General features: G+C 33.2%; 4 protein-coding genes across 9 annotated transcripts; all 4 read left to right on the forward strand.

Annotated features, from left to right (window-relative positions):
• Window positions 1–2,772: 2,772 nt before the first annotated feature.
• LOC102625644 (uncharacterized) lies at window positions 2,773–4,078 on the forward strand. 2 transcript variants are annotated; one of them, XM_015532364.3, is made up of 2 exons: window positions 2,773–3,060; window positions 3,164–4,078. In XM_015532364.3, the coding sequence occupies exons 1-2, from the start codon at window positions 2,998–3,000 to the stop codon at window positions 3,875–3,877; spliced, it is 777 nt and encodes a 258-aa protein (XP_015387850.1). In that variant the 5' UTR covers window positions 2,773–2,997; the 3' UTR covers window positions 3,878–4,078. The 2 variants fall into 2 exon arrangements, with proteins under 2 accessions (XP_015387850.1, XP_006485315.1); XM_006485252.4 differs by having other exon boundaries at window positions 2,821–3,048.
• Window positions 4,079–15,106: 11,028 nt separating this feature from the next.
• On the forward strand, window positions 15,107–28,050 carry LOC102625188 (pullulanase 1, chloroplastic). 5 transcript variants are annotated; one of them, XM_006485250.4, is made up of 28 exons: window positions 15,114–15,469; window positions 15,608–15,758; window positions 15,863–15,915; window positions 16,050–16,158; window positions 16,691–16,827; window positions 16,936–17,135; window positions 17,307–17,456; window positions 17,870–17,930; window positions 18,633–18,753; window positions 19,789–19,879; window positions 19,970–20,063; window positions 20,151–20,246; window positions 20,347–20,487; window positions 20,734–20,784; window positions 21,497–21,567; window positions 21,756–21,848; window positions 22,539–22,629; window positions 23,476–23,547; window positions 24,528–24,584; window positions 24,940–25,008; window positions 25,999–26,055; window positions 26,128–26,202; window positions 26,306–26,394; window positions 26,632–26,709; window positions 26,849–26,987; window positions 27,138–27,247; window positions 27,332–27,431; window positions 27,671–28,050. In XM_006485250.4, the coding sequence occupies exons 1-28, from the start codon at window positions 15,227–15,229 to the stop codon at window positions 27,779–27,781; spliced, it is 2,910 nt and encodes a 969-aa protein (XP_006485313.1). In that variant the 5' UTR covers window positions 15,114–15,226; the 3' UTR covers window positions 27,782–28,050. The 5 variants fall into 5 exon arrangements, with proteins under 5 accessions (XP_024957064.1, XP_015387859.1, XP_006485313.1 ...); XM_006485251.4 differs by having other exon boundaries at window positions 16,050–16,146; XM_025101295.2 differs by lacking the exon at window positions 20,734–20,784.
• Window positions 28,051–34,871: 6,821 nt separating this feature from the next.
• LOC102611905 (zinc finger protein ZAT5) lies at window positions 34,872–36,843 on the forward strand. The gene has a single exon (XM_006485284.3). It carries the CDS (start codon window positions 35,260–35,262, stop codon window positions 36,409–36,411), a length of 1,152 nt encoding a protein of 383 aa, XP_006485347.1. The 5' UTR covers window positions 34,872–35,259; the 3' UTR covers window positions 36,412–36,843.
• A 5,171-nt stretch (window positions 36,844–42,014) lies between these two features.
• LOC127898686 (protein FAR1-RELATED SEQUENCE 5-like) lies at window positions 42,015–44,018 on the forward strand. Its single transcript, XM_052439821.1, has 2 exons — window positions 42,015–42,644; window positions 43,206–44,018. Exons 1-2 carry the CDS (start codon window positions 42,015–42,017, stop codon window positions 44,016–44,018), a joined length of 1,443 nt encoding a protein of 480 aa, XP_052295781.1.
• Window positions 44,019–52,529: the final 8,511 nt, after the last annotated feature.

The raw sequence follows: 52,529 nt of genomic DNA on the forward strand, positions 1-52,529 counted from the left end.
GGGAAAAATAAAAAAATAAAAAAATAAAAACTTAAATTTGGGTATTTGAAAATGGGGGAACCTTAGGTGCAACTGTGGCACCGTGCCACAGTTACATCTAACCGTTGGATGTCAGTGGATCCCATCAATTCAACTGCATCCAACGGTTAGATGCAACTGTGGCACGATGCTACAGTTGCACCGTAGCCTAATCCTTGAAAATGGTTGCCAATCAGACTTTTGAAAAGAATTTATGAATGCTGTTGATATTATAATTGTGAATACGATATTTTTTGGGATATCATATCTTATCGTTTAGTAAGGATTGTGAAGGTAGGGATTCGAGTTCTCATAAATTCAAAACTTTCTCAATTAAAAATTATGTATGATTGTATGGAATTTATTTATAAGTTTTTCTTTCTTGTGAAATATGAGTGGACTAAAAACATTTCTCGTCTGTGAAAGTTATTTGTTTAGACATGTACTTCACAGATTTAATATAACAATATAAGTTTCATCACATATTTAATGTAATAATATAAGTTTCAGTTAAATAAATCTGATTGAATATTTGTATAATATAGTAATATGATGTGCAATTAATATTAAAAAAATCATTAAACTATCATATTTTATTAAATTTTTATTGATTTTTAACCATGCGAGAACGTCTAAGTTGTAAGGTTCGAATACGTTAAATAAGTATATATTAATTGGACTTTGGTATGACTGTGACGTATAATGTCATAGAAGATGGAATTTTTTTTGTTTTTTTTTCCCCTAACATTCAATTTTGTAAGATACTAATCGTATGCACAATGTGTCACAATGTGATTGCACCACTCAAAAGAGAACCCCACAAACACAAAATAAAAAAAAATAAAAAATAAAAAAACTCTGTAGAAGTGAAGTGAAAAGCGAACGTGAGAGCGTGGGCCGTGGGGTGCAGTGCACGATAATTTTGATCGAGTGTGGACCCCACACGCAAATGCATGGATGTGCAAAATCTTCTAATTTGTTTTTGTTTTTTTTTTTCAAAGTTTTTTTTTTTTTTTTTTTTTGGTCAAGTGGAAAGCAAATCAAAGCAGGCCGTTAAACTTGTTTTTCGGTTTGGAATCAATGTGGTTAGAAAATCAATTAGAAAATGGTTTTTAAAGAATTAATTTGGTGTGTGTTTTTGTCCCAAAATATGGGTCCATTTAGACCCCACCACATATCTACTTTGCCCACCATTTTTGGTGGGAAAATGTTTTCTCCCGCGCGCGTTTCTCTGACTGCTTCGAAGAAAACGACTGCTTCTAAGTTTTTTATTTTGAAATCGATTCTGCTCCAACTTGTTTAACAATTCAACATATATATATAGTAATTTTCTACTCTAGAATTTTAAAGTACTGAAAAGTTCAAAAAAAATTTAAAATTATATGGTTTTAAAATATTTATAAATTAACACTTTAAAATTATATGGTTTTAAAATTTTTCCGCACTTTAAAATTTTAGATTGAAAAATTTCTCTCTTTATATATATATATATATATAAATTATGTAATACTGTTTTATTCTCTTAAAAACCTTCCTCGTCTAATCGACCTTTATTTTTTATTATTATTCAAACTTTAATGACTATTGACACAAAATATATTTACGTTACGATCATTTAAACCACATTTCAAGGACAAATATTTTTACCTGTATCATCAACACGCTGAATGCGACATAATCATTTTTGAAGATACCTAAATGATATAATGTGCATGTAATAATATAAAAGGATTCTTGGCCTTTTTGCAAATCTTACATGTCAAAAGAAAATTTCAGTAGATACTACTGAATAATTCTGTTCAATCAAAGACAATTTCCTCTTTAGTAGTCAAAAAGGAAACCTAAGCTTGTTCTCTCAACGGCACAAAAAAAGTATTATAGATAAGATAGCCATCATCATTCTTCTACCGCTACTTTTTTCTTCTTTTTTTCTTTTGAAGGTAAAAAAATAAAAAATAAAAAAGTATAGTCTAATGAAAAATTAACATTATAATATGGTGTCAATCATTTTAATTGTTAACGGCATTTCTCGGGGTCTAAATTGAGACCGTGACGAGAGATTGAAATCACAAACTCTTTTTACATTATCTTCACTAATTTTATAAGTTGAAAAGAACTAAGACTAACAAATGATTGTTAAGCTTATGATTTAGTTTATACGCATGGGGAATAAGAAAAATATTTGGAAGTGATTTTATAAATCTATGTTTAAAGGTGGGTTTCTTGTAAATCGTTAACAGTAAATTATGCAGATAAGATTGTTATGTTAATATAAGTAATACACTCGGGAACCACCCATTAATTGGGTGGTAATCAACTTTCTTTCTTTTTTTATTTGAATTAAGAAATAACATTCGGTCAACTCTAGACTCAAACATATAAGGTGGTGCTGTTTAATAAAGAGAAAAAATTTATAATTTAATATTAGAAAAAAAGTAAATTCAAGACAAGTAATGATATGTGTAAACTACAAGAATGGGATAAATGTGGATATTATCATTTCCTTACTTTTGATCTCCTTAATAAGACAGACAACAATGTCCTCAATTCAGTAACATTCTATAAAAATTTTACCTTTTACGCTCCGCACGTGCATGACACACGTGCGACATGCGGCCAGTATGTGGCAGAAAGTTTCATACTTGGGCTTCCACTTTAGCTGCTTATTTCACATTCCTAGCAGTCCTCACCACGACACACTCGTTTGTCTACATGGAAAATCTAGTAGTTTAATTTTGTGAAGCCAAAAAAGCACTTAGAATTTTTGGCTTCTACTGCTTTTGGCCTTATGTGTGTTTTGGTCCAACTTCATGTCCCATGAATGGGAAAAAAATTAAAAATAAGGGCAAAAAAGAATGACTGAAAGGAAAGTAAACAGAAAAAAAAAAAAGTGCTTCAATTTTCGCTTATAAGAAGTAGAATGATCCTCCCATAAACATCCCCACTTTCTGCTTTACTTCTCTTTGTGCTAAAAGGAAAATGGAGGAACAATGCAGCCCTCTTAGCTGGGGATACTGCTACCAAGATGAGGTATGTATGCATGTACGTATGGGGTATGGCAGAAGCAGCTTTTTTTTTTCAAGAGTGCTTTTTCTGTTTCTTCTTGTAGACGCTAATATTGTTGGCTTTTTAAATTTTATCACAGGGAAGTGAAGAGTTGAAGTATTCTTTCTTGTACACTTTGGAGCTAGAGAGTACAATTGTATCTGCAAAAGAGGAAATTGCAAAAAGAGAAGTTGAGGTGATTTGTTTGAAAGATGCGCTGAATAGGACTTTCAAAGAAAGAGACGAAGCTCAAGCAAAATGCCAAAAGTTAATGCTGGAGAATCTCTTGCTCCAACAGCAGCTTCAAAAGCAGCAGCAGCAGCCGCAAGAAGCTGCTGCCAGTACCGAAGATGAATCAAAACCGGCTGCTGACCCCAAGAAGAACTTTTCAGTCTCAATCTCCTCCTCGGCTGATTGTAATAACAAAGACATTAATGTTGCGACTTCACTCACAAGTCCAAAACCCCAACCACCACTATTACTTCAACCACAAGCAGCATTGAGTTCAGCAGCTGAGAAGCCACTGCCGGAGAAAGGCAGGCTCTTGAAAGCAGTAATGGAAGCCGGCCCGCTGCTGCAGACCCTTCTGCTGGCTGGACCTTTGCCTCAATGGCAGCACCCTCCTCCCAAGCTCGACTCCATTGAGATACCACCGGTTTCCATTTCTTCCTCGTCGCCGCGCCTCTCAAATCAGGCCTCATTCAACAGCATCAACAGTTGTTTCAGCAACAAAAGGGGCTTTGATCAGCTCAACGAGGACTCTGACCATTCTTCACCCATTTCCAAGTACCAGAAGCTTGTAGCCCTCCATTAATTAACCTAAACTTAATTAATTAGTACTCAATTAGTCCATCCTCTTCATACTGTATTAGAAATTAAATTAAGTGCTTACTACTAATCAGAATGAATTGGATGGCTTCTTATTTAGGATTAATTGAAGCTCTAGACCTAATTAACAACGTATTATGTACTACATTTTGAATCAAATGTGAAATGGGGTTGAAAATTTCTACAATGTCGTTAAATATTTCTCATTTTCAATAGTATAATTTTTTTCATACGGTCATAGTTTTGCTTTTTCTGCTTTTTCTGCTTTTGCCTTTTTCTTGTTTTTCTTTTTTTTTTTCGGTTGCATGAAAGTAGATTAATGATAAGCATATATGACCAAGATCACAAATATCTTTTTTGCTTTCCTTGGAGAGGGTTACCTACCACTCATGTTCATGTCTGCCATTGAAATCCAAGAGCTTTGATTAGATTGGATTTCACAATCATGGCTAATAATTCATTGGAGCTACCATAAAATGTTCATCATCGTAATTGGAGTTCAATTTTGGTCTTGAAATTTACTCAGAACATTTTTCAGGTTTTAATTCTTCACAGCAAGTCATTTTCAACGGTTTTGCTTTACACCACTAATGAAACAAGTCAATAGAAATTGAAAACTTTTTTTTCACAAGTGCTTTTTTGGGTAGCCAATTTCATGGCTTGCACATGCCGGTGAGCTCAAGATTCACCCATTATGGTCCCACGCGGCAAAAACCCTTTTAGGGCGACCAATTGATTCGTATAAATCACTTTGATAGGTGATCTAAATTAGACCTTAAGTTTGCAAGATCTCTTAATGGGGATTGGCTACAATTTTAGTCCCATACATATGATATTTGAAACGTGATATGTCACATTTCTTATATTTAATTAAACACATATGCAGACTCATGATTTTAAAATTATAAGCTCTTTTTGATATCAATTGTTTTTTTTTTTTATTAACGAAAGGTGAAAATGATAGGAACATGTTTGGTAAGATATTTTGTCAAGGTGACTCGTTTTAAAAATTGAATTATGACATTTCCTTTGTCAGTGATTTGTACTGTCATATTCATGTAAATTTTCATAATTTAGTAAATTATTTTGTTACATCATCCAACCGTCCAATAAGGGGTGATAATTTGACTTTGGCATATTATGTTCATGTCTTGACTCATTCATGTTGTGTCAAATTCAGACTACGTGGGTAATGATCAGTTTAATAATTACGGCATGAGTTAGCATAACAGGAATAACTGAAAAAATAACTTTGTCTATCATAAAATTGTCGAATGTGTAAAATTTTTTAACTCAAATTGGTTGTGTCATCTTAGGTCAACTCAATGAACTTATAAATTTCGTGTCGGTTTCATAGATCGCGTCACAAATGAAATTTTTTTTGTAGCATTATGAAATAAATTTCTTAATTCTCAAAATTATTACAATTACTACTACATACAAAAAAAAAATAATAAATCAGAAATTTGGATTATAATTTATAAACAGGATCAGCTACCAACCGGGGCTTACTCAGTCAAGCACGCTTGAAATTTAGATAAAATTTTATCTTTTAGCGCGAAACATGCTCTCCGTATTCTTGCATTAGCTGTTCAAGGGACTTGATTGATTGGCATAATACAAAAACACAAAACTTAATCAGTTTTTTTGGCTGACTATTAAAAAAAATAAAAATAAAATAAAAATCAAATGAATATTTTAATCATTTATTTCACACCTGTTATGCCAATGCCCAATGGGTCGTATTATGATTCCCCTTGAAACACGTAATTTCTCTTAGTTTGAGATTAATGGGTTGGGCTAGTTCATTTGTGGATAAGGTGCCCTTTCTTTGTTTTTCAAAAGATTGGGCCCAACATGGGCCGAATGACTCACGATAAGAAAACGAAAATCTTTTAGAATGGCCCTGCTGACACCATTTTTACGTTTTTTATTTTCTCCCTCAAGACTCTCACTCACAGAACCCCTTTTTATCTATTCTTATATTTTCACTCTTAGTTAGCAAGGCACAGTCTCTCTCCAATTTTACTCGACTTACTCAATTTACTTGACTATTTCACCTTGCTCGATTTCCCAACTCAACTCGCCTTTCTCAACCTTATTCAGACTGTGTTTTTCTTATTTGTCTGGAGAAAAAAAAAAACATAAAAAAGAATAGATAAGTGCATGCAAAAATGTTTTTATTATGATAAGAAATATTAGAAAACTAGAAATACCCTTTAAAAGAGATATTGGTAAGTTGTTTTTTTTAATCTTTTCCCCTGTCTATAGGGCATTTTTCTCTTTTCACATCTCACAGGGACATGCATATATATATATATATATATATCTATATGTTACATGGTAAGATATTTTAGTGGAGTGTATGTTTAGTCTTTTTCAAAAGAAGTTTCTTAGGCATATTCCAATAATAATGATAAGAAATCACTTGGAAATAACAAGAAATATGAACGAATACAAATGTTTTAAGTAGGACAGACGTATCAAGTTATTTATACACTCATTTAATAAAATTCTACTAAACGTTGCATCACTTTGAAGTTCGTCAATTATATATGATAATAACAACAATAGTGAGAGAAAAAAAGTTTGAATGACCGCCAACTTCATGTAAATCAGCTGTAGCTGTTGCTTGCTTTCACACTTTGAAGTTTCAGCCTCCATGGATATATTTGCTTGGTCGTTGGAGGAATTGGTTACGACGTTTAACTCCTGCTTTAAAATGTACTCGTATGTTTAGACAAGGGAATTCTGTTGCAAATGCTTTGGCGAATATTAATTGGATTATCATGTGATCATTACACTTGATTTTGTTGGGATAGCTCGCCTTGTAGTAATTTTTTAGCGTTCGCATGAAGGCTCTTGGGACTTGTCAAAATACTGAATTTCTTAATCGATTTGACAGCCTTTAACTTGTGTTAATTTTTTTTTTAAATAAAATTTGTCCATATATATACACATTAAAAAAAGAAGAAGAAGTACATGGTTTATAGTTATTGGATTAAAAATGTTACAACTTTGTTACATTTTTTTTTAAAATTATACTTGCACACATTATGAAAGATTTTTTAAAATTCAATCCACAAATGAACTTTTTTTCCTTTTGTATAGAAGATTAATTGATCATCCAAATATCCTAATGGTAAACATTTATATATATAGGAACAGACTTTCTGAACCTTATAGCTCCCTTCACTTTCCATTCCGAAGGATTTGGCTATTTTATTATTTCCTTAGTGATAAAGTTGTAATGATGTCTTCTGTAAAAGAGATTCTTTTAGTGCCTATAAAGTGGGAACTTGGGTTCCAACATCTCTGCTATAGGACCATGCTAAGGTTCAAAAAATCTATTCCTAATAACGGGTCTTCTCCTTTGGTTATAAGCAAAGAAACTATGTCATTTACCAAACGGTAAAACTTCAATTGATTTAGTGTACCTATGACTATAGAATTGATCACCACTTGCTGCTGTGAAAAAGACTTGTATGGAAACATGGTAATGTCGTGGGAGACACCTTCCATGGATAATTGAAGAAACTGCTTTAGTGTCAATGAGTGCAGTAAGAGCAATCTATTTGTTATCTGTAATTTGGAGGATTACTTTCACATATGGTCTAAATGCTAGTCTAGACTAAATAATAAGATTAACAAGTTGGTTTTGTGTGAGCATAAATACTGGGTCATCTACAGAGGAGTCGTTTGACATTGTAAATGGATCACATTGTGATTGTTGCCAATTAATTGTCAATAATGAGTTTTCCTATTTGTCAAACCATGTTAAATAGTCATCATAAAATGCTGGATCTTCAATCATTTGCAAGAGTTTGGCAGGAGTTTTCTTTTTTTGACTTGCATTGTTTTGCAAAGTGTCCCTTTTTGCCACAAATGAAGCATTATCCTGACTTCTTTGAAAATTTTCGCCTTTTGACAAATCTATGCTTGGAGCCTTTGTACGACCATCACCTTTTATCCTTTTTATGAGAATTTCTTTGGCAAGAACATAATGTACCTGAGTCATGGCATTCAAATTTCTGAGGTTTTTCATTACAGTGTTTGGATAGAGACATTTTTTCTATTTGTTTCATATGTTTTTTTAGTTCTTGGTTTCTGCAGTGGTTTGAAATAATTCTCTGGTCATTTAGTACAATTGTGCTAAGCTGATGTTGAACAATTATGTAATTCCTTCAATTTTGAACTTGGCTTCTAGTATATCTACTACAGGACCAGGCATGTTGAAAATGAATGTTCTCTTGATGGTGTCTGTTTGCTTGTTGAATATATTATAGAGTCATTATTTATATGTCATAGTATGGTGAAATGCCAAGGCTAATTCATCTGATTGCATGGTTAATCCATTTAACTAGATTAAGACTTTGATGGTTTCTTGGGAGTGTGGGTTTATGAAGGTCTAAAGTAAAATTTAGTTTTACCTGGATGATCACATGTCCCTGATTAAGACCTACTTCCACTGTTGAAAGTAAGGCTTTTCCAGAGAGTTGCCACCTTGTGTCAAAAATTACTGTGAAGCATGTGGCATTTTTCCCACCAAGAAACAAATGTTGAAGCTCAATTCTAATAGCACCAAGATGTAGTCTTTTATAACCTTCATTCCTGTATTTCTTGATATCTTATGGAGAGAGGATAGGAAGATAGATTTTTTTAGAATCGGAGGAGATAGATTATACAAGAACTTCAAAGGATTTGTATACAAATTTAAATTTAGACCGTCTGAATGGGACAATAGATTTAATGGAGGAGATGAGTGTATTTACATAATAGAATTTGTAGGGATTTAATATGAAAGTTTGGATGGCTTTTTGGTTGTTTTCATCTTGAGTTTCAAAGTGGAAGTTTATTATAGAGGAGTGAGTATTTAAAGAAGAAGAGGGAACTTCCATGGTAGAAATATGCATCTCAGACTGAGTTATATAAACCGTCCTAATTTCGAGTCTTAATATCCAGGATGATCCATAATAGAATTTTAATTTTACTGACAATAAGCCCTCAACACACAACCTTCCTAGGCTCAACAACTGAGCGCCATACCAACTCAAGAAGAATTCTTGCTTGTGTTTCTCTTGACCAAATAACCCGTTTTGAGAACACATTTAGTTTTCTATAATGTTTCTGATGTGGCAAATCTGATATAACGACAACCAGGGGCGGACCCAGGACTTTAAAGTATCCTGGGTTAAATTTAATAAAAAATTATATTGTAAACTGAACGTAAAATTTCATAAGTAAAAAAATAAAATACATCTAATAAGTTGAAAATAAAAATTTAATTCAAAAAAATACCACTAAAGTTGTACTTTTCGTGGCTTTAAACAATGGAATTCATCAATTACAGAATCTAAATCAATAGTATCTACAATTTCTCTTTCAGTATAGACAACCATACAATATGAAAGAAACTCATTTTCTATCTTACTGTGAAGTGATGTCTTGATAAAGCTCATGGCTGAAAATGCACGCTCCGTTGTGGCTGTAAAAACTGGAAGAGTCAATACTAGACGAATTAGTCTATCAATCAAGAAATAGTATTGCGACTTCTTTATTTCAATTAATCGTCGATATAACTTAGAAAATAAAGTAACTTTTTGAAAAAGTGGATGGGAAAGCACATCAAACTTATAATGCTCCAACTCTCGTCTTAAAGTAAGAATTTCATTTACAGTAAAATCATAAGGATAAAATTTCTCAGCAAAACAACAAATATGATCAGTATCAAATAATTTAAACCCATCGATTGGATTTAAAGTTGAGCTTAGAGTAAGAAGTTCCATAGTTTGCTTTGGAACCTGCTATTTATCTCTGTCAATTGAAAATCTATTACAGCATTAAATATATCGAAGTGATATTGATGCTCAACTGTAACGTATTATTTTTATTAACAAGAACGTCCTGTACCTTCCATATAATAAACACTCATATCAAGCAGAGTAATGTCATGCTTTCTACAAAATGATGCCACACTTCTAATAAAATCATCCCAACCATTATCTCAAAATTCTTGCAAAAGCCTTTTAGTACTTGTGACATAATTCAAAGTATTCAAAATGTCTAAAGATTTTGTCTGTAGTGCTCGGCAAATAATATTAGAGATTTCAATAACTTTATCCAACAAATGCAAAATAAAAACAAACTCGAAGGATGTCATCTCTTTATATGCACCTTTAGCTTCTCCACGCATATCTCGAGTAGGATCATCATTAATCATCTTTCTTAGAACTTCAAGAGTTGCACTAAACATCTCAATAAGCTTACTAACTGAAGTAAAATGTGAGTTCCAACAAGTATCTCCAGCCCTTTGTAAAGTCCAGACTTGATTAGCACATGTACCAGTCTCAAGCTCTTCTGAAGTTATCAATTCTATAATTTCTTTCTCTTTAGCAGCTTTTAACTCAGCATAGCGTTTGAAAGAAGCATTAACAAAGTTGACAATAGAGCTCAACTTGGAAAAAAATAACCATACCTCATGCACTTCTCTAGATACTGCAACTAATACAAGTTGTAGGTATTAGTTGTAGTCGGTGAGCAAAGCAATGTACATAATAGGCATATAGACAATCATTAAGAAATAATGATTGTAATCCATTCCACTATCCCGTTATATTACTAGTACCATTATACTCTTGACCTCTTAAATTTTCAATTAAAAGATTGTATCGAGCAAGAACATTATCTTATTTTTTAGAGTTGAGGTCATTGTGTCATCAATGTTCACAACTTCAAAGAAACACTCTTTAATAAACCTATCACAATCAACATATCTCAAAATAATAGACATTTGCTCTTTGTGAGATTCATCAAGTGCTTCATCAACAAGAATACAAAATTTAGCATCCCCAATTTCCTCCCGAATTTTGTGTTGCACTTTATTAGCAAGAATATTCAATAACTCCTTTTGAATTTTAAGTGCTATGTATTAGGCAGTTTTAAGAGCATTTTCTAACACAACTTTATTAATCTCCTCATTCATTGTTATTAGCAACTTGATTAATTTAATAAAATTTCTACGATTGAGAGAATTAACTGACTCATCATGACCTCAAAAAGCACAAGCTTGTTTTGCTAACCACTTGGTAGCTACTATTGAGGTTTTTAGCCGCAATCTATTCTCTAAAACTTACTGTGACGATTGTGAATTCATTGTTTTTTATCAATATGTCTAGACGGATCCTTTAAATTGCTCCACTTAATCATAGCCGCATTGTGAAAAGAATTATGACTCCTTTCATGTAGTGCAAAAGGACATTTTTTGTCACAAGAAACATACTTCCAATTTTGACAACTATCAACAATAAATGCATCATACTTAGTTGATGTATCATAAAAAAAAACATGGAAAACAAAATGCTTTGTCTTTTAATATGAAATACTCAAGCCAAGAAAATTTTGAGAACCAAGAAAATTGAAGTTGTCGATTTTGCTTACCATGTTTAGTCAATGGGTACTTTTGTAGATCGGGTTGAAATGATATCATATTTATGTATGCCATCTGCACATCTTCCCATTTGTCAATGGGATAAGTATTGATTGAAATGTGCAATCCGGGATCACGTTTTAAATTTATCGACTTTATCAAATTTAACCCTTTGAGACGTAGGAGAATTTGAGGCATCAATATTGCATAAAGAGCTTGCCTCATTTGATGATTGACCACCATCTACTTTAACAAAGAATAAAAGGAGAATTTTCCTTGATTTGGATTTGTGGAACATTATAACCTATAATAATATGAAATTATATAAGAATTGATAAATTAATTAATAATTACAATCCTAATTAGCATACTTAAATAAAATAAGCAATTAAAACTTGTTCATTTTTTCAATTTAAATATATATATATATATATATATATATATATATATATATATAACTCCAATTTTTGACCAACACATTGTACTATTATATAGTTATTGAATCCAATTTGCTTGAGTTTTACGAACTAACTTTCAAGACACAACAATGATTTAGAATATATGGACAGAAGTCAAAATTGATACTTTACAAAATAATGAATCAAAACAAATTATAGAGCAAATAAGTAAAACCAATCACAAAAGATAAATAGCCGATAAAAAATTCAAAATAATGAGTCGGAATAAAGAGTCACCAATACAAAAAACCATAAAGCCAATAAGAAATTTATAAGTTTTGGAAGCAATTTATAAAGGTCCTGAAAGCATACCAGTACAAAAAAGAATAAGCCAACCAAATTGAAAGATCTTGAAAATGATGAATTGTGAAGGGGACCACATATTTTTTTGATTTATTGGCTTTAGTGTTGTTGTCAGTGAAAAGGAAAGAAAACTAGGTAAAGTGTTTTTACTTTTGATGGCACTTTTGTAATTAATTGTGGTGGCATACTTGTAAATTAACCAACATATTTTTTTTTTCTTTTCTATACCGGGCTGCAGCCCGGGGTAGTCCACTAATGGATCTGCCACTGACAACCATAGAGCATACTTTATTATTAAAGACTTATGAAAGATTTTTTTTAGGAGTAATGACTCTAATACTAAAATATGAAATAATTGGAATGAGACGAGTAGATTTATTACAAAGAGAGAATATAAGAGTGGATTATTGGGATTGATGATCCATGCATTATTAGGGAGTCCCTTTTTATAACTATTAAGGGAATCTCCTTTTACAGCACACATTATTACAACTTTATTAATAAAGAATATTACTTTACAACTCACTAATACTTTATATTACATCATCTTTATTCTTAAAGAATCTTATTTTATAACTCACTAGACAATACATATGACTTCACGCACCTATCACTTATTTATTAGGTAAAAGAAACATGATGTGTCCAAGTCATAGCATCTAAACTTTTGAGATTTTTCTTCTTGAGTTAGTGTAGCGCTCAGTTATTGAGCTAAGGAAGGCCGTGTGCCGAGGGCAGCAACAACAAAAAGGAATATGCTGAACATAAAATTCTTGCCAAACTCTTGCAGATGATTGAAGATCCAGAAATCATAATGAATATTACACATGAGCTTGTGATCCTTGTGGTGCCTCAATTAAAAAAAATCTATTTCATTCAACGTTTGATTCAAAGATCTGTGCTTAGCCCCCTCGCTCGTGAATAAGGATGGCAAAATCTGGGTCCGGGTTTAACGTTTCTGGTTTTGGACCCGGATGACAATTTACGTTTTCGGATCCGGATATAAACCCAGATTATTTCACTCCGGGTCTGGCCCGGGTTCAACCTGGAAAAATTCGGGTTTCCGGATTGCGTGTTTCAAACCCGATATTGGATGAAGATAGATTTAATACTTGCCACTTTTTGGTTCTTTGGAATTACATAAGCAAAAAACAATAGGACGAATTCATGGGATCACAACCAAATTTGCTTACTTCAATAATAAAATTTACAATTATATGGATATTATGTGCTAAGATGCTACGTTTGGCTATTAACAACAAGAAAAAAATTAATAATTACCGAAATTAAGCAAAAGCAAAAAATTAAAAGAGAAATACAGAGAAACAAAAGAAAATTCCAAGTCGCAGCTAAGGCGGTGATGAGCCAGTGAAAAATATGATTACCGGTGAGAAGGGGTTAGCAACTAGCAGCAAAGCTTGCTCTTTGGAGGGAGATGAGACCGAATTTGACGATGGTGGAGCTAGGTATTTGTTCATTGTTCTTGATAATAATGGATGATGAATTGAGATGATTTAATTGATGATGTATTGATGAACTTGGCCGTTGGGGATGAAGAAGACAAAGGTTGAGGTGGCAGTCGCTAGGGATGAGGGAGATGAGGATTGAGGTGGCCGCTGAGGATGAGTGAGATGAAGATTGAGATGAAGATGGAGATGAAGATTGAGAGATGAATTGATGAAGATTGAGGGATTGTTTTGTTTTGCTTATGTTCCCCCCTCCCCTCAACAAGGTGGCGGCTGGTGCAATTGTTTTGTTTTGCTTTAGGGTTTTGCGGGTTTGTCTTGTTTGCTTTTAATTTTTTTTTCCCGCCCAACTTATTGTTTAATGCTTATATATTTTTAGTTTGCAATAAAAATTAATAAATAAATAAATAGTAGTTCGGGTCCGCATTCTGGAGATTCGGGTTCACCTAAACCCGGACCTGACTCGGATATATTCCGGGTTTGAAAAATTACAACCCGAATCCGCATTATTAATGCATCCGGTGCGGGTTGAACCCGTACCAGATGATCCGAGTTTGTCCAGATCCGGGCCGGGTCCGGAAAAATTTGCCATCCCTACTCATGAAACGACTCTGTTGCAATGGATGGCTTGAAAATGGTCTCCTTCATCATGTATAGTTTGTTTGAATCTTCTTGAGGTATCTCTATATTATGGTGTTGCTATCCAACCTTTCAGATTAGACCATTAAATCTCTATAAATTCTATGATGTAAATATACTCATCTCCTCCATCTATATATACATATATACATATATATATATATATATATGGGTAGGTTCAAGAAATATAAATATAAACACAACTTTTTACAATAATTTTGATTCATTAGATTTAACAAAAATGGATGGTGAAGATCAGATGACATGACTTTATTAATTTCATTAATATTTTGTTCTCTCTTTCCTCATTAATGCTCTATTCTCTCTCCTCCATCCATGGAATTTCTCCTCTCTCTATTCTCCGTATTATTAAATCAAAATCTACTCACACTTTTTCTGTATAACAATATAGATGATATCATCATTTAAAATAATTAAAGATTTTAATTCAAAATCTTAAAATCATACTGAGTTCGTCAGTTTTGCCTACTTAGAAAGCCATTACTTATTTTCTGAGGTCATGAAAATTGAAAATTATAAAAACTTTTTAGTAAGGGATTCTCGCCCTTTATTTAATTATAAGAAAATTATTATGCTTATAGGATGTGATCGTAATAGCATTTTGGTACCACATATCATTAAACTTAATGTTGTGTGAAACCAACTTAATTTTTGACATAAAATTTGAGCTATTAATCTCGTTTAGTTCAATAGTAGATGAATTGATATCATTAAAAACTTCTTTAATTTTCAGTAACTATCATTAAATTGTATAATATCAATTGGTAAAAATTTAAATTGAAATACCACTTCTCGTGTGTGTATGTATGTATATACACACACAAATACATATGCGTATGTATGTATTTTCTGAATATGAACATTGATATTTTTAATTTAATGTGAAGTTTTTATATTTTTAAAATGCAAATATGTTATTCTGTTGATGATCTACATAGGATCACGGGAAAACGAAAAAAACAGGGAAAAAAAAATGATCTGCAAAGTGCAAACACAGTGATTCTCAGTAACTGTTAGCAAAAATGTCATCGCCACTTTTTCTTTCTTCTGCATTTTCAACGGCCAACGGTCACCTCCCCCTACTTTCCCCTCGTCCTGCCACGTGTCCTTCTCCTGGTTTCGCCTCTAAACCAACACTTGCTCCTACTGCGACCTTCTTCTACAGAGAAAGTGTCCACCCTCGCTTTCGCTGCTGCTGCTGCTGCTCCTCCTCCTCATCTTCCTCCTCTATGCCTCTTGAACTATCCACGTCAGCTTCTGATCAGGTCTCCGTCTTCACTTTCTATTTTTTTAAATTTTATTTATGAATTGTGGATTTTTTTTTTTTGTAATACTTGTTTTACTTTTTAATTCTGTTAAAAAAGGAGTAATATTTGTTTTACATTTTAATTCTGTTAAAAAAGGATGATGATTTGGGGGATAGCTTGTTATACTCGAGGGCGTACTGGGTTAGTGAATCCATAATCGCCTGGAATGTTGATGTCCCGGATGGCTCCTGCTACTTGTATGCTAGTAGAACTGCTGCCTTATCGATTTCGTATGGTGGGATTCAAGGTTTTTACTCTATTGACTATAACTGCCGCGTTGGAGTAAAAAAATTCTGTTTAATCAAATTGAATGAATGTAACTAAATGTTGGCGTTATTTACATTTATACAGGTGCGGACGTTGAGATTGAGCTTCAAGAAGACAAAGGCGGCCTTCCAGCAAATGTAATGTGTATCAAAATTATTAGACTTTTGGGTTCACTATGATTTGACTATATAAACTCTCTAATTTCGGGTTTCTATGCATTTTGAATGGCTACTGATGTTGGGAAATTTTCTCAAACTTAATTATGTTCTAGGTGATTGAAAAGTTTCCCCATATTCGAGATTACAAAGCTTTTAAGGTGCCTGCTGGTTCAGACGCCAAATTGCTCCTCAAATGCCAATTAGCAGTTGGTACTTACAATTGTACGCATTTTGCTGTGTTTGTCTCTTTTTATGATACTCATGATTGGTGCACTATTTAATTGAAGGAAAAGAGGGCATCATTGGTGTATTATAAGCATAACTGATTGACAAATCACTGTATATGTTGGCATGACCGAATATTTATTTTCTTTGGGAACTTGTTAATGAGAATGGGACAAGTTTTAATTGTATCAGTTAATCTTTTACTGCATAGACCTAGGATGGCGTTTCACTGCAGAAGGCAGAAACCATAGAAATACTTTTCTTCCCTGGCCTGTTTCGGTTTGTTGAGACTTAATGTTATCAACATTCATTTTCCAGCTTACATGTTGACAACATTGTCTTCATCGTGTAATATTGTTTATTTTACCATCTGTTCACTGTTTATATGTAATTACATGAGCGTTGAAGTTCCCTATCTCTGATGTTATGATCATTTTTATACTTCTGCAATCTTAAATACAGTCTCCTGTTGATATTTTTGCAGCCCACTCTCTCTTATTTATTTATGTATTTAATTTTTTGGTTGCAGCTGATAGGAAATGTAGCGATGCTACTGGGTTACAGTTACCTGGTATCCTGGATGAATTATTCTCATATGATGGTCCTCTTGGGGCACTTTATGCAGAAGAAACTGTGTCACTTTACCTTTGGGCTCCAACTGCTCAAGTAAATTATATTTCAGAACTAATGTTTACTATATAGTTTGTGGATGCTGAAGACATTTTCATTTCCACACGTGAATTTTTTAATTTTCTTATTTGTCCATTAAAATAGTCAGTATCTGCTTGCATCTATCGAGATCCATTAGGTGGAAATCCTCTAGAAGTTGTTCAGCTCAAGGAGAATGATGGTGTTTGGAGTATTAAAGGCCCAAAAAGCTGGGAAGGTTGTTACTATGTGTATGAAGTATCTGTCTACCATCCAAGTGCATTGCAAATTGAGAAATGCTATGCAAATGATCCATATGCTAGAGGGTATGCTAGCTGTCTCAGTTAGCAAACAATTCTCTGAAACTAGCTAAGGTTTTTTATATTCTAAAGTTAAAAATCTTGTATCTTTCACTATCTAATTTCATTGTATTTGATGGCTATGCATCATGCATGTGCATTTCCCATGACGTTCACACTGTTTCCTTGCTGGAGCAGGCTTTCATCAGATGGTCGGCGAACACTGTTGGTCAATCTTGATTCTGATACTTTAAAACCAGAAGGATGGGATAAATTGGTGTATGAGAAACCTGATATACTTTCTTTCTCAGACATAAGTATTTATGAGTTGCATGTAAGGGACTTCAGGTAAAAATAGAATCCTTCCCTAAGGTTGTTATCTAACGTTTCTTTGATTTATTTCTCCAAAGCATGTGATAAATTTTTTAGGCAAGATATTTTATTAAATGTTTGCTAGAAAATTTTGAAATAGTTTTGCAGTTCATGAGTTAAGGAAAGTCCTTGTTTCCAAGTTTTAAAATTATAGAGTTGCAAAAGTCACAACTGTTGGGTTGCCTTGCTCTACTTTTTATTTTTTTTAACACAATGAAAAATCTGCGGAGGGAGGGGGTCTTGCTTTTGGCATGTTTAGTCTACTAAATGTCAGAAAGATCAAATTATATGGTTATGTTTTACAAACTGGGTTTCTTGAATTTATTATTATTTTTCTCATGCTGCAGAGTTCTATTGGTCCGTTTTCATTATAATACTCTGTTTTGCAGTGTCAGCGACCACACTGTACATCCTGATTTCCGAGGCGGTTATCTGGCTTTCACTTTGCAGGTATTTCTGTTTTTATGATCCTTGTTGCTAGAATTGTTTATGGAGATTTATTATTTGCCTATACTGCAAATCACTGAAGAAATATACCTTACCATGCTCTAACGTAGATCCTAAGAACAGAGATTAAATGTTTGGCAATGGCGTTTTTCTAATCAGAACAGAAGATATATATTTGATTAGATTTTATTTATTTATTTTGGGTAATAGCATTATTTAAACTTTTATGAATTTATGATTGGTCTTCATTTTTGACGTAACAAGGATCAAAGATAAGAATTTTGGTTTAAAATGTTTTATCTTAATTGGGGACATTATTTAATGAGGATGCATAAATACTGTGTAATAAGCTCTCTTCCATTGTTTATACAATGGGCATTTGTTGTTTTGTTATAAAAGGCATCTGCAGGTATAATTTATTATTTATTTTTCATATCTGATGACTGGCTTTGTTAAAAGGTAGCTTTAGAATTTCACAGCACTGAAAAATACGCTGTTGTCCTAAATTCAATGTCTGACCTATAATCTACTTGTCTTTAGTTGGACCATACATAATAAAAGTAACTAGAAAATTTAGATAGAATAATTGTGTTCATTTTTTTAAATAGAGTATTCATGTTCATTATAAATAATTATTTTCATGCAAAGAAGAAAAAATTGCATCAGTCTGATATGACTTAACAGTGAATCATTTCCTACTTGAAGAACTCAGCAGGTGTAAGTCATCTAAAGAAATTATCCAATGCTGGTCTGACTCACGTCCATTTGCTTCCAACCTTCCAATTCGCCGGTGTTGATGACCGGAAGGAGAACTGGAAGAGTGTGGGTAAGTTTGTTGCTTATTCCAACCTTGTTTAAGTTAGCCTCTGATAATCCATTAAATTTCCTCCCATCAACCCTCAGAAAAACATAACATGTTTTATGGTGATGTAGGATCCTTACCTGGATTGGTAATTTATTATACCTGTTGGGTGGTTACTAGCCGAACTTATAGGAGAGGGTTATGTTTTCCATGCTGCTTCTTTGGGCAGCATAAAAGATAAATTTTGTGCATTCTAATTCTGATATGTTGACTATTTTACATATTGAAATGAGGCCTAGTATGAATAATGAGCTTACAAATTCGGAAACAGTACATGTGAAATCCAGATGCAGAAAAATGAATCTTTGTGGAGTAGAAATCTAAGAATTTTGCAACAAGCTTTCTGAAGATGAATATGACTTTTTGACATGTCTCATGCGTGCAATGTAATATGCATTTAAAAGTTGTCAAATATCCTGAATATGAATTAAAGGGGACAGTCTTTACTAAACTTTAGTTGAAAGGAATCTGAATACTTACCCCCCAGTTATTTTGAAAGAGATGCCTTAATGTATCTTGATGTTGAAGCTGCATGTTTCATGAATAATTTCAGTATAGATGACTTGAGGTTTCTTCAACTATTCTGGATTTGTGTACTACAATGTATTTATTTTAAGATTATCACATTATCACCTAGATCATATTTATTGGTTCTCTCATGTCTTATGTTGCTAAAATGTGTCCTATGTTGGTTCTCTCATATTTATGGATTTGTAAGATCTCTATATGTCCCTTTCTTGCTTTCTATAATTAGTCGTGATAGCATTTTATCCTTTTTTATGGTAAATGAGATAATTCATCAGATGTAATCATGTAAATTTACAATTTTCAACTTCTTTCTTTGAAACTATAGCACTCCAATTTATTTTGTGAAAGGTCAGTATCTGATCTCTTTTCTGGTAGCTCAGCTTTTATGTTTTTGGGGTTAGGTTTTCTTTGGTCAGAATACCTTCTCATCCTGGTGGATTGTTTGTGCATGTGGCATCAAATCTTTTGCAGATGCCGAGGTGCTGGAAAAATTACCACCTGATTCAACTGAGCAACAAGCTCAGATTACGGCTATTCAAAACGATGATGGGTATAACTGGGGGTGAGCTCATGAATGCTGGTTTGGTGAATAATTGCAATTTATTTTCTTCTGTAAACTTATAAAGCTTTCTTTATCTGTTGTCTTATACAGGTACAATCCTGTTCTTTGGGGAGTTCCGAAAGGAAGCTATGCGAGTAACCCAAATGGTTCTTGCCGAACAATTGAGTTCAGAAGAATGGTTCAGGTTAAATGGCCAATAATTTCATGGAGATTTTAGGTCTTTGTTGTATATACAGTCAACAGAATCCTTTATCTTTTTGGTTTCCTGCAGGCTCTTAATCATATTGGCCTTCATGTTGTGTTGGATGTTGTCTACAATCATCTGCAAGGAAGTGGGCCTTTCGATGATAATTCTGTTCTCGATAAGGTCATCATTTATTACTGAAAATCATAATAACACTGCTCACAAGCATTTTGACCGGTAGAATGACATACTACAAATAAGGTGACACAAAATTTTTCCATAGGTTGTTCCAGGTTATTATCTGAGGAGGAACAGTGATGGCTTTATTGAGCACAGTACATGCATGAATAACACTGCTAGCGAGCATTATATGGTTGAACGTTTGATTATTGATGATCTTTTATGCTGGGCGGTCAATTATAAGGTAATCATTGCAACATGCTGTGTTTCTTTGTCCCATGATGCAACTGCCTGTTGTACATGGTTGTTGGTTTACAAGGGTTGCTTCCCTTTTTTCTTTATAATTAACTGTAGTGTTCTTTTATTTAGTAAATAAAGTTTTAGCTTAATATAGTTTATGTTATTTATGCTTTTTTGCAGATATTGTTCTAATAATTTAACCGGTGGCTTCATGAATTATTGATATTTTATGTTATTATGGTTTTGTCAGGTTGATGGGTTTCGATTTGACCTTATGGGCCATATAATGAAAAGTACAATGGTATATGATATTCTTTTGACTGTGTTCTTTCAGACTTTTCTTATCAAATTTTTACAGAGAAGTTCATCATGTTCTGTATTCAGAATTGAACTGAAATTCGTGGGCTGCAGTTCTATTGTCTCCTATTTATGTCTGCTTGCTTTATTCCGTCCTTTAATTTCTTATTATCTACATTATTTGCTTAATTATTTGGTTACTTACTCTAACCAAACGTCTAGGCAATTCTAGGAATTTAGCAAATCTGCATCTGATGCAAAAATTGCATCAGATGCACGACAGCCCAATTATCGTTTGGCATCATAGCATTGCACTTGGAGAAAGAATTAGTATGAAACACTCGTTAATGGACTTTGGCATTAAATAAGAATTAGTATGAAACACTCATTAGTGGACCTTTGCGTTAAATACTTCCTTTTTAATTATTTGCTTCGATATTTGGTTATTTAGAGAGAAGTTCACTTCTGTTTTTGAGAACCTATTTAAAAGCTTCTTTTTAAATGCTATTTTTAAATCCTACTTGCATGTATTTTGGCTATTTTCCCAGTTTTCCTAGGTTACTTATTTACTGCTAGTGATGCCGTCTCTGTGAATGATTGATGTTAAATTCTGACATGGCAATATGGGATGAAAGTTTATATGATTTGACTTGTTTGTCCTGACTCTTTTATCATAACCATGCATCTAATAGATAACTTACTTGATATGTACTTAGATGAAAGCAAAACATGCACTTCATAGCCTAACGAAGGAAATACATGGAGTTGATGGCTCAAGTATCTATATGTAAGTACAAACTACAAAGTTTTGGTTTTCCTATTTTGCCAGTTGTAAATTCCTAGTTGTATTCATCGTGGATTGACAATAAGCATTGCACTAGTTTTTCTTTTTTCTTTTTCCACATACAAATATCCTATTTTTCAGTTTAATATAGCAGTTGCATAATTTCATCCGGACACGGTTCCTCTTTCTAGATATGGTGAAGGATGGGACTTTGGTGAAGTTGCTAAAAATGGACGCGGAGTAAATGCTTCACAGTTCAATCTTTCTGGGACTGGAATTGGAAGGTACTCTTTCTTCATCTGAACCATTTGTTCTCTAACCCCGCTTTGGTTTCAACCAAAATAGTAGGGGTTCAAATCCTTGGAACAATCTACTTAGGATGTTATATCCCCCAAGAATTACCAAGGTTGTAGGATCCAACAATGGTCCCAAATGTGAAAATCTATGAACTCGTAATAAAGGTCGGTAAAAATAAATTAAAAAAAAAGAAGGAAAAGGGAAAAAAAGAAACTAAAACATATTATTGCTTTATGTGATAAGCAGAAAGTATGAAGATGTCTTCCCTTGAACATTTCATGGTTAGCTTGTTGACAAATTATAGGATTGTACAGCATCTATTGCCGCTTGTATCTGGCATGCATTGACAGTAACATCTTCAGGAAAAACCAGAAAGAATGAAGATGTATTTTGCATTACATTTGGAAGCCTTGACTGGTAAGCACTGTCTAGTTTTATAAAACTAAATGGGAACCGTATATTTGAGGTGGCTTTTTTGGCCATTTCATTGCTGATGCTTTTTGTTAGAGCTAAACACTATTGTTTGAGCCCTTAATCCCCAGCTTAAGATTTTAGGTCAAGCAGTAACTTAACACTTTCATCTAGTAAGAGTACCATGTTGTCACTTTTGTTGTTTATTCTTTGTTAATCTTTGAGAAGCATTTTTCTTTTGAAAATGATTTTAAGATTTGCTCCAGTTTTAATGATCGAATTCGAGATGCAATGCTTGGCGGATCTCCATTTGGCCCTCCTCTTCAGCAGGGGTTTGTTACAGGCTTATTGCTACAGGTATTCAAATATTTTTCCTTTTTCCTTTTCAATTGTTTGTTGGGGTTGTGTTTGGTAGCTAGTTCAGTCGATAAAACATTTTGGGGTGGTATAATAGGTTTGGGGTGAAGAAGGGATTTAATTGTTTTCGGGGTGAGGAAGCATTGATGCATATACTGTGTTGTCATGTGATGCACCTTTCAAGCGGCAACTTTCCAAGACCAAAAAATTTTTGGTAGCCGCTCAAACTAACATTTTGACATGATCTTTTTGTTTCAACACCTGACGGACAATAACCTTTTCAACTAAATCAAAATATGAGAAAGTAACTAACCATCAGTTCTTATGTGCTAAAGAAATCATGTTTATTTCTGAAGTCATCTGAGAACTGATTCGCTGGTAAATTTACAATATTAAATTTTGGCAGATGTCATTAGTTCTAGTCACCAATTTGTCCATCTCTCAAGGTTTTTGTTTTTGTGTCTCTTTAGATTTTTGTTGCTGTAGGGTCTTCAGCTGCAATTTGCAGGTCAATAACTGGAAATCTTGTTTCCTAAGTATCTGGTTGGCCAAACTGTATTGTTTGACATTGGAGTTTGACCATTTTATTAAATTTTGTTAAAACCTTTCTTTAGAATACATGGTGGCGAGCTTTAGAAAATATATGAAATGATCTTGGAGAAATAATATTTGATTTTTGGTTGATTCTTAATTTGAATTTTCCTAAAATTTAGTCAAAAATCAATGTATCTTGCCTTCTTCATGGAGAAGTTTCTTTCCACAATGCATGTTTTCTGTCATTCCTCAGTAAAGAAAGTCTTTATATAATACTTCTGGTGACAGTGCTTGTTCATTGCCTATCTGCAGCCTAATGGTCATGACCATGGTACGAAAGCTGTTGAAGAACAAATGCTAGCTGCAGCAAAAGACCACATCCAGGTAGATTTGTGTGATGCATTTGCATATTTGATAATGTCAAATAAATAGTTTCCAAAGTTAGATACTAGTATGGTGATATGACCTCAGTTTGTTATGATGTAAATTCAAATGCTTTGCCTATGGATGGGGAATGGAAAGAAGGGAAAACCCCAAAAAGTCAAATATACTTGCAATGAAAAAATTGATCCAATTTTTTTTGTGCTCACCCTGTCGGAAATGGATTTGGTTCAGTAGCATCAAACCCAAGAGATTTGAAGAATGACTGACTGGAATAAAAAAAGAAATGAAATACTGGTTCTGCATTTTAGGCATCTGAGCCAACCTGTTTAATTATGAGTCACTTTTGATGCCTTGCTATTGAGTTTGTCTCCTAAGGTTTGGAGCTAATTACAGAATATCAAAGCTTGAGTGGTATTAGCTACTTAATTTCTGTTTGGTAGTTTAAGATTAGGTAGCATGCAAACTGAGCTCCTAGAAATTTTTTGTTTTTGAATCGTTTGGATTCCAGAATATTCTAATCGATATATAAGTTTGTTTCAGAAGCCTACATTTTTGGTTTAGTTTCAAAGCTGCCAGCATACCTTTTTCTTCTAGATTTCAATTTCATCTGCGTTTCCTAAGGAACTGAGAATGTATAACTTCGCACATTCATGTAAGAAAACGTGATCTGCTTTAGCATGCATAAATCCATTGTCATCTAATAAGCATGCATCTATTGTGCTCATAATAATGTTTATCCGTTGCCTTGTTTCTCTTAGAAAAATTAAGGATTTAGGTTGAATTTGATATTGACAACCATGATCACAAAACCATCATGATTATTTCTCATCTGTACAAAACTGTGCTTGCCACCCTTGATAATAAATTGTTACAAATTTTTAGGCCCTTCCTATAATCTTTCCCTCATCTTTCAAATGATCCTAAGGTATTTCATTTTTCTTAGATATACTGGAAAAATGAAGTAATTTCATGTGTTGCAGGTTGGTTTGGCTGCAAACTTGAGGGATTTTCAGCTAACCAACAGTGAGGGAAACAAGGTATGTGATTGAAAAAGCAGTTTGTCCGTGTCTAAAATTATAGTTATATGTCTAGAAGTTAATGATGGAGCAATAATATGGTCACTTCCACCTATAAAGTTTTCTACTCATGTTGCTTTGACAGTTTTTGAAATAGATATTTCTTTACTCTTATACATCTGTATTGAATAATTCTTCTACGGTATGCTTATGCTTCTGGTTTATGCATGTTTTCTTTTATTAAAAAAGTAACTCATGCAAAGTATGTCGTTTCTATAATGTTAATTTGCAGTGATTCTTTTTCCCTTTCCCGGAATATTATGACCAAAATATGGTCTTTGTTCAACTTAACATTTATTTATGATGCTTTTATTAGGTTAAGGGATCAGAAGTTAAAACTTACGATGGGACACCTGTTGCTTATGCATTATGCCCTACTGAAACAGTAAGATCTCTGTATATACAATCTTTCTCATGATTTTACATGCCTGCTTTCCAGTTTCGTGTGCTTCTTGTCATCTTTAACTAAGATGCATGATGAAATATTCTCCTGGGACACATGTCCAACAGCATTCTTGCTGAAAATTTCCTGTGTTATATTGGAAATATGTAATAAATGCTGCAACATAGCACATTAAAGAGCCATTAATAATACTTTAGTCACAATATGCGGTGAAACAGACTTTCTTAGCCTCTGCCAAGTTCTTAGCTGAGCCGGCATAAGTATTGATGCAACTGATTATGCCCCAAGTCACAGCATAACCCCCTGTATCTTGTCTAGGGTTCAAAGACGTCAATTTATATCTTTTTGGATTCTTTGTTCTTATTCTACTGATAAGAAGTTATTTATTGAATATGGGATGGTTAGAGATTCAGTGATATTTCATGTTGGGAAACAATATGTTATCCCAACTATCTAGCTTGTACAGAGATTTTCAGACTTCAGATTTGATTTCTATTTGGGGAAAAAAGGGGGAAATGTAACTTTGACCCCAGTTGTTTGACATGGTATGAAATTTCATAGATGCTGTTAATATGCGTTCCTGTTTTATTTTTGTTACTAAGAATTTCATGTTATATGGAGGTTGTGTATTATATGACCTGTATCTGGGTGTTATTGTTCAATATACATAAGCTTAAATTGTTGCAATGATGTTCAATGTAAAAAGATTATCATTTTATGATCACTGCTGTGGCATTTCCATCCTGTTAGCCATGGACTGTCATGTTAAATTTTGTGAAAATATTTCTCAAAATATCTATTAATGTTTCTGTTCACAAATCCCAAATTTTCGTACAAATTTCCTGTTATTTTTACCACTATTCTTGGTGTTTTCAATGTGATAACAGCATGACTTTAGGTTTTTGGAAATGAGACTACGTTATGATATGATTTCTTATAACTTTGTGATTGACATCTTTGATTGCTTTTCAGATTAGTTATGTTTCTGCTCATGACAATGAAACCCTGTTTGACGTTGTGAGTTTGAAGGTATGATCAACAGACCCTTGCACCTTCTTGTGCACCTTTAACTTCAGTCTAATTAAGCTGATTTACTTGCAGACCCCGATGGGAATTTCAGTAGATGAAAGATGTAGGATAAATCATTTGGCAACAAGTATAATTGCACTTGGACAGGTTTTGTATACTTATAAAAGCAAACATTCATCAGAATTTGACACATTGCATATTTCATTTTCTAGCTTTTACATGTTGTCAGTGATGATTTTTTCTCTGTTAGGGAATACCATTTTTCCACTGTGGTGATGAGATCCTGCGCTCAAAGTCACTTGATCGTGATTCGTACAACTCTGGTGATTGGCTCAACAGGTCCACTGCTATTATCGTTTGAAAAATAATGTTGTATTTACTGAAATGGATTTGATGTTTTCTTGTTCAATCTTTTTTTATTTGCTAAATTATTATTCCTTTCCTGATAATTATACTATGACAGAGTTATTACTTGGACTTGTCATTGATCATAGACATTTGAAATCCTATTACTTGAACATGAATAGGATTCAATGACGTTATCTCAGATTCGAGTTTGCTTGTCAACATTTGCAGGATAGACTTCAGTTACAATTCTAATAATTGGGGTGTTGGCCTCCCTCCAAAAGAGAAAAATGAGAAGAACTGGCCACTGTAAGGACTCACTTTCCAATTATCATCAGTTGGTCTTCTTTTGCATTTCTTAGGTGACAACATTAGTTCTTCAGCTTTCTGTCAAGAGCATATGGTGTAATAACTTTTTTCTGATAATCTGTGTTGGTTCTTTTTCTAGAATAAGACCAAGATTGGCAGATCCATCCTTCAAGCCTCAAAAGAGTCACATCCTTGCTGCATTGGAGAACTTTTCAGATGTTTTACGTATTCAGTACTCTTCACCACTTTTTCGTTTGAGGACAGCAAATGCTATCCAGGTGAGGAGAAGACACATGTCATGCCTGGATTGCTTCCCAAATTGTGAATGATAGCTTTACATAACAATTATTTGCTCTTAAATTTTTTTCTACAGTAGTATGCACGCTTAATGATATGGTTTCTCTCCATCTCTTGCTCTCTCTTTTAAGGAACGAATATGTTTTCATAATACTGGTCCCTCAGCCGTTCCTGGTGTTATTGTGATGAGCATTGAAGATGGCCATGAAGGTGTACCAGGGTTGTCCCAACTGGATTCTAAGTGAGTAGAAAAATTTCGATGTTTGTTTGTTTTTCTCTTGATGGTGATATGAATAATAGAGTTGCTACCCTTAATTCTTCTCAGCTACTCTTACATTGTGGTGATCTTCAATTCAAGTCCAACTGAGGTCTCATTTGTCAGCCCTGCACTACAAGGAAAAAATCTTCAATTGCATCCTATACAGGTAGCCTACATCTTACCAAATGAAAATTTAAGGATAGGCTTAGAAATTGTTTTGGGACAGAATAACATCTGATTAAATGATTCAAATTTCTACAAAGTTCGTGATTTAAATTAATGAACCCACCTTTTGGAATGAAAATCCATAATGCATGCAGGTGAAGACAAATGATACTGTTCTCTGACGTTATGGTTGTGTATTTACCAATATTGATGGTTTTACTATTCTCATTTTCGCTACAGGTGAAATCAGTTGATGAAATAGTCAAGAACTCATCATATGAAGCAAACTCAGGATGCTTTGTGATACCCCCAAGGACAACATCTGTCTTTGTTGAGCCTCGGGCTACTTGAGCTGCTTCTTTTGTTCGGCTCCAACTATCTGGTAAATCTTTAAGATACAAATACCGGATTATTGTACTTGTGTTCTAATCATCGGTAAACACTTTGGACCAGAAATGCAGTCTCCTTCAAGGCTGTTTCTGGTGAGTGAATAAAAACAACACGGCAAGTTCTCTTGCAACATCGGATAAATCTTCGCTCCGGTGACTTGCTATCTGTCTTTAAACCGTTGATCACCCAGATATTAATGATTGTTAAAGAACACGTATTCAATCTCCAAATTGTCTCTAAATCCAGATATCTGTACGTTGATTAACAGGAAATTATTTCGAAATTGGATGCAGAATAAAAAAAAAAATTCCAAAGAAATGCATAAATTATATAATGTACAAGGTGTGGTTTCCGTCTCTTAACTAGAAATTGTGCGGAAACAAAATGGACTGGATGTATGCTGAACTGTAAATGGGCCAGAGTTGCAGAATCGGCTACTTGGATAGGCCTATAGGTGGCCCAATCGAAGGGATTGTCAATAGCCGCTTGAAGTAACCCAAAAAATAAAAATTAATTAATTAAATTAAATAAAGAATAAGAATATGAAAAGTTGTTTTGAGGATTCGACGTCATTGGCCTTTTGACCTGGATGTTGCTCTACATCGGTGTTTCATGTTATTAATTTTTTTATTTAATTTACATAATTTGAATGTTGTATTTTTTAATTCTAATTTGAATTCCGTGTTGATATGTAGTGTCGTGATTTCTTAAATATCTTATGCTATATGTAACATTATTTATAACAATACATATATATTCTTATATAATAAACTATAATCACAATCTTGTAAAAGATTTACACAAGGCTCAGATCAACCATGAATGTGCAGCTGCTTGATTACTAAATATTTATTGATTGCAATTGAAAATTTATTTATTCACACGAATATGAATATTAGAAAACAAAACTTTAAGTTGTTCCTGGTTAATTATATTATTGTTTGATGAATGACGAGAGTAAAACAGTTAATTGATTAGCTCGAGTGTAAGAGAATATAGATAAAATGACAAGAGAAAGTAGAACAAATAAAGCAGCGGACTAAACCAAACCCAAGTGGAGACTGGAGTAGGAATAAAATCATTGTCCCTTAAATTAAAAATAAGGAAAAAAAAACTTTCAATTTCATGCAACAAAGACGTATTGCCACTAGCACCAACGCCAATCCCTAGTAGTTACCATAATTATATAACTAAAAGATTTCATATTCAAAATTAAATTAATTCCATATTTAAACAATGGTTAATTTTCCACATAAATAATGATTGCTGCCAGTGTTGTAGATGTTGTCATTTCCTTCCTTCACTAGCTAAATTCGCATATTGAACAGTAAATTCCCTTCATAGAAACAATAAATAAATATCTTATCTTCAAATTGTGTATATCACTTAATTGTAAGGCTTTGATCTTTTTGTTAACATGGTTTAATTTCTTCAGTCATAATCACTGAACAATAAATACTGGTGCCATGATTATTGAAAATAACTCTGAGAAATGTCTTCTTTGAAGGGTTAACAGGTTATATGATATGAGGTGAGATACGCAACATAACCAGTAGCTATTATGAATATGTGGGTATGTATCAGCGCATGGGAAGTTTACTCTAAACCTCAATGTGATTGTAAGTGACTCTGGTTTCTGCTTTTAAAAGATATTATGCCCACGTATGCATTACACTCTTAGTAGATATGAGAGCATCGAAAATGAACAGATTCTACCCACTGCAAATTGCAGCTAAATTACTCACATTCAATGCAGTTATAACCGTGCATTAATGAGATTTGAAACATTTAGATATGAGATACCTTACCCACTAAATACCAATTCTTTTCCCCTATTATTACTCAAACTTAGGTGACCAACCGAGTTATACGCCCAGGAGGCTGTGTGTTTACTACTACTTTCTTTTAACTCTCCATTAACTTATTTTCACAAATTGTGTAAAGATAGATTTTTATAATTTTGAGATGAAAAAGTCTATAATACTCACACTGCATACACTTTTTTTCTTGTTGAATTCTTGTTATTATAATATTTACTCTTTCATGATTAATTAATTGAGAGGTACATATGATAAAAATCCAAAAAAAGGAGATGTATTTTCGAAAATATTGTAATTTTCGAGTTTCTACTTATATTCTAGTTAACGCAACAACTCAATGGCATAAGGCTTGAATAAACATCATCGCAGAAAAAAGTTAAGGTGAGAAATCTTGTTGATTTAAAAGTTTACTTAAACAATAGAATGACTTTTTCTATTTATAATAAACTAAACTCACTTTAGAAGTTAATTAACTCATGCAAGAAAAGTAAGTCATAACTAAACAAGAAATCAAAGTCTTCATAAACAAACAGTAGAAAAAGCTTTCTAAAATAATCGAAACATATTCTGTTCTATGTCATCAGATTAATTAGTTTATAGTGTAAAAATACTGTACAGTACTGTAATGCGAGCAAGCCCGCTTACCAATTCATCAACACTGGTTCAAACGCTAACCTGGTATGTATATCAGTTGACTAAGTACTAATTAAAAAGAATAATGGATTGAGATTTCATTTCAATTTCAAAATCCAAAATTTAACTAGAATAAAAAAGTGTATAGATTTGTACGTATACTTCTTTTTCAATTTTGTACGACTCTAATTCTAATTCAAATAAGATCTTGAATTTATTAAAATCTGAAAAGGATATTAAGTTATATGATTTAATAGTATAAATACATTATACTATTAAATCATATGGTTTGATAACTTTTTCAAACTTTACCAAAGTTGATACTATAAATGTATAAATACACACACTAGGACATCGTCAAGGCGATCCAAAATTTTGGTCGTACGCTTGCCGTTTCAGCATTTCATTTTCTTGAAGTCAGCTTCTCCATATTGGTGTGGCCATAGCCAATTAGCAGCCATAAGGTTATATTAAAAATTTTACAGCCAATTTCGGTGCAATATATATACTTATTTGCCAAAACAAACCCAAGTCTCACAGCATATGTCATAGCCTCAGTTGACTTGCAAAAGTGGAGCGAATAATTCGATGGGCATGAGTACTGGCTTTCCTCACATAATAATATTCTATTTTTCAGATTATAATTAATTTATTGGAGATGGGCTTTGGGTGGTTGCTTAGTTGCACAAACATGTTACATATATTGAGTGGCTGTGAAGCTACTAAATCTCTTGATGTCCTCTCACTGTTTGGTGACTTGTGAAGTAGAAAATGGCATAATAAGTTTTCAAACAAAATATAAAATATTTGAAGGTCGGTTCTCCACACAGTGGCAGCTAAGCATATACTTGCTCTCTACTTGCTTAAGCTATGGCTCTTTTGATTCTCAAGATTTCTATAAAACAAGCATTATAATATTGAATGCATCTTTGGCCAAGGAGATAGAGTGAGGGAATTGTCTACCTGCTTGCCTACTAGAAGGGTAAAGTCTTAGGGCTAGCACCGTCTCAACATGAAGATCGAATAGATAAAATTAAATAAGGGTAGAGTCTTAGGCCTCTCTTATTTCTGGAAGGTCTATTATAAGGAGATGCATGAAGAGAGAAATTAACCATGATTGAAGGGATCTTATATATGCTTCTCAAAATTCCTGTTTCTTAGGCTGCTTTTAAGTCTTTTACGTACGTGGCAAACACAACCTAAAGCTGTAGCCACCAATTATCGTATCATATGCTTCAAGCAAAAGGACTTGCCCCCCTTAACCCACCCATTATCCCACACAAGAATATTGACATGCCATCGATCGCCTAAAATGCAATACAACAACAACCAAACTACTGAGATTCTGCATGAATGACGCCATTGTAATCATCAACATTCATTTCACAAAAACACAAAGGGTTCACATACAATAATCACATGATGAGATTTTGGGAGATTAGAAACGAGTTTAAATACAATAAATTGAATGCAATTAAGCTAGCATTATATTGCAAGTCTACAAGCGAGTCACTAAGTATATTTGGTGCCTACATTATCTTGATAAATGGAGCTATAGATATGGTTTTTATTAATTACCTGCATTTTTGTTTTCAGCAATTTGGCCCTTGTATTCCCCTAAAGATGATTAATTATTGAATCTCAATCATTGGCCTGAAAAGGTAAATAATTAATTCTTCTGGCTTTTTTAATAATGATCTATATATGCTAGAGGCTTGTTTAGTGGCTAATTGGTGCTTACCCAGTAACCAATTAAAAGGGGGAAATAAAGAAATAAAGAATAGTATTGAATCTACAACAGATAATGAGAAATAAATTAATAAATTGTTTGGTCAACAGCACATGAACTGAATGATTAGCAACAAAATGTGTACCAAATAATGGATTATGAAATACTCACAAAGATACTTATCCAAATTTTTCAGTAGTTAATATAGTCGTTCTGCATTATTGATAAGTTTTGTTCAAGTTCAGTGAGTGAGAAGCAAAAAGCAAGCTGTGATACACTCTAAATTATTCGTGGGCACAAGGACACTTCGTGCAACCAAGTTATACGTGCGCCACCTGTAAACATGAACATGAGAAACAGTCAGTGATCTGTTCTTAGCAGGAAAGAGTAATTTCCTTCACGTGGTCATTCTAATTTTATATATATTAATAAATAAATAAAAAAGTGTTCCATTTCATTGGGTGTTTGGGTTATTTCGTTAGTGAAAAATAAAATAGGACTTTACAAATTAAATATAAATACATCTTCACACAAATTGAAATTAATAAAAAAAAAATGAAGCATGTTTAAAAATTATTTAGTATCTAATGACTCGATCAAACTTATTTTCAACTAGTTTTATACCACTCAAGTTTGAATATCATGGAAGAGATATAAAGTTAAAAATTTGATTTAGAACTTATCCAAGATATTCTAATTTCATCAGTTTTGGAAAACCATCAAATAATAAAAGCAAATTCTAGATGTGTCCGCTAATTTTGCTAGACACCGATTCGTTACTACTGCTTTTACGTCGTCAAGTATATCCTACCTAAATAAGGCATATTATTCATCACTTTAAAACATAAATAGGTGTTATCAATGAGTTGCTAACAAAAGTTACACTTTAAATATTAGTCTGGAGACCCCAAAAAGAAAAAAAAGTTATCAAAAGGGACTAAATGGAATATATGTGAATTAAAAATAAGCTGGTGAATTACTTAAACTATAATTAGGGAAAAAGGGGCACAAGAATTGCATGCAATGGCAAGTGAAGGGAACATGACAAAGAAGCAAAATAATAATAATAATAATAATAATAATAGAATAATAGAATGTGAGAGAGCACCGCAGATTCCGTGGGATCCAGGCTTGCACTCCAATCATCTTATGATGAGCAAGAAGAAACAGAAAGAAGAATCGTCGAGGCAAAGTAATGCATTTTCTTTGCTCTTTGCTTTGCTTTGCTCTTCTTTTTTTTTTTTCCTTTTAACAAATTCTCTCCCAATTTAGGTATATGTATATACATTAATTATTGATCAGGTCGGTAGAGTTAAAAGAGTAGAGTTATTATTTCCCGTTTTTTGACTGCCTGTATTTTCAGCGTACTACTGTTATACATTTTTGTGCATCTTTTTCTTCGGAAATACGTATGTTATATTTGTATGTGAGTAAATGTGGCTGCTGTGCCCACTGGCACCAACTTGGCTCGGCCTCGGGCATTAAGTTTTCATAATTTATTTTATAAATTTTCTTTTTTTTTAAAAAAAACAAAATTAAAATTCAATCTATACACTTTGTGTAGAAGTTATAAGTATTTTACAACGGTGTAACATCTCGATCACATAGTCCAAATCTAAATTTTGTAAAATTTGAACGTCCGAACCTAGTCACCAATATTTAAGAATAAGCATATATTGTCTAAGTAAATCATATATATTGTACTGATTTGGTTTAGCATCCTAAGCTTCATGCCATTATACTGTTAAATCATATGATTCAATAGTTTCTCAAGTACAGATGACCGAATGTAGATTTCATAAGGATTCATTATTACACCATATGATGTTATGGTGTAATAATAGGAAACAGATTCAGTGCTCAGCTGAGTTTGTGTTGAGCACTAAATCAACTGTAAACAATTTTTGCATATGGCCTCAATTAACTGTTGACCATTGATCCGGTACTCAGAATCAGCTCAGCTAAGCACCGGATCCTAATATGTAATAATGAATTCATATGAAATCCGTATTTAGCGTTTACACCTGAGAATTTCTATATGCATATTTTACTTTGCTATAATTGGTGCACAGTGAGAACAAAACCACTTGTGTTTTATGAGCTATTCTCTAATACTAATAATTCTGTTGTTAGTTTTGTTCTCTTAATCTGACAACGTCATGGTTCTTATTACAATAGAGGCTAAAAATTAGGGAACAATTAGCAAGTAGTTTTCAATTTGACTAACAAAAAAAAAAAAAAAAAAAACTTCAATCTCCTTTGTGAGCAACTCAATTTTCTTTTTCTCTTCATCTATATTAGTGACATTCGAATCTCTCAGACTTAATTCACTTATAAATTAATACGTATGCAATTACGTAACCCCTCAAATCACATGTATTATTTAAACAGAATGAAAAAATCAAATTCGAAAGATACGAGTCATAACAAGTAATCGAAAAAAAAATTTGTATAATTAATACCTGGAAAACATGAAATTTGCTGCTTTGTGATAGCTAAGAGAATTAATTAGTTAATGAAAACTAAGAATAGAAGTGTGTCAACACACGCCAGTGAAGCAAGTAGAGGATAGAAAGCCAATTAAAGCCTTAACAAGAGAGCATGCTGAAATCGTGCAACTACCATTAAGCAAAGCTTAGGCTTTAATTAGTTTTAATTGTATGTTAATTAATTAATTAATTATAAGTGTTGTGTTTAATTATTGTAATATTCTTTTTTTTTTCTGAAATTTTTTCAATTCAATATCGTGAAGTGCGTTGGCAAAGTGTGAGAAAGAGAGTGTGAAACGGACTTTACGTTTAACACCCTCCTCAAATGTTTTTACTCATCATATTCTCTCTAATTTAGCATATTTTCAGTTACATTAAATTTTTTCTTCCCCCCCCAAAAAAAAAAAAAAATTATAATTAAGTAAAAAAAGAAATTAGTGTTAGTTTTTTGGTCTTCAATTTCTTTGTTGTCTTTAGATGCTCTCCTCTCTCTTTTAACCAAAATCCTACTATATTTAACTCTCTCTATTACTTAATTACAAACTCAATCCAAATTTTAGACGGACTAATTCTTCACTCCTCTAATTTACTCTTCTCTATTGGGTGGCCTTTTTTTGACTCTAAAAACTGACCATTTTCTTTTTCCCAATATAAATACACACACATCCCTGATCTCCCCCCCACTCTCTCTCATTCTTAAGCTCATCATTTTTCATTCTCTCTTTTACCCACATTCTCTCTTAAGCTTTTATTCTAATTTAATTTAATATGGAAGAAGCTCAAGAGGAAGTGTTGATGATCAACAGCAGCAACAAAGATCAGCAATCTCACAATAATAACATCGTAAAAGGCAAACGAACCAAACGCCAGCGCCCTCAATCTCCGGTCCCTTTCGTTGTCAATGGTACCATTCACGATAATACAAATCTTTCGTCATCACCGGCGGTGAGCTCGGCGGAGGAGTTTTTCGACAGCACGGAGGAAGACGAGGACATGGCCAATTGTCTCATTCTGCTAGCTCAATGCCAATCAACAAGAGAGTCACCACCAAAGCCAAAGCCAGCTCATTATGATGTTCACGAACAGGAAGAAATTGCACAATTACAGATAAACAACAACGTCAATAACAGTGGTATGAAATTTAACAGCAGGAGGTTTCTTGAAGCTCCGGGTACGGGTACGGGCACCGGCAAGGGCGGGTGTTATGTTTACGAGTGTAAGACTTGCAACAGAACGTTCCCTTCGTTTCAAGCACTCGGCGGTCACAGAGCGAGTCACAAGAAACCGAAGGCCATGCTGATGAATGATGATAGGTTATCGCTCAAGTCACAACATCAACAGCAACAGCAACAGCAGTTTCTCGTTTCGAAATCGGATGATGAGGAAGAAGATGGCAATTTCCGAAACGTTTCGTCTCTTTCTTTGCAGCTAAGTAATAACAATAGGGGTCATAATAATAATAATAATAATAGCAGCTTTTATAGCGGCAACATCAACAACGGCGTCGTGAAGGGAAACAGCAGCAAGGTTCATGAATGTTCGATTTGTGGGGCTGAGTTTACATCGGGGCAAGCTTTGGGCGGGCATATGAGGCGGCATAGGTCGGCGCCGGTTGCCGCGACGGCGGCGGCGATGGCGACGACGAACACAACGCTGTCGTTGACGCCAATGGCTGTTGTGGAAGCTGGACAAGATCAGCCAAGAAAATCATCATCGTCGTCGTCATCATCAAGAAATAATCTTTTGTCATTAGACTTGGATCTTAACCTGCCGGCGCCGGAAGACGATCCGAAGGAATCTAAATTACCCTTTTCTTCAAAGCAACAACAACAACAACAACAGCAACAGCAGCCGCAGCAGCAGCAAAAATCATCTCTTGTCTTCACCGCCGCGGCAGCTTTGGTGGATTGTCATTATTGATGATAAAAAGGTTTTTCTTTTTTTTAAAAAAAATTAACTTTTGGGACGTTTTATATTCCATGCAGTGCAGTGACAGAAGAAAATTGATGTGGATGACGTTGAATATCACCACAATTGTTTTAATTCTTTTTACTGGAGAAAAAAATAAAAATTATATATATGTAAAGATTCTTTTGATTCTTTTATTTAAAGTGTTCAATTTGTTGATGAACTTGAATTGGTATTCGATAACTTGACAATTAAAGCAATGAATATTGGTACTGTTATTATTATCATTTTTTATTTTTATTTTGGTTACTGATGATGAGAAGCCTGTAGTGATCATGAAAATTGCATGATGGGCATCTTTTTTCTTTACTTTTTCTTTTCTTAATTTTTTCAGTTGAAAAGGGGGAATGTGTTACATTACACATACTTGATTGAAAACAGAAATTTTGTTACTCTTTGGATTTGTCACCACCACCATCACCAAAGGCCAAATGAAAAGAAAAAACAAAAGAAATTATTGAAATTATGAATTTTGGGGCTGTAATTAATTAGCAAATGTGGTTTATGTAAAATAGCTTCCTACCCAGCTAATTTTGTTGTGTTTAATTACTTGCTTGATCAAGCTTCTATTTGTTAGTTAACTAGCCTACTCAACACACCTCAGCAAATGCATGTGTGTGTGTGTGTGGATATATATCCACTGCTGCTTGAATGACGTACAAGCCTTAAATTGCACTACTGGGTTTCAGTGTTTCTGTTGCTTCTTCTATCTTCAATGCATGTGCTCGTCAGATCCACATCTTAGTCAAGCAGTTGAGTATGGATTATCAAAGCTGATTCAGTTATCAGATTTCTAAAAACAACAAATTAATTGTCATTAATTTGTTGTAATTGATCACAAGTTACTATGGCAAAGCACATAAGTGTGAAATGATAAGATTGACTAAAACGACACAATTTAATCCAATCTGATAATTAAGATCGACTTAATTGCAATGCGGTTCTCTTTTTTTTTTTTGTCTTAGACTAATCTCAAGCAAGGAAATTAATACTAGTTGTAACATGACGTGAGTAAAATTATTCCAATTAATTAATTCAGCCAGTAAAATTTTATGGGTTAGTACTAAAATCCAAGATTATTGTTTCCAAATCACAAAGCTAAACTTGGTTAAGAACTACTAATATTTATTGTGACAAAAACAGGGCAGCTAGTTCAAACTTTTACAATAACTATTAACAGCTAATACATTCAAATATATATACGTAAAATAATTGTGGCAAATGACTTATGAGCTTTGTGTCAGCTTGCATATAATAGTTGGCGATAATACCCATTTAAGGCTTTTTTTTATTTTAATTAAGAGCTATGGCTAGCTAACTAGCCTTGTACCCAAATGCTTTGGCCATGTTTTCTGGCACCATTTTTTAAGCATCATTAGCTGTTGTTTAAGTAATAGTTAGGTGTCTGTCTAGCTCTAAGAAAGACAGCAAATTTTGCAATAGTTTTTTAGATGCCCATTGGCTGGGCATATGCTTCACTAGTGCTTAATTTTTAAGGGTTTGGTCTTTTTTTTTTTTTTTAAAGAGCTGAAAAAGGGGTGTAAACTGTTAGGTTAGAGATGAGTGTACAAGTCGTGCTTATATTTTAGGAATAATTTGGTCAAATTTCTTGTAAGGTTTGGTATGAGAATTTTAAATCTAGTACTCATCTTGATCGTTGTTGAATTGTAATAATAAGTTTAGTATCTATCGCAATCTTAATTTAAATTAAGATAAATTACATTGAAATGGTTAATTAGAAAATCCAAAACGTCTAATTAGCAAATACTATACTATTGTTGATATGCTTTTAACTTTGACTATTTCCTCACAAACTAAGATGAGATTAGCCACAACACTATTACTTGTATATTCGTGTGTTGAAATTATTTTGTGAACTTTAACACCAAAATTGGCTTCCTTACTCCTAATCTTCATGAGAATTTATTTTAGAAAAATGTTACGCTTAAAAAGTAATACAAACCACTAATATATTAGGTGATCGATTGATAAAGATTGAGATAATCACTCTTGGTGATTTATTTTTTTTTCATCTTTAATTTAATTCTTATCAGACACGTGACTCTTATAAAATTCATCATATATATGACAGTGAGATGAAATAATATAATTTCTTATCAAAAGCTAATTTGTAAATATATGGATGAAGTTATTCGTCTATTGAATGGATGGTAATGTTTTATAATTTATGAAATTTCCTTGTCCAACCATCCCAATACATAAGCCACATGTTACAAATTAGCTTCACACTAATTAATCATCATAGATGACTTCATTCATTACTAAGCCTATATTCACACTGATCACAGATGACTTCATTCATCAAACAAGTGTTTCATATCTGATTAGAGATTACAGCAATTACACAGAAACAAAGATCAATCAATTTGACTCTCTATGCACAAATTTATGGCATTACAAAAAGTGACTATCAATCAGCTTTTCATATGCTAATCTAGCTAGCAATAATAACCAATCTTGTAACTAACTTGCTGAGCTTTCGAAACTCGTAACCAAACTCCTTCTGACATTGCAGCCACATAACCAACTGTAAACTGAATTTTAACCTCCTTGGTCAACACCACATCACTCATGATAAAATCTTACTCAACCGGAAATTATTTCTTAAATATTCACATCATATATCTCTTGCAAGCTTAACGCAGAACGACAGAAAGCTCTGATAAAACCATTTAGAGTTAGAGGCAGACAATTGAGGAGATGAAGAGGGAAAAAAAGAAGGAATTAGTTTACCTCATTCTATTCCATTATTTCGGGGCAAGCAGATCATTTATGGTGAAAATGATGAGTGTTGTAGATCACATGCCATAGAAAATTCCAACGGGTGCTGCGCGAGATCGACGATGAAGATTAGCTAACGCAATTTGGAAATTAGGGTTTTGTATTTTCAATTTTTAATTTTTTAATATTTAACTTTTTTGGTCAATTTGAGCATTTTAAAATTTCAATGGGCAAAATGAGAAACCCCATTCCTGATTCCCAAGAGTAATATGGATCCCATATGTTGATGACTTATTCCCGTTCTCCCAACAAATTTTGTAAATAAAAAAAGTATTGATTCACATTCCAGTAATCTAATTTCTATTACTAATTAGTAAACATACCATAATCATATTTGATCTAATACTCCATTACATTCATACAGCTTATAAAACACCTTGATAGGTCTTTACCTCTTAAATTTTTTGAATAATCTTATCCTAATCCTTCGGATTCGGATTGAGTAAGAAATTTTGACCCAATCCAACCAAAATTTCATTTTTGAAGATTGAGAGGAATTGGCAACCAAACCACTAGCTAAACCACATGCAACTTCACTAATTTGCAAAAATCTATTATATATAACTACGAAATTGACTCTATATTATTTTTTGAACGGTTACCATTAAAATAAATTACGTCAAAACGAAGGTTTTTAAATCATTTCAACCTTATATCATTTCTGTCACCTTCGCGGGTAGGGTATACACCAATGGGCCTTCTCATTTCTCCGTTCTTGGGCTTTAAGCCCACACATCTACTGATATTTTACTTACCATGCCAAACCAAACCTCTTCACTCTCGCCTCGGAGACTGTAGTTTCTCAAAGCACTGTAAATAATAAAAAATTGAGGACACTTTCGTTTCTCAAGTAAATTCATCTTCAGTTCAGATTATGATAAATACCCAATTTCGTTTCTTAAGCATTATAAAAACATAAATAATTGGGGACACTTGTTCGAGCCCCTAAATAAACTCTTTCCTCTTTTCATAGAACGTAGAACATAATTAGATTTTTCTCTAATTATTAGTGACAATAAATTTTTTACCCATGCTCTCAAGAGACATTTAAACTCTGCGTATTTCAATCCCAATACACTATGGTCGCGTTTATTTTTTGGAGTGGAAGTGAGAAGTGTAGATTTCTCTCACTCCAGTGTTTATTTAACTAATTTGAGGAAGGATTTAGAATCCCACTCCGTAAACTCCACTCCTCCCACTTCTCCTATTTCTATTATTTTTCTTATTTAATTTAATATTTAATAAAATAAAATAAATAATATTATATTTATTTGAATAATTTTATTATATTTAACTAAATAATAATTTACATTGATTCTAAGTTAAAATTACTTAAAAATAATAATATTATATTAATAAAGAATTAATAAATATTACTATATGCTATCTTCATTTGAAAATATAATATTATTATATTTATTTTAAAAATAATAGTACTATATTTATTTAATATTAATAATTAATAATAATAAATCGTTTATTCTAAGAAAATATTAATTGTGTGCTAAATAATATTATATTATTATTTTATATAATAATATTTAAATTTAATATAATTATATTAAATAAAATAAAATAATGTTTCATTTTTTATTTACCCTTCTTTTTTACCCTCCTTTTATTAAATTTACTATAATTATATTTAATAAATATTTAAATAATATTATTATATTTAACTAAATAATAATTTGATTTGATTCTAAGTTTAAATTACTTAAATAATATTACTATATTTATTTTTAAATAATATTATTATATTTATTTTTAAATAATAGTAATATATTTATTTAATATTAATAATTAATACTAATAAATAGTTTATTCTAAAAAAAATATTAATTTCGTACTATGTTAATACTAAAAATATTTCATTTATATGGCCCTTATCAATAATTTTTAATTTATATAATTAAAATTAAAATTAATTAAAAATTGTGATGTACATAATTAAGAATATTAATAATTATTATAAATTTACAAATATAATAAAATAAATTTTTATTAATTAAATATATATTTTTATTAACTTTGTAATTAAAAAATATAATTCTTTAAATAAGGATAAAATTATAATTTAAAACTATTTACTCCCAATCTAAGATAAAGTAAACACATAAATTGAATTATAATTTTCATTCCATACTTCCATGCCAGTGTAAGTAAACAACCTATTCCCACTCCCACTCTACACTCTCAATCCTAAGATTCTCACTCCTTATAATTTCCACTTCAATCCAAAAAGTAAACACTATCTATATATTTTAGATGTAACAATGTTTAAAAAAAAAAGAAAAAAAAAAGGAAAGAAAAAAAACAATTGCAAAGAAAATGAGAGATCGCCTGGCTTCAGTACTTTTTCCCCCGTTGCTGCAAATTTTCTATGGGTATTATAGTCTTTTTATTTATCCTTTTGGTTAATATTCATCTGCAGGTTTTTCAGCAGTTATTTTCATAAAACCAACATGGTTATTTTTACAAACAAATTTACTCATCTCTCCGTCGAGACCTGTGCCTCCATTGCTTCTTTACTATTTGATACTTTCGTTTATCGTACCTTCTCCAGTAACAACCATAGCCGGCCGCCGCCACCGCCACATTGCTCCGGTCGCCTCCGTCTCCTCATTTATACTTCTCTGACGGTTACAAAGCGAGTCGTTACTGTAAGTTTCCACCAAGTGTTTAAATTATTTTTCAAATTTTGGTTTATAAAGTTTTTAATTATTGGGTTTCTAATATTTAGGTTGCTTCTGTTAATGGATCATTCAAATAGTGGGAAAGAAGCATTAGAAGGAATTGGAAATGATGGAGAGCTCAAAGTTGGAATGGAGGTAAAATCAGATGCTGAAGCTTATAATTTGTGCAATAATTATGCCTTTCGAAAGGGTTTTAGTCTTCGAAAAGGGCATGTTCGTAGAGATGCATCGGGTAATATTCGGCAACGGGATTTTGTATGTTCAAAAGAAGGGTTTCCAGTGGATGAAGACTTGTGTGATGCGAAAAGGTGTAATAGGTTAGAGACAAGGACTGGTTGTAAGGCTTTGATACGTTTTACTGTAAGTAATGGGGTGTGGATGATTTCGCATATTAACTTTGAGCACAATCATGAATTGGCTAAACCTGAAGAAAGACAATTTTTAAGATCATGTCGAAAAATATTTGAAGCTTCTGGGGGTGTTGATGTTGGTAGGAGACGGACGAAACCTGTTTCTTATTTAGGAAATGATTTCGGTGGTGATAGGAATGTTCAGTTTGCTAAGAAAGATATGGAGAATTATTTGCCAAGGGAGATGGGTAATATGATGGAACCAGGGGATGCGCAAAGTTTGCTGAACTATTTTAGACGTAAAAAGTGCGAGGATCCAAGCTTTTTCTATGCTGTCCAGGTGAACCAGTTGAATCAAGCGACAAATTTCTTTTGGAGAGATGGTAGATCGAAGTTAGATTATGATTGTTTCGGTGATGTGGTCTCATTTGACACAACATTTCGACTCAATAAGTATAATTTAATTTGTGCACCATTTGTGGGAGTGAATCATCATTGGAAGAACATGTTATTTGGTTGTGCTTTTTTGTTGGATGAGAGCACCCACTCCTATGTTTGGTTATTTGAGTCATTTTTGGAGTCAATGGGAAATACACAACCGAAAACCATTTTTACGATGAAAATGAAGCGATGTCGAAAGCAATTGAAACTGTATTTACGAAGACACGCCATCGATTGTCCACTGGGCACATTGTTAAGGATGCTAGAAGAAATCTTGCTAACCAATTTGCTAATCTTGAATTTATGAAATATTTAAACAAATGCTTTTACGAATGTCATGATGAAACTGAATTTCAAGTCTCGTGGGATGACATGATTAACAAATTCAGTCTTGGTGATCATTTGTGGCTTAAGAAATTATACTCACTTCGAGACAAGTGGTGTCTTGTTTTCAATTCAGATACTTTTTCAGCAAATATTGACTTTGTCCGAAGGAGTGACAGATACTGTTTTCCATCAAGTTTCTACAAAAAGGATGGATGTCATCAGTTTTGTGCAGCATTTTGAGGAAAAAACAAAGGAGATGCATTTAGATGAGTTGGAAGATGATCATTTTTGCAAACATGTTGTGCCTCGTCTCCAAGTATGGAATGGAATTTTAAATCATGCGGTTTATGTTTATACAAGCAAAATATTTAATTTCTTTGAAATGGAGTTATTGGGTTGTATGGGAGTGCGGATGAAAGAAGTTTGTAAAGATGGTGAAGTTTGTATATATGAAGCAATTGAAGAAGCCCAACAAAAAGTGTGCAAAATCAATTATAATTTGAGTACTCAGGATATTTCATGTTCTTGTAAATTATTTGAGAGAATGGGGATTTTGTGTCGCCATGCACCAAAGGCATTTGATTTCAATAATCTCACTCAGATACCAGTGCAGTACATATTGAAGAGATGGACCAAAGAGGCAAAGAAGGGAATTGTCGTGAGGGTGAGTAATGAAAGACATGGCTTATCAAGTAACACTGTTAAGTCTGTCCAATCATTGCGCCTTAGTGAGCTGATGCATATGGGAAGTAATGTTTACAGCATAGCATCTCTGAGTGATTCAGGAACTAAGATTGTTAAAGAGAAGCTAGCAGAAGCAATGGAGTTACTTGAGAAAGATGAAGAAATTGTGAATAGGCTGGCACATGCTAAGAAAGTGGATTCATCTCCATCTTTGAATGCAATTTCTGACATTTGGACCATGGCCTCCTTAAGTCAGGTCTGATTTTTGTTATAAGTTTTGAATTGATTATCCGGACTGGACAATTAGTTATAACTGTATTCTAATGTTAACGAAGTTGTGATGCAGGATTCAAACAATCATGGTATTGATCAATTTCAGAGTCAACAAAATTAATGGTTATGTATAAAGTTTTTTCTCTCAAAACAGACTGGCATTTCGTAGTTTAGTAGGATATAATTTGCACAGGAACATTCTGGAGATCCAGTAACCTTGACATATTGGAGATGGGGAATGGAAACTCATTTAAATGATTTTTTTTTTTTTTTGCCCTTTTCGCCTTCCTTTATTTAGAATTTTAGATTCTCTGCACAGCGAGGGTTGACTGCACAATGATATTACGACAATTTTATGTAAATAAACCTACAACTCCATATCTTGAAGTCTTTTCAAAAGCTTTTGACCCTTTGAAATTTTCAAGTGGTAATTTATTTTATATGAAAGTATTAGGTGAATTTAAAGGGCAGCTTATTAAGTTACTTGCCAAAGCTGTTCGTATATTTATGTTTTAAGAAGCACTATTCTTGACAATTTACCTCATTTTGCCTGCGACATTTGTAAGTTTTAGGCGGCTTGTAGGTGAAATCACAAATTGAAAACATAGTCCGAATTTGATTTGTTGGCTATCTGTCATGATATATGGTGTTGGAGATTTAGTCAATTAATTGTAAATATTTGGGTGTATCTTTTCCTTTATTATTTGATTTAGTCATAACAAGAAAGCATATATTAGGGAGATATTGTAGGATTAGTTTACATAATTTAGAGATTCTTTATTTAGTTTCCTTTTTAATTAGCTTTCTAAGTGTATATATTCTGTCAAAGTTAATGAGAAAGCATGAACAAGAATTATTAATTCATCAGTATTCTTGTTTCATGGTATCAGAGCTAGGTTACTAGTCAGTTTTTTTTTCTGGAGAACTGCTAAATATGACCTCAGAGGTGTCTTCCACTACAGCAGATCAAGCATCTGCAGGATCCATAACCGGATCCTCATCTACACCGTCTTTTGACAGCCACTCTCTGCAAATTACACAGCACTAGCTTAACGGACTGAATTTTCGAGAATGGTTTCAATCCGTTATTCCTGTCATCAGGGGTAGAGGGAAGGTTGGCTACTTGACAGGGGCAATAACACCTCCTTTGGACACAGCACCAACTTATAGCACTTGGGAAGCAGAAAATTCGATTGTCATGGCTTGGCTCATTAATTCTATGGAGCCAAGTATTGGACGAACTTATCTGTTTTACAAGACAGCAAAAGAGATTTGGGAGGCAGTCCGAGAAATTTATTCTGATCTTGAAAACACATCTCAATGTTTTGAGATTCGATCAAAGATTCGCAACACCAGACAAGGAAGTCTCACGGTCACTGAATATTACAATTCCTTAATGGAGTTGTGGCAGGAAATTGATCTTTTTTATGAGATGGGATGGTCCTGTACTACTGATGCAGAAAAATATAAGAAAATGCTTGAGAAAGAGCGTACTTTTGATTTTTTGCAGGGATTGAATCCGGATTTGGATGAAGTACGTGGAAGACTGCTCGGGATGAAGCCTTTTCCAACCCTTCGAGAATCGTTTGCTGAGGTAAGGAGAGAAGAAAGTAGGAAGCGTGTGATGATGAATCCTTCCAACTCAAAGATTCCTACTGCAGCTATGGCACAAACAGGTAAAATAAGTCAAACTTTCCTGTCAAAGTCACAGTCAGCAGGCTATTGGATTGTAGATACAGGGGCCTCTGACCATATGACTGGGTCACTGAATGTCCTTGAGGATTATGACAAGTGCAGTAGCAGGATAAATGTGTGGGTTGCGGATGGAAAAATGTCACCTGCAGTTGGGAAGGGCACGGTTTGCTTACCGAATATGATATTGAAATCAGTCTTATATGTGCCCAAATTGACATATAATCTTTTGTCAGTTAGTAAGTTAACAAAAGATATGAATTGTGTTGTGACTTTTTTCTCCTCTCACTGTGAATTTCAGGATCGTTCTTCGGGGAAGATGATTGGCATTGCTGAGAAAAAAGATGGCCTATACTACTTCTCGGGAGTTGGGGATTCCAGTAGAGTTAAGTCACAAAATAAAATGTCCATGTCAGTTGTTTCCAACTCTGAAATTATGTTATGGCATCAACGCTTAGGGCATCCAAGCTTTTCTTATATGAAAGTTTTGTATCCAAATCTTTTCGTCAATAAAGAAATTTTTTCGTTTCAATTCGAATATTGTGTCCTTTCTAAACAATCCAGAGTCAATTATCCGCCACATATATACAAACCCTCAAGACCTTTTCAGTTGATTCATAGTGATGTCTGGGGTCCATCCAGAACAATCAATTTAACTAGAACTCAATGGTTTGTCACTTTCATAGATGACCATACTAGGGTGTGTTGGGTGTACTTGATGAAAGATAAATCTGAGGCATTTTACTGGTTTCAACAGTTCCACAGATTTGTCCAAAATGTTTTTCAATCCAATATAAATGTCCTTAGAACAGATAATGGAAGGGAGTATTTCTCAAATGAATTTAACCAATATTTGGGGAATAATGGGATACACCATCAAAGTTCTTGTGTTAACACACCAAAACAAAATGGGGTTGCTGAAAGAAAGAATCAACATTTGTTGGAAGTTGCTCGATCAATAATGTTCACTAGTTCTATTCCAAATTCTTATTGGGGTGAGGCAATTCTCACATCCACATATTTAATTAATCGTCTACCCTCAAAAACACTTCAATTCAGAACTCCTTTGAGTGTCCTTCTTGATCATTTTCCAAATATAAATTTTTTCAACTCGTTGTCCCCAAAAATATTTGGTTGCACAGTGTTTGTCCATAATAAACAACTCAACCAAAGCAAACTTGATCCTAGGGCTCTTAAATGTGTATTCGTCGGATATTCTCCATCAAAAAAAGGATACAAATGTTATTCTCCTTTTCTCAAAAGATTTTTTGTTTCATGTGATGTAACTTTTTTTGAAAATCAGCCCTTTTTTCCCAACAACCATCTCCAGGGGGAGAATTCTGATGAAGATGGTCATTGGGATCCTAGTCTATCTCTTCCAATATCACAAGATGTCTCATTTTTGCCCATGAATTCTACCTTAATAGAACCAGGAAATGTCAGTATCCAACCACCTCCAGAAAACTCAAGTCCAAGTCCATTTCCTATCCCTAGTCCTATTTCAAGTCACGGTCAAGAGAGAGAAGCAATTTTTGAGAGACCACTTCAAGTTTACTCTCGAAGGCCAAAAGCTTCTCAGCAAGACCAATCATTGAACCAAGAACTAGATCCTGGAGTGAGCAGTGATCTGGACTTGCCGATTGCAATACGAAAAGCGGTAAGAACATGCACAAAACATCCTATTTCCAATTTTCTAACCTGCACAAAGTTATCTTCTGGATTTAGAGCCTTTATAGCAAAGATCGATAGTGTGGTAGTTCCAAAGAATATCCACGAGGCTTTCAAAGATCCAAAGTGGGAGAAAGCTGTGCAGGAGGAAATGAGAGCATTGCATGATAATGGAACTTGGGAAGTAGTTGACCTACCAAAAGGTAAGAAAGTGGTTGGAAGCAAATGGGTTTTCACAGTGAAATATAAGGCAGATGGAGAGGTAGAAAGATATAAAGCTCGGTTAGTGGCACAAGGCTTTACACAGACATATGGGATTGATTATGAAGAAACATTTGCTCCAGTAGCCAAACTCAACTCTATTCGGGTCCTCTTGTCCTTGGCAGTTAATCTAGACTGGGAACTACACCAACTCGATGTGAAGAATGCTTTCTTGAATGGAACTCTTAATGAAGAAGTGTATATGAAGATTCCACCAGGATTTCAGTCTGAAAAAGAACGAGGTAAAGTTTGCAAATTGAAAAAATCGTTATATGGTTTGAAACAATCCCCACGTGCATGGTTCACCAGATTTAGCTCAACTCTCACTCGGCTAAAGTACACTCAAGGGCAGGCTGATCACACTATCTTCGTTAAGAAAGGGGAAAATGGAACAAAAGTCATTCTTATTGTATACGTAGATGACATCATACTTACAGGTGATGATAATGTTGAGATTCACAGGCTCAAGAGTCAACTGAAGGAAGAATTTGAAGTTAAAGACCTTGGACCTCTAAAATATTTCCTGGGTATGGAGGTTGCTAGAAGTAAAGAGGGTATTTTCATTTCTCAGAGAAAATACACTCTTAACTTACTAGAAGAAACAGGGAAGTTGGGGTGCAAACCAATAGGAACTCCGCTCGAGAAGAATTGGAAAAGCAAGATTAAAGATAATGAGCCTTCAGTGGATGTAGGAAGATACCAACGCCTGGTTGGTAGACTGATTTACTTATCTCTCACATGGCCTGATATTGCATATGCTGTGAGTGTGGTGAGCCAACACATGCATTCACCAACTCAGAGACATCTAGAGGCTGTAAATCATATTTTGAGGTATCTCAAAGGAACTCCAGGAAGAGGACTAATGTTTCTAAAATCTGAGAACAGGAGTATCGAAGGATATGTTGATGCAGACTGGGCTGGAAGTGAAGATTGCAAGTCAACTTCAGGATATTGCACCAAGTTGTGGGGTAACTTGGTTACATGGAGGAGTAAGAAACAAACAGTTGTGGCAAGGAGTAGTGCCGAAGCTGAATTTCAAGCTATTGCACAAGGAATGTGTGAGGTTATATGGCTGGAAAGATTGATGCAGGACTTGCAAATCACAGTTTGCTCTCCCATTAAGTTGTATAGTGACAGCAAATCTGCCATCAGCATCGTGAACAATCCAGTCCAACATGATCGAATGAAACATGTCAGAATTGATCGAAGTTTTATCAAGAACGAAATCAAAGGAGGAGGTATCGATTTATGCTACATCTCTACTCATGCACAAGAAGCAGATATCCTCACCAAAAGTCTACCCAAACCAACTCATGAAAGGCTTCTCAGCAAGCTTGGAATGCAAAATATCTATTCCTAAGCTTGAGGGGGAATGTTGGAGATTTAGTCAATTAATTGTAAATATTTGGGTGTATCTTTTCCTTTATTATTTGATTTAGTCATAACAAGAAAGCATATATTAGGGAGATATTGTAGGATTAGTTTACATAATTTAGAGATTCTTTATTTAGTTTCCTTTTTAATTAGCTTTCTAAGTGTATATATTCTGTCAAAGTTAATGAGAAAGCATGAACAAGAATTATTAATTCATCAGTATTCTTGTTTCAGGATTCTTTTGTGGAGAGATCAGGTGGTATATCGTATAGGTGACAGAGATATTCTTCTCATTCTTTCCCATCAGAATTTTATCAATCAGGTAATAATGTGTCAGGTGTTTCCTAGTTAAAATTTGGGTTATGTTTAATCCGGTGTATTGTTTCCACAGAACTACTTTGAGGTGGTTTGAGCAGACCTACTCTGTGAGCCATGAAGAGTCTGAATTTATTATGATTAAATCATTTGTATTTGTCTAGGATTCTTGTTTACTGTATTAGTCTTTACAAGATTGGTAATGGAGTATGATAATTCATTCCAGATATGTTCTTCCTGTGATTACGTTGTGACGTCGCTCGTCTCATGTCTGTATTACTAGAGAATTGAGTTCCATGATTAAATCATTTCTGTATGTCTAGGATTCATGTTTACTGCAGTGGTCTCTCCAAGATTGTTAATGGAGTATGATAGTTCATCCCAGAAATGTTCTTCCTGTGATTACATTGTGACTTCACTTGTCTCATGTCTGTAATACCAGAGAATTGAGTTCCATGCTTCTTTTTCTTGGTGGACTTTTGTTTTTATGCAGACAAAATTGTCTTTGTAGTTGAGTTCAAAATGACTAATGGTGACAGAATCACTAGTTTGAATTGTGCATGATTCATTTGCTATTCACACCTGAGTTTTGATCCTTAATAACCTGCAACTATTTGTTTAGCTGAGATTCTAATGTATCCGCAAGAATCTGTTAATTTTAAGCTGTTTTGCATCTGAAGCATTGGGCAAATAAAAGACAACATTGGATGAAGCTGTTATGAAGTACATTCTTTTATGTTGCTGCTCGATATTTTTTTTATTGTATAAAATTCGAAGCTATTGTTTCTTTGAATTTAATTTAATGGGCTGAGCCTTGTACTGAATAATTGAGAAACACTTGTGGCTATCTTCTTATGAAGCATGTCTTTGTTGTCTTGCCTGCCCTCGACTCTTCACCCTCTGGCTTCTTGCACATTTGCTTGATTCTCTATTTCTTAGCCATATAAATTCATGCTTGGCTTTGTATAATTGTTCTGTCGATCTCTGTTCTGTTTTTATTTATTTTTTGAGACTATTGAAAAAGCACTCACAAAGGACCCATAATGACTTTTGCTATGCAAGTGTATACCCCCTCGCATTTAGTGTTCTTCTGTGATGAATGGATAAAATTCTAAAGCACGATCTTATTATTAAAATTCCAAATCAATGTTATGCGTTTCTATGCACGCTGATGGTGTTATCTGGGCATAATTGGATGTGCATTGCGCCTTAGGACCTGTTTAAAATTACTTTTAAGAGGTTCAAAGTAGTTTTAAAAAGTTAAAAATTAATTTTTAGTGTTTGATGAATTTAAAAAAAAATGTTTTTGACAAAATTACTTCATTCTAAAAATAGAATTTGAAAACCACAGAAGTAGTTTTTTAAAATCTGATTTTAATAAAATTCAATGTATATCTGCGCATATATTAGAAATTGAATTTTTAAATTTAAATAGATTATTATTATCAATTATACTGTGATAATAAAATAAAAAATAAAAAATATGTATTGAATTATTAAATTATTATATATACATAATAAAAAATATTACATATATATGTTTATAAATGTATAAATAGATTTTATTTAACATTATGAATATTGTAGTCATTTGCACTCTTATAATAATTTAACGATAAGATTTATTAAATATAAATAACTGTTTTGAAAACTCGTAATACTTTTAAGAAAAAAATTTATTAAACATTTAATTAATTACTTTCACAGCTAATTATTTATACAAAATAGTTACTAGTAATTATTTTAAAATATACATCATTACTACAGTGACGCTCAGTAAAAAATTGGATGCGGTAAGCCAAATGGTAGTAAGAGTTCATGAGATTGTACTATGAATGAATAAAAAAGGAACAAATTTTTTCCTTCTTCAGCGTTAGGGGAAATCGATTACGGAAACAGGAGCAGTACATATTGAGGGCTAAACAGACGATGTTGCTCGTCATTCTTGTCGACAATAAATGTCTAAACAATTTATTCGTGATTAATAAGGTAAGAAGTATGGTAAATGCTTTTACCGACCACTGAACCTCCTAATTCACATGTAATTCACATGCAGCTCTGCATGTATTCAAAAGCATTAAAGATTTCGAGCTGTATCGAGTGTGAAATCTCCGTATAATTTCATGTCATATATTCTGCTGGTTATTACTGTATTTTTACGTATAAACTATTAAGATCATATTTTTTGCGATATTGGTGATATTAAAAGTTTATTTAAGCACTAATGCAATATTGGAGGAAATTAAAAGGCACCCTCATACTTTCTCTGTCTTCTTTTGCTCCTTGTTATATTGCATGTCACTTCTAAAATTACACGATTGAGATGTTATTTGTTGTTTTAGCTCATTATATTTAATTAAAAAAACTTCTCAAATACTAAGAAACTAAATTATAAGTTTTATGTATCTTACCAGTTAATATAAGAGTTAATATTATCTCTTACCCTTCAAATAACCGAATGCAAGACTAAGAATATGATGCAATCATCTGTGAATTTTTGAATAGATGTTTGTTGAAGAAAGAAAAGAAGGCAGTTTATGACTCTTTTATTAGACTTACAGTTAAAGAAAAGAAAAGCAGTTTATGACTCTTTTATTAGACTTACAGTTTGTGATAAATTTGTTTCAATAGCACCGGATAATTTTGGAGCTATTTAATGATTCTTGTGTCATATGCCTGGAAGAAGACAGGATTGGAAGTGAAAAGAATTAGCAGAGTAAGAAGAATTGAAAGGGAAAATAATTAGCAAAGTTAGAGGAAGAAATGATTGAAAAAGGGATTGAAAGGGAAAAGAAATTACAAAGTAGAAAGAAAAACGGTTTGGATGTAAAAGAGTTAGTGCCAGTAATTGTGGAGTAATTGACAATACGGTGAGTTTAAATGTTAATTTAGGTAAAAATAAAAATTAAAATAAGTAAAAGTCAAAAAATTTAGAGCGAATTCCAAGCCTAATACATAACATTTTAGTGAGTGGTTAAGGGAAAAAAATTTAACATTATCTATATGCAATCTTATTTTTCTATACTCTATATTTGTTATTTTTAACCTTGTGATATTTGGACAAATAAACTCAATAAATATGTTATTAACGTAAACTCAATATATATATATATATATATATATATATATATAAAGTGTTAATACATTGGAATACCCAACATGTATAAAGTCTAATTCTTTTTTTAGTGTT

The sequence above is a fragment of the Citrus sinensis genome, chromosome 4 (assembly GCF_022201045.2).
Source record: "Citrus sinensis cultivar Valencia sweet orange chromosome 4, DVS_A1.0, whole genome shotgun sequence".
NCBI classification, from domain to species: Eukaryota; Viridiplantae; Streptophyta; class Magnoliopsida; order Sapindales; family Rutaceae; genus Citrus; species Citrus sinensis.

Excerpts from the sequence above, each read along its gene's own strand:
- LOC102625188 (XM_006485250.4), top strand. The coding sequence starts at position 15,227 with ATGTCATCGCCACTTTTTCTTTCTTCTGCATTTTCAACGGCCAACGGT. Across the intron at positions 19,880-19,969 it reads GATGATGGGTATAACTGGGG|GTACAATCCTGTTCTTTGGG; the intron begins GTGAGCTCATGA and ends TGTCTTATACAG. Across the intron at positions 26,203-26,305 it reads GTATAATTGCACTTGGACAG|GGAATACCATTTTTCCACTG; the intron begins GTTTTGTATACT and ends TTTCTCTGTTAG.
- LOC102611905 (XM_006485284.3), top strand. The coding sequence starts at position 35,260 with ATGGAAGAAGCTCAAGAGGAAGTGTTGATGATCAACAGCAGCAACAAA.
- LOC127898686 (XM_052439821.1), top strand. The coding sequence starts at position 42,015 with ATGGATCATTCAAATAGTGGGAAAGAAGCATTAGAAGGAATTGGAAAT. Across the intron at positions 42,645-43,205 it reads GCTTTTTCTATGCTGTCCAG|ATACTTTTTCAGCAAATATT; the intron begins GTGAACCAGTTG and ends TTTTCAATTCAG.
- LOC102625644 (XM_015532364.3), top strand. The coding sequence starts at position 2,998 with ATGGAGGAACAATGCAGCCCTCTTAGCTGGGGATACTGCTACCAAGAT. Across the intron at positions 3,061-3,163 it reads AAGATGAGGTATGTATGCAT|GGAAGTGAAGAGTTGAAGTA; the intron begins GTACGTATGGGG and ends ATTTTATCACAG.